General features: G+C 46.4%; 2 protein-coding genes and 1 pseudogene across 2 annotated transcripts; all 3 read right to left on the minus strand.

Annotated features, from left to right (window-relative positions):
- Nucleotides 1–6,957: 6,957 nt before the first annotated feature.
- Nucleotides 6,958–7,896, minus strand: LOC140916155 (olfactory receptor 52P1-like; annotated as a pseudogene).
- A 9,473-nt stretch (nucleotides 7,897–17,369) lies between these two features.
- LOC140905558 (uncharacterized) lies at nucleotides 17,370–49,904 on the minus strand. Its single transcript, XM_073329085.1, has 4 exons — nucleotides 49,142–49,904; nucleotides 48,029–48,554; nucleotides 18,389–18,467; nucleotides 17,370–17,522 (listed from the first exon to the last, which is right to left on the minus strand). Exons 1-4 carry the CDS (start codon nucleotides 49,719–49,721, stop codon nucleotides 17,370–17,372), a joined length of 1,338 nt encoding a protein of 445 aa, XP_073185186.1. The 5' UTR covers nucleotides 49,722–49,904.
- A 5,851-nt stretch (nucleotides 49,905–55,755) lies between these two features.
- On the minus strand, nucleotides 55,756–57,265 carry LOC140916209 (olfactory receptor 52P1-like). The gene is made up of 2 exons (XM_073357505.2): nucleotides 57,220–57,265; nucleotides 55,756–56,738 (listed from the first exon to the last, which is right to left on the minus strand). The coding sequence occupies exon 2, from the start codon at nucleotides 56,692–56,694 to the stop codon at nucleotides 55,756–55,758; it is 939 nt and encodes a 312-aa protein (XP_073213606.1). The 5' UTR covers nucleotides 56,695–56,738; nucleotides 57,220–57,265.
- Between the last annotated feature and the right edge of the window lie 14,521 nt (nucleotides 57,266–71,786).

Raw genomic sequence — 71,786 nt, forward strand, 5'->3', positions numbered from 1 at the left:
TGTGGGAGAAGCACTGCTGTGCTCCCAGTCCTGGTACCCAGTGTCCAGAAGGTCTCAGACTGGCACCAGCTAGGACTGACCTCCGGCGAGGGGCCCTCTGCTGCCAGGGCAGGGAGATGGGGGTGGGGCAGTAAGGCCTGGAAGAGGAGGTCTCAACTACTGGCAGTTTCCAGGTCCAGGTAGAAGATCAGCAGCTCCAAGGTCGGTTCTAGCGAGGAGGGATTAACCCTTCAAATCCCTTCACACGCCTGCTCTGAGAGACCCAAGTGTCCCAGCCACCTGGCCCTCAGTGACACAATCGGACCAAACACAGTTCATCCAGGTCCCTTCACCTCCAAGTGCAGGACCCACAGTTACTTTTCACACTCCCCTGGGACTCTCCCATGTGGATTTTCTGACGTCTAAACCAGGAGCACCATGTGGGAGGGGCAGGGATGGACTCCTGCCTGTCCCCTAGCTTTCCTACAAGAGGTGTGCTCCCCGGCAGAGCTCTTACCTGCGTGGTATTCGTGTGGAATGTGAGTTCTGCAGAGAGGTGCTTCTCCCAGCTTGTGCCCCTGGAGCAGGCGTCAATATTTTGTTTACTAACAGGGGCAGGGTCATAAAGATAAGAAAGGACTGGTAATTAAATTAAGGATATGGAAGTCCTTAGATGAAACTGTAAAACAGGAATCCCTCCACTGGAGTTGGAGAGAGGGGGACTAGACGATAGAATCCTGGGGACTCAGAAGAAATACAGCCAACGACATTCAAAAAGGAGGGAGACATGAGGGAAATAGGTGAAAAGAAGGGGCCAAAACCCAGGGAAGAGCTAGCCATGGTAGAGAGAACTTCCCACTCTATCTGTGGTACTTATGTGGCCCTATCACCATAGTACCTGAACACCTCACAATGTCTAACCCAGTGGTAGTCAGTTTTGTGATTCCGGAGCCATGTTTGCAACCACCATTAACCAAAAGAGCCACATGACTACTGTATGCCCTGCACACCACGCCACCAAACACACACATACAATAATATTAAATATATACCTCTAAATATAACCAAATACTCTAAAATTTTCAAATAAATTTTCAATACAACAAAAACTAAGTTTAGCTGACTTACGTATTGCATGTATTTAGTTGCCTGGCTGTCTGTTTGATGTATGGCTACCCCTCTGAGACACAAGCTCTGTTCTAGGCTTGAAACAGCAATTTAAAGGGACTCTTTTGTGCGTTAGCAATGTGAAGCATCCTTCTCTGCACTTTCAAAGATTGAAAGCAAGAGGCAAAATCTTGTTACTCTCAAAGTTGAGGGAAATATTGAAATAAACCTTCTGGCTAATTTTGAGATTTTTGGAAGATGGCTTACTGATTTCCAGAAGTTCACATCTGTATTTTGGCGGAATTGGCATGCCGATTCATCAGAGCTCTTCAATTCCACAAACTCCATCAACAAACCTGCATCTCCAAGTTGTGAGCAGAAAATTGATTGGTTTCTCCCTGCCCAACAATGAAAAGTTTTAATGATTCCAAAACATCCACAATGTGCTAGCATGTGCCCTCGCAAAAGCCATCTTAGCTCAGTGTGCAAAACAAAATCCCCATACTGGGTGTCAAATTCCTCACAGAAAAGCCAAAATTGCTGGTGGTTCCTAGCGCGGGCCCTGACATAATTAATCAATTGAACTATGTCCATCATCACAGCATTTAGAGAATGAAATTTTGCAAATAATGCTTGCTGATGCACAATGCAATAATACAAAAAAATGTCATTCTCATCTGTTTTCAGTGCCTGTTTCAGAAAAGCTACCACCTCGTTTTTCTTACCAAGCATAGCAGGAGTGCTGTCGGGTGTTGTAGCTGTAATTTCTTGTGGTTGTATGTTGAACTTTTTCAAGGTGTCCAATATGGTGATTTTAATTTTCTCTCCGATCATTCCGTTTTGCAGGGGAACCATGTCTAATAATTAATCCATCACATCAAGATCAGCAGTTGTAGCTCTGACAAATAGCAGTAACTGTGGGATGTCATTGATATCCAGGCTTTCATCCATAGCAAGGCTAACAAACTCTGAAGAAGGCAACCTTTCCTTGAGGATATTTTCAGTGTGTTCTGAGATAGCCAATGTCCTACTCAACACTGTTGAATCAGATAGCTGAAGTTTTTTCACCTCTTTCTCAAGCTCCTTTTTGTCAGGGACTTGCTTTTTTTCGTTGCTGTCGCCATGTGTAGTAGTGTGCCCATAGCAGGGAGTACTAACATACACAAGAGGAATACACATGATTTTTCACAGAATTTTAATTGTTTTTTAACTGGGGTCCTAGTGTTAGCAGTTACAGAAGGCGGCTCAGACTCCACGGGTACACTAGGCTGTTTTTTCTTCTTCCCTCCATCCACACCTTTACCATTCCATGCAGCAGTGCTATTTACAATGTTTCTCCTTGTTGGCCCTGGCACAAGGGCTGAGGATACGAGGGCTTCCTTCATAGAATCTCAGGGTTGGAAGGAATTTCAGGAGGTCATTTAGTCAAACCCCCTGCTTAAAGCAGGACCGATCCCCAATTTTTGCCCCAGATCCCTAAATGGCCCCCTTAAGGATTGAACTCACAACCCTGGGTTTAGCAAGCCAATGCTCAAACCACTGAGCTCTTCTCCCTCCTTCCTGGAGCTTGCTCTGTCTCTGAGCTCAACTAGCCCTGTTCCTCCAATCAGCTGATTCGCGGTGCTCCAGGTGGGCGGGGGAGGAGCAGGGGCTCCCTCCCTCCTGAAGCGCTGCAAATCAGCTGTGCCCGGTCCTCCGAGGGGGAGCCTGAAGAGCCACAGGCTACATTTCAAAGAGCCCCATGTAGCTTTCGAGCTGCGGGCAGAGTATCACCAGTCTATTTCTCCTGACAACCTCTCTGAGGTAAAGCAGTGCTGTTCTGCCCATTGTACAGGTGGGGCACTGAGGGGCACACAGACCAAGGGCCAGATTTTCAAAGGTATTTGGGGGGGGTTTCAAATGTTCCTAGAACTCAGGGCTAGCTCACTATCCACTGGACCAGCCTATCTCTTTGCTGCATGCTGCAAAAAAGAGGACTCAGATAGATGGGAGCCAAACCAAGAAGGCAGCTCTCTGAGACTCCAGCAAATGGTCCCAGGCAATTGGGAAGGATGTCGTGGTTGGCAGCATAAAAAGCAGCACAAAGGTCAGGAAGGACGAAGAAAGAGAGAGCATGAGAGTCGGATGAGAGGAGCTCTCTTAACCCCCGAGAGATGGCAGGTTCTGCCCGTCAGTTTTGCTGCTGTGCAGCATCTCTGTGCTCAGCGCTGTTCAGAATATGCCAGAAAATGTTATCCCTGTCCCAGTGTGTTTAAGATCTTTAGCCGTGGATAAGATGGCTCAGATATTGAAGTATGAAGTGTATAGAAGGGCCTTCTGTAAAGTAACTAGCCTTAAAGTTCATGGAGGATAGGTCCATCAATGGCTATGAAGGACATCAATCCACACGGTGTAGAGATCAAGCATAGGAGTTTATTACGTACAGTGCTGACAGAATGTCACCTCGCTTATTAGCTCAGAGACACTGCCAATCAATTGATTACAATGGAATGTATGGATTTTCCATGGGCGGGGAAAAGTGACGGGGTAGGCAGTCCCACACTCCCGGATAGGTCTAGCAGCAAGACATGATAGCACAGTAGCCAGTGGTCAAAGTTTACATAATGTCTCTGCCCATGGTCTCAAGTTGACAAATTAACATGTAGCATTTAATTAGTACTTTAATAAATGTATTAGTATAGAATATATGTTGGATTCAATTTGGGGTCCATAGGAATGAAGTAGCTCCTTTGATTGTCCAACAGATACATATCTAGGGGTAAAAGCAAAGAAACAGTGAAAGTATATGGCAATAAAGATTGTCTTTCAAGTTGCTTATTTGTGTTTTAAGGCAGGCATTGGTTCCCGGGAAAGGGAGGTGGGAGGAGACCATATCTTATACTAACATGTTCCAACCTTTTCATAAACTCAAGGTTGGATGTGTGGGAAGAACATCTCCCTACAGAAGAAACTAACACAACAGAAACAGGGCTTCTTTGTTTTATTTGCAACTTTGAATAAGACACAATTATTGCCCCCAACATCTGGCATTTTGCTGACCAGGCATATCTTAGCAAAAGCAAGGTTATCTTTGGTTATTCTGCTTTATTTTAACTGTTGCTAGGCTTCTGACCTCTTGACCAAACTGTGGACTTTGGGCCTATACACAAATCCATATACCAGGTTATTACATTAAAAATGGATTTTAACCCTTCAGCTATTAGCCAGGATGGGCAGGGATGGTGTCCCTAGCTTCTGTTTGCCAGAAGCGGGGAATGAGCGACAGGGGATGGACCACTTGATGATTCTCTGTTCTGTTCATTCCCCCTGGGGCACCTGACACTGGACACTGTCGGAAGACAGGGTACTGGGCTAGATGGACCTTTGCTTTTTGTTTAAGAACATAAGAATGGCCCGTGTTTCCAGCTATCATGATTTTATGACAAGTCTCATGATAATTGTAGTTTTCCTTAAAGCCAAAGCTCCTACAGTCAAGTCGATATGTGATTATTTCAGCCTTTTTTCTTAAAGAAAAATTTCTAGCCCTCGTGACTGTGGAGAAAGCTTCAAAATGTGACCCCAGTGCAACCTCAAGGCTCCAAAAGCAGAAGGCAAATAAAAAGATCACCACATTTACTGTTTTTATGTAATCTCATGACTTTTGGTAAGCCTGATTCATGATTTTTGAATATTTGGGGTTGGCAATACCATGAAAGTGACTTGAAACTGAACTGAAAGTGTCAGTTTCACTCCTGTTTATAGTCTATTTGTAGTGGAGTAAAACCTCTAGAGCCCCTGGCAGATGCAGTATAAACTCATGTAGCCTTGCCCTAGTAGGATGTTTCCAAACATTAAATGATCTATTCCAAGCTTTGTGAACTGCAAAACAGTGATTGAAACAATGGTAGAAAAATCTAGATTGCTTTCTATTGTTGTATTCAAGAGTTAGTAACAAAGAATTAGCATTAAAATTTAAACCTAACCAGTGTCCGTTAAGTGATTTGACAGAAGATGTCAGAACATGTTAGTTTTAGCTGTCAGGAGCACTGTATCTAATTTCTATAAAAGAAAGAAAATTAAATAAATATTAGACCCATTCAGCTCTAACACTGCAATGTATTAGATTTAAGCACACATGGTAGAGGGCTTTCCCTTCACTCCCTCCCCTGGTTCTTGTCACAGAAAGCAGAAGACCAGAAGTCCAAAATGCAGACAATATTATGTTGGGGTTAGTTTCCAGCAAGAATGTATACCACAGAGCCTTGCTTCCCACTGTCCCATTCCCAGCTCTTATGCTGCAGAGCCTTGCCCTGTGTCCCCGTTCTCCATTCCCATTTCCCATCTCCTCCTCCTTAGCAGCTCCAAATTTACCTGCAAGGCACACCCTTGGCAACTTCTGGTCATGTTCTGTTTTGGAAGATCATGAATTTAGGGTCTTCATCCCACGTCTTTTGTGTTCCATGGGAAGGATAAGGAATCAGGTTGTGCTATGGTCAGAAAAAGACATTTCTTTGGCCTTTTAGAGTTTGACCTTGCCTCAAGAGAAGAGCCAGGCAGCCCTCCAGTGTATGCTCATGTATTATACTCCCCCCATACCCTGTAGCACTTTAGCTCTACCCTTATCTTTTCTCACTGTGTTAAAAGCCCTATTTGGTTGTGAGAAGAGGAAAACACAGAGTCTTTATTCATTCTTCTTCACACATATTAATGTAAGATATGAGAGTATCAAAAATTGAAACCCCAAATTCTCTCTCAGCCTGACAAATTGGCCTATATACTAACAACACTTAAGCAATAAGTTTAGAACAGTCCAGCTATTTACCTATGTCTAACATCTGGAATGGTATTGAGTAATTAACAACAGCTTGACAGAGGCCAGTTGTTAACGTGCTGGTGAGAAATGGTGTGAGGAAAAATGTCTTCAAGGTGGCTTCAGAAGGCTACTCCAAAGTACAGTTTAACAGCTAATCTTTTATACCTTGTACAACACATGTAGGACATAATGACCCCTACCGGATCATCACTTTTCTTAACTTTCAATAAACATCTATTATCAGAGGCATCTAGACTCAAGGATTTCATCCATTTATCTTCTTTCATTCTCACTTGTTTACTTGCCTTTCCCTTCCTCCCATTATGATTCACAGAAACTGCCACCTAGATTTTGACTTTGCATCTAAAAGCTTGCTTTCCAATTAACCCATAACTATTAGGTGTTCTATTTTATTAGTTCATACTGGCTGAGTGCACATCATATGGTGGTTCCCTGCAATTCAGGGAACCACAGTCCAGTTCTCAAAAACACACAATTTCACAACTCTCGCTAATTAGCTCTAGTAGAATGTCCTCAATCCCTGCAGCAGCTTTCCTGTATTAGCACTTTCCAACAGAAACATTTGGTTTCCCCTCCAGGATTCTTTAGGGACTGGATGTAGAAAATCAGGTAAATTTTGTTCACCAGATCACTGTACATATGATAAAGAAATGCAGCACTGTAGTTGCTTTATTTGTCTTTGGCTATCAGAAAATGTGGTTTAATCTTGTCAAATGGACAAGGACCCAATTCACATAGGGAAGCCACCCTGCTTCAGAAAGGTGCAGTATCTTCTGGTAGTCTGACAGCCATAGAGAGGCCGAGTGGCAGCAGGAGAGAGGATGGAAGCTGATGGGTGACACTGAAAGATCAGGTGATGGTCAGAGAGAGGGAACTCAGCAAGAGAAAGAGCAGTGCTTGGTCATTGAGTCATAAGAAATTAGGTCTAAGGAATTTTTCAGATTGCGAACTTCCACAATCTTGTGTTCAACCAAACTAGGAGAGAGCACCCATAATTAACAAGGAGATCTCCTTTTGCCCTCTTGTCACACAGGTTTAAAGTCATTGGTCCCCAGCTATCATATTCTGCAGGTGTATTTGCCCACTTTGTCATGGAGTTCTTTGATTCTGACCCCATAAATGATAGGGTTGAGCACGGGCAGGAGGAGGACATAGAGGTTGGCCAAGATGATGTGAACATGGGGAGCAACGCCCTTTCCAAACCGGTGAATCAGAGTGGTTAAGAGGACAGAAGTATAAGAAATCAGCATTACACAGATGTGGGCTGTGCAGATGTTGAGGGCTTTTTGATGGGCTTTCTTGGAGGAGATTCTGAGGACAGCCCTGATAATCAGGCCATATGACAGGACAATGAGTGCCAGGTCTAACCCAAAGACTAAAACCACTATCACCAAGCCATACATCCTGTTGACTGTGATGTCCCCACACGACGTCTTTGCCACAGCTATGTGGTCGCAGTACGTGTGGGCGATAATGCGGTTGGCACAGAATGGCAGCCTCCTCAGGAGCAGGGGCATGGGCAGAATGAAGAGAACAGCTCTTATCAAACCCAGGAGTCCTAGATTAGCTATGCATGTGTTGGTGAGGATGGTGGAGTATCTCAGAGGGTTAAACATGGCAACGTATCGATCGAAGGCCATTGTTACAAGGACAGCTGAGTGCATCGTATAAACAGTGTGAAGGAAGAAAGTCTGGGTGAGGCATCCACCCACAGTCATGCCCTTCAAATTGAACCAAAATATACACAGTGCATTCGGCACGGCGGATGTAGACATGCCAATGTCTGTGACTGCCAGCATGCAGAGAAGCAGGTACATAGGCTTGTACAGGGTCTGCTCTTTGCTGACAACAAAGAGAATCATGAAATTTCCCATCTGGCCAATAATGTAGAACATAGAGAAAGGGATGGAAATCTAAAGGTGGGCAGCTTCCAGGCCAGGGATGCCCATTAGAATGAACACTGAAGGATCAGAGGGGGTGAGGTTGAAAACTGCCATGAGATGGTTGATCGTTCGATCATGCTCAGAAATGCTCCAGTTGCCTGTGAAGGGAGAGAAACACAGCGAGGTGGGTTAGACACTTTCAATCAATTATTACAGTAAATATTTTATAGTTATTACCAATGTAGAAAGAGGGTTGAGCAGTAAGTTGCCAACATTTACAGATGGCACCAGAATATTTCAGTCATAGTCCAGTCTAGAGAAGTCCTCAGAGGGAGCTAACAAAGCCAGGGGAATGGGCAGCATGCTGGCAGATGAATTTCAATGTCAGTAACTGCAGTGTTTATGCCCACTGGAGGTAAAAACTTGAACTCCTCAAAATCCTTACAGGGGCCTGGACATCATGGTATACAGCTCTGTGAAACCCTGCTCACAGTGCAAGCAGGGACAGAAACTGAGCAAAATATCGGGATGCAGGAGGAGTGGGGTACAAAATCATACAGAAAATACAATGCCATGATATCAGTCAGTCAATGTTTCACCATCCTCTGGACTCCTCTGTGTAGTACCAAGCACCCTTCTCGTACAGGATATTGCAGGACCAGAGAGGTTTAGGAAAGGGCAACAAGAATGATTAAGGGCCTGGGGGGGGGGGACTCATATGAAGATAGGTTGAAAAGACTGGGATTGTTACCTTACAAAGGAGATGAATAAGAGGGGACATGAGAAAAGTCTATAAAATATTCACTGGTAAAGAGCTGATCGATGATATGTTCTCCCTGTCTCATGACATTACACTGAAACATGGCCCATTCAAAATAGATAAAAATAGAATGCATTCTTCACTCAGTGCCCAATGTGACTGAGGAACGTATTGCCACAAGAGGTTGTTCAGACCGTAAGCTAAGGAAGAATCAAGAAGAGTTTGGACATTTACATAGTGAGATTATCCAGTTAGAATAGTTACAGCTAAATAAACATTTTGGAAAGCCTATACACCCCTGTGTTTCAGGGCACAAGCCAGTCTCTAGCTGTTAGGCATTCGGGTGAGGCTCTCAGGATTGTCAGGTCATCCCCCCCCATCCACTTACTGCTGGGTTTCTTACACCTTCTTCTGCAGCTCCTAGGGCTGTCAGTGTTAGAGAGAGGACACTGGACTAGATGGACCATAGGTCTAGTCCACAGTGCCATTCGTGTATTGGAAAGGATCAAAGTTTCCCTAAGGGAAATAGCGATTATCATTTGTCAATAATAGACACTCAGATTGTCAGGGCAAATTGAATCTTGCATACTTGATATAGTGATCTGGCATTACTATAACACTGGAGAGAAAAGAAAGAGCCAAAGCTTACACAAACTCATTTGTCTATCAGCATTTCTGGGCTGCTGCTCATGGCCATAGAATCTGAACATCTTCTCCTCCCCTCCTGTCTAACAAACCATGCTTCAAATCCCCAAGAATGTGACATGCAATGGAACTGCTCTCGCACATCCTTGTTTTAAACCCAGAGTAATAACCCCTCCCATCTGATAGCAGGGGCAATCTGTGCTGCCCTCGGTCAGACAGAGGGTATGTCATAAATCCCCAGTAGGGCAATATCGTGCCATGGGCAGAAACAGCTTCCTGAGTGCCTTCAGTGATCAGCATGTGCCCTGAAGCCTGTGGACTGCTAGAGAAACCACACCAGCTATAATTAGGATAGCGAGGGTGGAGGGAGATGTTCAGAGGCACAGATGTGGGTTAGGTGCCCAGTCTCCATCCACATTCAATGGGACTCATGTTCTTAAGGCACAAAGGCAGTAGGTACCAATTACAGTCTTGGTCTCACCAACATCCTCTGGTAAAGAGGCCATCAATGGCTATTAGCCAGGATGAGCAGGGACGGTGTCCCTAGCCTCTGCTTGCCAGAAGCTGGGAGTGGGTGACAGGGATGGATCACTTGATGATTCCCTGTTCTGTTCATTCCCTCTGAAGCACCTGGCATTGGCCACTGTTGGAAGACAGGATACTGAGCTCGATGGACTTTCAGTCTGACCCAGTCTGGCCATTCTTATGACTAAGACAGGATATTATATCGATCTATAAAACTGACTGGTGTGGAGAAATTGAATACAGAAGTGTTGTTTACTCCTTCACATAATTTCATTTGGTGCTCTCTAGTTCTTGTGGTAATAGATAGACAGCAGGTTTAAAACAAACAAAAGGAAACATTTCTTCAGTCAACCTGTGGAACTCTTTGCCAGAGAATGTTGTGAAGGCCAAGACTGTAGCAGGGTTCACAAAATAATTAGCTAAGTTAATGGAGAATAGGTCATAGATTCATGGAAGATTAGGGTTGAAAGAGACCTCAGGAGGTCATCTAGTCCAACCCCCTTGTTAGCCGAAGACCAAGGATGTTTGGTGAGGTGCCAGCTATGCCCGTTTATACCATCCGTGACTTTAACCGCTAGGACGCACTGTCCCTTCGCGGCGGGCAGCCCAGGCTAGGCTGACGGATGCCCCAAGGTCCTAACCACCCGTGACTTTAACTGCTAGAGCTCAGAGCTCCTTCGCAGTGGGCAATCAATACTGACTGACAGGTGCCCCAATGGCAGCACTAAGAGCCTCTCCACACCCGTGACTTTAACTGCTCGAGCTCAGAGCTCTTTCGCAGCGGGCAGCCAGGATTGACTGACAGGTGCCCCAAGAGTTTGCCCCGTGGAGGCGGCACAACTCAACGCTAGGCTCTTAGTACTCTCACCTAATGGCCAGGCTTTAGAGCCAAAACGGCTGAGGTTCTTTAATTGTGTTGGCTGCTTTACAGTAAACCAGAGAAAACAAGTCAGGCTTATGCACAAATGGTTACCAAAATTTATTACACTAGATTCTAATCATGTGGTTACAAAATTGCTAGTCCCTACTTATTTAAATGTAGAGATGTTACACACACAAACAAGTTACAAAACTGAAGCCACAATCCCAAAGAAAGAAAACAAAGTATAGAGCTCTATTTCAAACTATGTGTACACTAAAGATAGGAGATCAGGTGTGGGTGCTTCTTACCCTCCTTGCATCTCTCGATTCCAGCGGCGCCAAGCCAGGATCGGTCACTCAGTTCCACGGAAAGACGAATAAGGGACAAGGCTTAGGGACCCTCTTAGTTGCAGAAGCCTTGGGAGGCTGTCACTTATCTGACCAGCAGATAGATAGTGAAAAGCACTCAAAAATCATGGTGCTGTAGGTCCCCTACTTATACCTCTGTACTCCTTTATTCTCTTTCTCCTTTCTTATGCCAAATTGAGGCTGGTCTGTCTGGGAGACGCCAGCTTTCGCAAGAGTAGTTTACACTTGCAAGGGAGAGAAACAATAAGTGTCAACTACTGGACATTTCTTTTATCAGGGTAAATATTTTCCCACCTAGGATGTTGGTGTGTGTGCATCACGCTATTTAGTAGGGGCTAAGAGCCATGTCTGTCACAGGGCCTCTGCCTGCTGTGAGCCTAATCCTTGTATCTGTTCCCAGAGGCACACTGGAGCAGCACACCTGTGCTTCTCACCGCTTCAAAGGCTGTGCTGGAACTGATGTTAAGTGCCCTGTTCCGGCTTCCTCCTGTGTTTCCCTCAATGCTGGTCTGAGCGGGGGTGGGCTGGCTGTCTGGCTACACCCCTGCTCAGCTAAATCATCCCAGCCAGGGCTTTGACAAGCCGGGCCTTAAAAACCTCTAAGGATGGAGATTCCACCACCTCCCTAGTGCTTCATCCCCCTCCTAGTGAAATAGTGTTTCCTAATATTCAGCCTAGACCTCCCTCACTGCAATGTGGGACCATTACTCCTTGTTCTGTCATCTGCCACCACTAAGAACAGCCAAGCTCCATCCTCTTTGGAACCACCCATCAGGTAGTTGAAGGCTGCTATCAAATCCCCCCTCACTCTTCTCTTCTGCAGACTAAATAAGCCCAGTTCCCTCAGTCTCTCCTCATAAATCATGTGCCCCAGTCCCCTAATCATTTTCATTGCTGTCCACTGGACTCTCTCAAATTTGTCCACATCCTTTCTGAAGTGGGAGCCCCAAAACCAGATACAATACTCCAGATGTGGCCTCACCAGTGCTGAATGGAGGGGAATAATCACTTCCCTCAATCTGCTGGCAATACTCCTAGTAATACAGCCCAATAAGCCATTGGCCTCCTTGGCAACAAGGTGCATCAGTGTCTATTAGCTAGTTTGTTCAGGGACACAACCTTATGCAACCTCATGCTCTGGGTGTCCTAGCCTCTGATCGCCAGATGACGGGACTTGATATTGATCCCTCAATAATTGCCCTGTTCTATTCTTTCCCGCTGAAGCTCTTGGACACTGTCAGAAGACAGGATATTGGACTAGATAGACCATTGGTCTGATCCAAAGTAGTCAGTCTTATGTTCTTATCTAAGTCTCCTTTTTCTTCTCTGGGTGCTGCACCTCATAATCAATGGGCCCCACGTGCCTCTCTACCTCAAATGGTCCCTGCCATGGAACCAGTATTAGGAAATGCAACTTGGTAGTAACAATAACACGCAATCACCCAGTGTGAACACACACAGCTGGACTCCTTTTTTGTGGGCTTTTCCTTACAGCAAGAAGGAGGCTGGGGAAGAGTTGGTCCCAGTGTTTGTGTTTGGGATCCCATGCTACAAACTTCATTAACATCACCATGAAAGTTCTGTGAAACCAACCCATCAGTTTAGGGATGGTAAGTCAATGTGCTGAGTGTCATTACCCTCAGTAGATTGCACAGTTCTTTCATTAGTTGTAAAGTAAAGTTAGGTCCTTGATCACTAAGGATTTCTCAGGGTATTGCCACCTGGGAGAAGAATTTCATAAGCTCATTTGTGATGGTAAGTGTGTAGTCCCCCCTCCTGTTCACTGGCCCAGTATGAGGTTGTTCAAGATATAGGAAGCCTGATTTGAGACATTTTACATAACTTTGGGAAACTGGGCCTGAGCCTTCTTTGTGTGCTCTGTACTGTGTGTCAGTGTGTGCTTACCTCAGACCAGACCCGCTCAGACAAATCACAGGAACAAGGCTTTATTCTGTAAAGAACATGGAACTGGAATACAGTCCTGCAGCCTCCTCTCTGCTTGCCTGCTACATGTTCCCGGCTCAGTCAGGGCTGAGACCCCCCGATGGGAGGGCAGAGAGTACATCCTGGCAGGGACCGGGAAGTTCTCCCAACATGCCACAGTTTGTAGTTCATAGCTTGTAGTTCCCAAGGCTGCTGTTGAAGCACACTGGACCTTGGGCTGCAGGTGCATTGGAGGAGCATAAAGGGATGGCTTTGGAGTATGTATTGTGTAGTCAAGGATAATGAGGATATGTTGATATCTCATAGTACTTCTCTCTAGGTGCCCCACAAAGTCCACGCTTATCATTTCAAATTGGTGATCAACATGGGGGAACAGAATGAGAGGGGCCTTACATAGTCCCTTAAGACTGGATAGTGTAGTAGTGAGAGAGAGAGCCTTTAGCATGGGGCCTGGTGCAAGATCCCGGGCCTGAAAAAGAGGCAGGTATTAAACCAGCTGTTCACCAGTTCATTGTCCAGTCTACAAAAGTCAGAGGACCTCACCTTAACCCTTTGTGTGGCCTAGGGGACAGCAGAGACTCCTGCTGCTGACTGAACCACTGGGCACTCATGTTAGTATACCTTTAACCATGGAGGAAGGGCCCTTGGGCTATGCCTTCAGAACAATAATCCTGGCCGAGTGCTTTTGTCACTGTGCCTGTGGTCATTCTTTATGAGTAACACGGAGGTCTGCTGAATGAGCAGGCTGCCTTCTCTGCTAATACCGATAACACTAGAGCGCCAAGGACAGAAGCAGTGAGCAGCCTAAAGAGCCTTACTGTGGCAATGACATTCCAGCCTTCAGCACTTAACAACGGCCAGCTGCCTCTGGGCAGGAGCACAACGGTCACCGACTTGCTCGAGAAAGTGGAGCTGTTCACGCCTGGGCTCAACTGGCCACTGTCTGAGTCACTGTGTTCCACCACTTCCCCAGTCACCACAGCAAGCTGCTCACTGGCACGGCTAAGGATAAGATTCTGTCACGGAGATCACAGAACCCACGACTTTCAGTGACTTCCGTGACATTTTCCACTTAGAATCATAGAATCATAGAATATCAGGGTTGGAAGGGACCTCAGCAGGTCATCTAGTCCAACCCCCTGCTCAAAAGCAGGACCAATCCCCAATTAAATCATCCCAGCCAGGGCTTTGTCAAGCCTGACCTTAAAAACTTCTAAGGAAGGAGATTCTACCACCTCCCTAGGTAACGCATTCCAGTGTTTCACCACCCTCCTAGTGAAAAATGTTTTTCCTAATATCCAAACTAAACCTCCCCCACTGCAACTTGAGACCATTACTCCTTGTCCTGTCCTCTTCCACCACTGAGAATAGTCTAGAACCATCCTCTCTGGAACTACGTCTCAGGTAGTTGAAAGCAGCTATCAAATCCCCCCTCATTCTTATCTTCTGCAGACTAAACAATCCCAATTCCCTCAGCCTCTCCTCATAACTCATGTGTTCCAGACCCCTAATAATTTTTGTTGCCCTTCGCTGGACTCTCTCCAATTTATCCACATCCTTCTTGTAGCGTGGGGCCCAAAACTGGACACAGTACTCCCGATGAGGCCTCACCAATGTCGAATAGAGGGGGACGATCACATCCCTCGATCTGCTCGCTATGCCCCTACTTATACATCCCAAAATGCCATTGGCCTTCTTGGCAACAAGGGCACACTGCTGGCTCATATCCAGCTTCTCGTCCACTGTCACCCCTAGGTCCTTTTCCGCAGAACTGCTGCCTAGCCATTCGGTCCCTAGTCTGTAGCTGTGCATTGGGTTTTTCCGTCCTAAGTGCAGGACCCTGCACTTATCCTTATTGAATCTCATCAGATTTCTTTTGGCCCAATCCTCCAATTTGTCTAGGGCCCTCTGTATCCTATCCCTGCCCTCCAGCGTATCTACCACTCCTCCCAGTTTAGTATCATCCGCAAATTTGCTGAGAGTGCAATCCACACCATCCTCCAGATCATTTATGAAGATATTGAACAAAACCAGCCCCAGGACCGACCCCTGGGGCACTCCACTTGACACCGGCTGCCAACTAGACATGGAGCCATTGATCACTACCCGTTGAGCCCGACAATCTAGCCAACTTTCTACCCACCTTCTAGTGCATTCATCCAGCCCATACTTCCTTAACTTGCTGACAAGAATACTGTGGGAGACCGTGTCAAAACCTTTGCTAAAGTCAAGAAACAATACATCCACTGCTTTCCCTTCATCCACAGAACCAGTAATCTCATCAGAGAAGGCGATTAGATTAGTCAGGCATGACCTTCCCTTGGTGAATCCATGCTGACTGTTCCTGATCACTTTCCTCTCATGTAAGTGCTTCAGAATTGATTCTTTGAGGACCTGCTCCATGATTTTTCCGGGGACTGAAGTGAGGCTGAACTGCCTGTAGTTCCCAGGATCCTCCTTCTTCCCTTTTTTAAAGATTGGAACTACATTAGACTTTTTCCAGTCATCCGGGACTTCCCCCATTCGCCACGAGTTTTCAAAGATAATGGCCAATGGCTCTGCAATCACAGCCGCCAGTTCCTTTAGCACTCTCGGATGCAACTCATCCGGCCCCATGGACTTGTGCACGTCCAGTTTTTCTAAGTAGTCCCTAACCACCTCTTTCTCCACAGAGGGCTGGCCATCTATTCCCCATGTTGTGATGCCCAGCGCAGCAGTCTGGGAGCTGACCTTGTTCGTGAAGACAGAGGCAAAAAAAGCATTGAGTACATTAGCTTTTTCCACATCCTCCGTCACTAGGTTGCCTCCCTCATTCATTAAGGGGCCCACACTTTCCTTGGCTTTCTTCTTGTTGCCAACATACCTGAAGAAACCCTTCTTGTTACTCTTAACATATCTCGCTAGCTGCAGCTCCAGGTGCGATTTGGCCCTCCTAATTTCATTCCTACATGCCCGAGCAATATTTTTATACTCTTCCCTGGTCATATGTCCAACCTTCCACTTCTTGTAAGCTTCTTTTTTATGTTTAAGGTCTGCTAGGATTTCACCGTTAAGCCGAGCTGGTCGCCTGACATATTTACTATTCTTTCGACACATCGGGATGGTTTGTCCCTGTAACCTCAGCAAGGATTCCTTGAAATACAGCCAGCTCTCTTGGACTCCTTTCCCCTTCATGTTAGTCCCCCAGGGGATCCTACCCATCCATTCCCTGAGGGAGTTGAAGTCTGCTTTCCTGAAGTCCGGGGTCCATATCCTGCTGCTTACCTTTCTTCCCTGTGTCAGGATCCTGAACTCAACCAACTCATGGTCACTGCCGACCAGATTCCCATCCACTTTTGCTTCCCCTACTAATTCTTCCCAGTTTGTGAGCAGCAGGTCAAGAAATGCTCCCCGCCCCCAGATGTCTCCTCTAGCACTTGCACCAGGAAATTGTCCCCTACGCTTTCCAAAAACTTCCTGGATTGTCTATGCACCGCTGTACTGCTCTCCTAGCAGAAATCAGGAAAATTAAAATCACCCATGAGATCCAGGGCATGCGATCTAGTAGTTTCCGCGAGCTGCCGGAAGAAAGCCTCATCCACCTCATCCCCCTGGTCCGGTGGTCTATAGCAGACTCCCACCACTACATCACTCCTGTTGCTCACACTTCTAAACTTAATCCATAGACACTCAGGTTTTTCTGCAGTATCGTACCGGAGCTCTGAGCAGTCATACTGCTCCCTTACATACAGTGCTACTCCCCCACCTTTTCTGCCCTGCCTGTCCTTCCTGAACAGTTTATAACCATCCAGTTTCTAACTTCAGCCTTGGGGTGGTAGATCCAGAGCTGTGAGTCGGCGGGGGCCCGAGAGCTGTCAGCCACTGTAGGGAACATGGTCCCCAAAATTGCCAGCCATGGTGGTGGCACGTGCTGAACTCAGGTGTAAGCCTGAACGCTACCACCTGGTGCCAGGCCCACAGTAGATATTTCTGTTCATGAACGCAACACAAGTGTGCCTTTTCATGACATCCCAATAATCAAGGATGGTGGCCTTAAATCTGTGGTTATCAGGACCAGTAATAGATTTGCTGGGGCCCAGGTCAGAATCTAAGGTGTGAGCCCACCGCCCAGGGCCAAAGTTTCAGCCCTGTTGCCTGGGGCTGAAGCCTGAGCTGCCTGACATAGCCTCTCACTGCCCCCGAAACATTCCTCCGTGCAGTCACAGTTTGAAAACCTCTGCTTTAGTGTGGTGTATTTCCACTTTTAGATGTTAAATTACTGTAATACCCGCATTACTATATGCACAGTTTTCAGAGGAGCAGCCGTGTTCGTCTGTATCCGCAAAAAGAACAGGAGGACTTGTGGCACCTTAGAGACTAACCAATTTATTTGAGCATAAGCTTTCGTGAGCTACAGCTCACTTCATTGGATGCATTCAGTGGATATGATGTAACACAGATTTGCAGCGCCCCCTCTTGATATCCCCTAATGCTGACCCTGGGGCTAATCCTGAGCAGCCATCAGGTTGAGCCCCCGGTTGCTGGCCTGGGCTGCTCTAGTCAGGATGGCGGTGAACAAGACAGGGGGACACTGCACTGCTACCACCATCTGCTCAAAGGTGGTAAGGAACACCTCACGGTCATCACCAGTGCCCATCTTAAAGAGTTTTCCAGGATCAAAGTGGGATTTGAAGTCTCACTGTCAGATTCCCCACTGCCCCTGGAGACCGGAGAAAGGACAGCGTTTGTTGCACCAGGCATTACTGCTGATCCGTGTCCTATTTCTGCAAGGACAGAGGCTCTGCCGGCCACCTGGCCTCTGTCTGGGAGCTGGGAAGCTAAAGAGCCGCCCCTTTCCCAGAGTTGGCCCCATCTGAATGGAGTTCCCTCCTTTTAACTCTTCCTCCATTTCTGGCGTGATTTGTGCATGGGGTGGGTCAGGGCTCCTCCAGTCCAAAGCAGCTCCTCAACTCCTGCCATGCTGGTCCGGCATTATCTGCCCCATCACACACACACTTTCAAAATCGGTTGCCATTTTTTCATCACCAAATGCCTGAGCCACTGAGTGGACACCTTTTAACCCCATCCCCAAAAGCCTTTTGACATTGCACTAGCTCAAGGGAGGCCTTGTAAGATGCAGCCAGTCTTGCAGTTCGTGCAGTTGCTAGTTTCATCAGTATGTTTCTCTGCTTTGAAGTTTATTTTCCAGCCCTTAACTAGAGCGACACATGACTCTCTGGAGTGCTGCTTGTATTTTGCTGTGTGGATTGTGGGGTAATTTCAGCTGTTATTGTACTCCTTCCACACAGCGATCGTAGGCACACCAGGTCCTGTCGTTGTCCATTACGACCAGTGAACGCATAACTTTCTTCCCACTTGCTGGTACTTGAACCTTTCATTTAGATCACTGTTGCACCACATTTTAGTGTGACAGGATTAAAATCGAGAAAGGACACGCCACAATAAACACAATGCAGAGCTCTGCTCACAATTACTGTGGAACTACACCCTGCTTTGACTTACCTTATGCTTCTCGGGGACGTGGAGTCCAGAGATTGGCAGGAGAGCTGTCTCCCATTGATTGAGCGTGTCTTCATCAGACCTGCAAAATCCATGCCGCTGCATCGACTACAGCAGCTCCAAAACCGTGCTCTTCGGGAGGAGACGCTGGCAGCAGCCTCACAGCGGGCAGCCACCATGGGGAGCAGGGACTGCAGAGAGCTGAAAATCGTTTGCGGGCCAGACTGAATCATCCCATGGACCTATAGCTGGGGCCTGTCCCTTGGTGGCCAGCCTCTCAAAAAAGTCATAAAATCAAAGGGTTAGAAGGGACTGCAAGGGTCATCTAGTATAACCCCCTGCCAAGAAGTCCTTCTGCTGTGCTCTGTCCTCCTCCCTCAACTTCCAGCCATGTTCCAGGAACCATGCCCCCATTCTCTCCTCCAGCTGGGCTACCTCCCTCATCCTCTGCAGCTTCCTCTCCTCCCTCTGTCTCTCTCTGGAGCTCCAGCTGTTCCTCTGCCTTGGCCACACTGTCCTGCAGCATTTTGTCCTTTTCCTTCTCCCACACCTGTCGAGTGTCTGGTCTCCCAGACTCCTGGTTCCTTTTCTCTGCCCAGCTGAGCTGTATTAGTATCTAGAAGAAGTACGAGAGCTTACCATACAAAAATCATAAAAAGTTACTAATCAAAAGCCTTTTTATTTTCAGAATCTACATATTTGTTGCCCTATATATACTGAAACGAAAAAGAATTCTTTGTCCTTCAGTGAAACTAACGAGTGAAGGGTAAATGAACTCAATGGAAAGTATGTAATTTTTTACCTTCCTTCTTACCTTTGTTGTCAGTGCTGTGGAGAGTTGTTAAGGCTTCTGATTTGTTACAGCTGCTTTGAACTGCTTCTTGGAGCTCCAGTGTTAGCTGCCTGAGCAGAGGACGCAGCTTGCCAATTCAGCAGACTTCGATGTTACTCCTAAAGACAGACCAAAGGCTCAGTTCAGAGGCGAAGGTAGTTGGCCAGGTTTACTGTAGATGAACCAAAATGGAAACAGATTGCTGGCACTTAGTTTAAAAACTAGTCTATGACCTTTTTAAAGTTAAGGGTTGGGGGAAAGCGAACAGGTGCGAACAAGCATGTGGTTCGGAGATCCCTAAGGGGCGGATCTGTTAATAGAGCATCTCTATGTCCTAGAAAGTGTGAGAGGATGGAAAATGATAAAATTATAGGCAGGATCTGATCAGAAACAGTCAAATAAAAAAGGAGTCCCATTCAATCACATGATGTAATAGCAGACAGCTAAAAGGAGACAAGTTTTTAAAGTGCTTATATACCAATGCTAGAAGTCTAAATAATAAAAGGGGTGAACCAGAGTGCCTAGTATTAAATGAAGATATTGATATAAGAGGCATCACAGAAACTTGGTGGAATGAGGATAATCAATGGGATACAGTAATACCAGGGTACAAAATATATGGGAAGGACAGAACAGGTCGTGCTGGTCGGGGAGTGGCACTATATGTGAAAGAAATAAAAGAATCAAATGAAGTAAAAATCCAAAATGACTCAAACTGCACCATAGAATCTCTATGGATGGAAATTCCATGCTCTAATAATAAGACTATAGCGGAAGGGATCTATTACCGACCACCTGACCAGGATGGTGATAGTGACTGTGAAATGCTATTTAAATAAAAAAAACTCAATAATAATGAGGGATTTCAATTATTTCCATATTGACTGGGGACATGTCAGCTCAGGACGGGATGGAGAGATAAAGTTTCTTGACACCTCAAATGACTGCTTCTTGGAGCAGCTGGTCCTGGAACCCACAAGAGGAGAGGCAATTCTTGATTTAATCCTAATTGGAGCATCGGATCTGGTCCAAGAGGCGAATATAGCTGGACCGCTTGGCAGGGAAAACACCAGAGTGGCCCAACATGGTTGCATTTAATTTCAAAGGGGAACTACACAAAAATGGGGAGGTTAGTTAAACAGAAATTAAAGGGTACAGCGCCAAAAGTGAAATTTCTGCAAGGTGCATGGAAACTTTTTACAGACACCATAATAGAGGCTCAACTTGACTGTATACCCCAAATTAAAAAAAAAACAAAAACATAGTAAAAGAACCAAAAAAGAGCCATCATGGCTAAACAACAAAGTAAAAGAAGCAGTGAGAGGCAAAAAGGCATCCTTTAAAAAGTGGAAGTAAAATCCTAGTGAGTACATCAGAAGCAGGAAGCCGGCTAAATAACCAGTGGGGCCACTGGACGATCGAGGTGCTAAAGGAGCACTCAAGAACAATAAGGCCATTGCGGAGAAACTAAATGAATTCTTTGCATCGGTCTTCACAGCTGAGGACGTGAGGGAGATTCCCAACCCTGAGCCGTTCTTTTCAGGTGACAGATCTGAGGAACTGTCCTAGATTGAGCTATTGTCAGAGGAGGTTTTGGAACAAATTGATAAACTAAACAGCAATAAGTCAACAGGACCAGATAGTAGTTCTGCAATTTCACATTTGAGTTCCTTCGGAACTCCTGGGCGAATACCAACTGTAGTCTGTAACCTATCATTTAAATCAGCTTCTGTACCAGACGGCTGGAGGATAGCTAATGTGACTCCAACTTTTAGAAAGGGCTCCAGAGGTGATCCCGGCAATTACAGGCCTGTAAGCCTGCCTTCAGTACTGGGCAAACTTGTTGATACTATAGTAAAGAACAATATTGTCAGATGCACATGCTTTAGATATATATGTAGATGAGATATAGATGTAATATAGATATAGATGAACATAATTTGCTGGGGAAGAGTCAACATGGTTTTAGTAAAGGGAAATCATGCCTCACCAATCTACTAGAATTCTTTGAGGGGGGTCAACAAGCTTGTGGACAAAGGGGATGCAGTGGATATAGTGTACTTAGATTTTCAGAAAGCCTTTGACCAGGTCCCTCACCAAAGGCTATTAAGCAAAGTAAGCTGCCATGGGATAAAAGGGAAGGTGCTCTCATGGACTGGTAACTGGTTAAAAGATAGGAAACAAAGGGTAGATATAAATGGTCAGTTTTCAGAATGGAGAAACGTAAATGGTGGTGTCCCCCAGGGATCTGTCCTGTGACCAGTCCTATTCAACATACTCACAAATGATCTAAAAAAAGGGGTAAACAGTGAGGTAGCAAAATTTGTAGATGGTACAAAATTACTCAAGATAGCTAAGACCCATGCAGACTGGGAAGAGATATAAAAGGATCTCTCAAAACTTGGTGACTGGGCAACAAAATGGCAGATGAAATATAATGTTGATAAATGGAAAGTAAAGCACATCGGAAAGCATAATCCCAACTATACATACAAAATGATGGGGTATAAATTAGCTTTTACCACTCAAGAATGAGATCTTGAAGTCATTGTGGATAGTTCTCTGTAAACATCCTCTCAACGTGCAGTGGCAGTCAAAAAAGTGAACAGAATGCTGGGAATCATTAAGAAAGGGATAGATAATAGGACAGAAAATGTCATATTGCATCCATGTAAATCCATGGTACGCCCACATCTTGAATCCTGTGTGCAGATGTGGTCGCCCCATCTCAAAAAAGATATATTGGAATTGGAAAACATTCAGAAAAGGGCAACAAAAATTATTAGGGGTGTGGAACTGCTTTCATATGAGGAGAGATTAATAAGACTGGGGCTTTTCAGCTTGGAAAAGAGACGGTTAAGGGGAGATATGATTGAGGTCTATAAAATCATGACTGGTGTAGAGAAAGTAGATAAGGAAGTGTTTTTTACTACTTCTCATAACACAAGAACTAGAGGTCACCAAATGAAATTAATAGGCAGCAGGTTTAAAACAAATAAAATGAAGTATTTCTTCCCACAATGCACAGTCAGCCTGTGGAACTCCTTGACAGAGGATGTTGTGAAGGCCAAGATTATAACAGGGTTCCAAAAAGAACTAGGTAAATTCATGGAGGAATGGTCCACCAATGGTTATTAGGCAGGATGGGCAGGGGTGGTGTCCCTAGCCTCTGTTTGCCAGAAGCGGTGAATGAGTGACAGGAGATGGATCACTTGATGATTACCTGTTCTGTTCATTCCTTCTAGGGAACCTGGCATTGGCCACTGTCAGAAGACAGGACCCTGGGCTAGATGGACCTTTGGTCTGACCCATTATGGCCATTCTTATGTTCTTATGAAGCAGGGTATTTGAGCTAGTACTATTTTCATGGGCATATGTGTGGTGGTGTATCTGTAATCACTAAGACAGCACTGTCAGAACAGCAGTATCCTGTCCCCTTGGCCAGCACAAACATACCTGTCCTGTGGCTTCCCCTTTTATACCTTGATACGAACAAGTTGTGCAGCACACTCCAGATGTTGTCAGTTACCATCCTTATCCTTGTACCTGGTAGAACAAAACATCCTCATCCATTATTTCGTCATTCTCTCTTTATCTTATGAGGTGTTGGTGTGTTCCTGTACCATCTCTTTAGAATATGTTTACATAGATACTTGAAAGATCTGTGTGTTTGTGTACCGTCCTCTTGGTCAGGAATGAGCTGACTTGGTTCACTGGCTCCTGGTCTAACTGAAATGTACCATTAAAACAATATTCACCCAATATACTTTTGGCTTAGAGTTAGCACACCTTGACTTAATCTGTTCTTTCATGTTTTCTTAAATTGTTGAGATTAATTAAAATGTCACAACCAATTTAAATCAGCGGGGGACACTTCACACTGCACAGCCCCTCTGAAGATGGGAGTGGTTATAACCCTGGATTCTGTTTAAATGGTAAACTCTGAGCTCAGCAATAGTCTCTATCATGGGTGCAATGAAGCCCGGTAATAGTCTCCGTGGCTCCCAGCTTGGTCAAAGCCCCAGCAGGCTCTCAGCAGCAGTTCCTGGCTTGGACAGAGCTCCACAAAGCAATCTCCATTCCCCGAGTGGGATCCCAGCTCCCCTCCAAGGTGCAGACTACCGTATGCTCTCCCTGCATCCCCTGGAGTGGAACTCTCTCTCTTTCCCAAGGCATCATGGGAGATGCAGTCTCCAAGGCTGGATCGCGGCCCTCAGGATCTTCCCAACTAGAACACCCCCAACTAAGTTCAGAGGCCTCTCTAGTAGAAGGTGCCTACATAAGCATACCATCCTGACTCAGGAGCTAGTCATGCAGGACTGCAGTCTCTGTGCTGGGAGCAGCTCACAGCACCCAGTCCAATTTAGGGTGATCAGATCGAAAATATCGGGACACATGGGGGGGTGATATATCGTATCATACATAAATACGTAGAAAACAAATTGATATTAATAGTAATGGTATATCCATAACCTCAAGAATTATAATAGAACATCACTAACACAATATATTGTAGACATACATTTATAATTAATCCACAGTATTCATTAAAAACCGGTTTGATCTTCTTATCCTTATTATCTCATTTTCATCTGATAACGCACCAAGGCATAATTACACATTAAAACTCATCTAAAATGGTAATTGATACTGAGTAGTTATAATCCATATTTAAACATTCAGATTTGTTTGTACAGTAAACAAATAACACAGGTAAAGGGAGCATTTTTTTTAATTCAGTCAATAAATCAACTTCACAATTTGCACACATGTCAGACATGCCAGCAGTCTCATACTTCTTTGATGACTTTGCCATAGTCAACATTTGCTTCTGATCAAATCACAAAGCTGTAGAAGTCCTTGCAACTCATCTGGAAATTCATTTTGACAAGGGCTGCACACCGCACCAAATCTATGCTCCTCCAATTCCGGACATTAGTCCATGCACCTTTTAGGATTGCAAATCACACGCTCTGTGTATGCGTTGTTGACTGGTATACAGAGCACATATTGAACCAGCTTTGTCATGTTCAGTAATTCAGTGCTATCGTCCTTGTTTTTCAGCACTTGAGACCAGAGTTCCCCAATTGAGTATTTGCCAGGCCCCATCTTGGGGCTGATGTCTTTGAGATACAGTACTCATCGTAAAGCTGATGAAGACCCATTGTTTTCTGTAGATTTACAGCTGTCATGGCCACAGGCAGATCCCTGTTATTCGAATTCCCTAATAACTTTGATGTTCAAGCACTGGGGATTGAACAAACAGCCAGTTGTCGAAAAACTGAACCATTTCTTCAGATATTGGACTGACACACTGTAAAATTTCATGAAGTCTTTCAGGAGATATTTAGCAACGAGAGGCAGCATTTTAGTTAATACATTTTCAACTTCAAAGCCAAAGAATTTATCATTCTTCTGTTGCTGAAATTTAATTCTCAGATTATTCATTATGGCATACACTTTACCGACTGTCACACTCTCATTTTCCAAACAGAGCACAGCATCATTGAAGACTTTCAGGACATTCTGGGAGAAAAACAGATGAACCTCAACTTTGCTAGGCCCCTCAGCATGTTCACCATTTTCCATGTCAGAGAAAAGCATCCATAGAAGTTTTGGACACCCTTCACTGCTAATAGAAACAAAGTAGCTCCTAACACCCTGCCACATATTTAGAAGCTTGTTTACAGCTGGGAAAAGACTCAACCAGTGTGTCAGAACGTGGTGCAGTAAAGTGGCGTGCTGTATATCCACACACTGATTCAAAGTCAGACATAGTTTCAGTGCTGCTACTCTTTCAGCAGAACTGCTGAAATGACTGAACGTTTTAATCACCAGAGTCTCGTTGTCAGTTTGCAGGGTACTGCTAGCGTGTTTCACAGCATTGTGCACAAGATGCAGAATACGGGCAGGGCTGTTTGCAGGCAAGATATTTTCATTTTTTAAAAATTCTGGTACACGGATTGTCATTTTCCATAATTCATGTTTGCATTCTGAGTGCAGTAGGAAGACACTTTGCTGAGGTCTAGTTTGTGTGTTGCAAGTTTTTCAAGTAAGGTGTCCCTTTTATTCTCTCTCTAGTCTCTTCGCTTTGCTCATAGAAGTCTAATAGTTTATCTCGGACCCCATGTTCAGGTGTGCAGTAGCTCAGTGATAAAGGGCAAGTTTTCTCATTGCCCTTGTTAGAGGCGTCTGTGGCAACGGAGAAATAGGGACAGTCTGGCTTGCTGAGGTCTTTTGAAAAATCTGTCGAGAGTAGCGACAGCATATTTTCGATCAATGCCTCTGTTTTAGTCTGGCCACAGTTGATGTGCTTCACAATCGTTGAATCTGGATAATGTATGGGGAGATTTCGGCAAACCAGTAAAGTGCCTAAAACCACTACGGCTTATTGCTAAAAGCAGCCAAGTCAGCAAGCTGTAAATTGGCCATGCAGCACTCTCAGTTTCACCAAGGCAGGAGTGGGGGGTGGGGGGGATTGGGGTGCCACAGAAAGGGCAGCTTGACCCCGTGTCCTTCCTGATAAGAATTGTGTTCAAGTGGCTGATACATGCATTTTCAAAGAGCAGGATGTGCCCCAGGAATGTCTATTGGGGCCTGAAGGCTGCAACTCTGGAAAAACCCACACCTGGTTAATCAATAATCAGAAGAAACCTCTTGCTTGACCATTGAAACTGCTTGCTTAATAAGTTTTCCTTAAGGGACATGTCATTGTATTACTAATGTATGAAGAAGGGGGGAAAGTTTGAGGTAGTGGGGGACACTTTTTGGACTCTCCCCCTGGATACATCTTGCAGTCCCCACTGGCAGACGGAAGATTTGGCCACCGGAAGCCTGCCGCTGTTTCACTCGAGAGCCACACTCAGCTTTGGTAATTATCAAGGGTTGGGGGTGTTTTACTAACCTTTTGTGGACGTGTGTTAGTGCTTGAGTCTAAGTCAAGTCAAGTGAAACCAGCCTTGTGTTGTCCTGTTTGTGCCGCCATCTATCGGACGGACGGCCGTGTCTCCCCTGATTTATTTCCTGACACCACCTCACACAGTGGAAAAGAGCTTTGGGTTGAAAGAACCCTGGGTAACAATACAAGGTAGGGGCCAGTTTAAGTTCACAGTCACTCAAGCAATAGCAGTGTTAATGGACTAATGTGCGGTAAACTTAATTTTGCTCAGCAGAGATAACCTGTTTTTTGAAGGATTCATTTGGCCTGCTAAAAAATTCGAGACCAGGGTATTGCTCCTGTGAGTCTTGGTGTTGGAAGCGACCTCAGGAGCTCATCTAGTCCAACCCCCTGCTGAAAGCTGGACCAATCCCAACTAATTCATCCCGGCCAGGGCTTTGTCAAGCTGGGCCTTAAAAACCTCTAAGGAAGGAGACACAAACACCTACCTAGGTAATGCATTCCAGTGCTTCACCCCCCTCCTAGTGAAATAATTTTCACACGCCCACTGCTGAGAAGTGCTTTCATGGAGGGTTTTTTTTGTTGTTGTTTTTTTTTTTTACAGCAGATGCATTTTTCCATCTAGAGTCCCATCTCAAGTCCCATAAACTAGACAATTCCAGTTGCACTCCCAGTGGGGTGCACTCCAAGCATGATGTGTGCCAGGCTGTGCAAAGAAGGTAAAGAAGCCCTCTAGAGTGTAAAACACATCCTGTTGCTGTCCAGTTTATTTTGCAGGCCTCAACTAAAACCAGCTGTAACTGAGGAGCCATGCAGTGTGTGTCTGTGTGTGTCTGTGTATCAGTGGGGTGACCCTGCAGCAATTTTTGCTTTACTCCATGTATGCAACCTGCAGCCCCATCATCACACTGGGCTACGGCCAGCAAGTCTGCAGTCTCCGATGCTTGTAAAAATTGCTTAATGTTGGGATAGATGGTGCCAGGATCCCCACGCTCAGAGCAATCAGCAAATCCTAGAAATCATTCCTTTATGTCCAGATTTTCTGGGTATCTCACACAGCCTGTCATTTCTTCTTGTTTAAAACGGTGTGCTTCGTTAACAAGAACAGTACAAAACCCCTTCTCCTGAACTTTTGGAATGATTCTGCTTTTCGCAATATCAGCAGGATTTTGTAAAAGCTTGTTTTGAGTTGAGTGGTGTGTGAGATTGAAAGTACCACTCAGGTTTTATTTGTTTTGTTTTTGGTTGTTAGTTTTTTGCTAATATTTCATCACAGTGTGAAAACAAATTGCATAATTCCAGAAAATTTCCACCGTTTGCTGATTCTTCTCTCTCCTCCTGCCCCCACAGTGCAATTCCTTGGTTAGCCAGGTAAAGCAGTACCCTGGTGATTCTTGCAGCGTACTCTGTTTTCATGTGACGCCAGCTTGTGAGAATTTGACAAGTGTACCACTATAGAGCCCACTTCTTTTGACTGTTTGAAAAAATGCCACCTTTTAGATCACTGCTTGTGAATGGCAGAGTGGAAAAATATAAGAAAAAAGCTTCAGAAACATTCAGTCTCTTACTTAGTTTTCCAGGGGTTTGAGAGACCCTGCATTCACTGAAAACAGTCTGCAAGGAAAGCAGAAAACTGCATCTCCCTGCTTGCTGTACCCTAGAAATAAAAATGCCTTCTAATATTACCCCCCTGCCAGCAACCTCCCCCTTACCCTCAGTTCCCCTATGAGAAAGCGGCTGCCTCTCCCTGCAGCTCCCAGCTATTTGGTGCATATGCTCTTTGTTTTCCCCCTTTCGGTCCCTGGCTCCAGCAAGCGCTGCAGGTTGGGGAGAGGCATTCTGTAGGCAAATCCTGAAAGTACCACACAGGGAGGTAGGAGAGGGCAGTAGCCAAACCCTTGCAGAAAACTGGAGGGTTATGTGACCCTGCATACACCCGTAGAACCTAGGCCAGGAAGGGACATTGAGAGCTCGTCTAGTCCAGTCCCCTGCTCTCATCACAGGACTAAGTATTATCTAGACTATTCATGACAGGTGTTTGTCTAACCTGCTTTTAAAAACCTCCAATGATGGAGATTCCACAACCTCCCTAGGCAATTTATCTCAGAGCCTAATCACCCTGACAGTTAGGAAGTTTTTCCTAATGTCCAACCTAAACCTCCCTAGCGGCAATTTAAGCCCATTGCTTATTGTCCTGTCCTCAGAGGTTAAGGGGAATATTTTTTGTCTCTCTCCTTGTAACAACCTTTCAGGTACTTGAAAACTGTTATCATGTCCTCCTCCCCCCCCCCCCCCGCAGTCTTCTCTTTTCCAGACTAAAGAAACCCAATTCTTTCAAACTTCCCTCATAGGTCATGTATTCTAGACCTTTAAATATTTTTGTTACTGTTCTCTGCACTTTCTCCAATTTGTCCACATATTTTCTGAACTGTAGCACCCAGAACTGGACACAAGACTCCAGTTGAGGCTTGATCAGCACGGAGTAGAGCGGAAGAATTACTTCTCTTGTCTTGTCTCTTGTCAACACTCCTGCAAATACATCCCAGAACGATGTTCGCTTTTTTGGAAACAGCGTTACATTGTTGACTCATATTTAACTTGTGGTCCGCTATGACCCCCAGGTCCTTTCCCGCAGTACTCCTTCCTAGGCAGACATTTCCCATTTTGTGTGTGTGCAACTGATTGTTCCTTCCTAAGTGGAGTACTTTGCATGGGTCCTTATTGAATTTCATTCTATTTACTTCAAACCATTTCTCTAATTTGTCCAGATCATTTTGAATTTTAATCTCATCTTCCAAAGCACTTGCAGCCCCTCCCAGCTTGGTATCATCCGCAACCATTGTAAGTTTACTTTCTTTGCCACTGTCTAAATCACTGATGAAGATATTTAACAGAACCAGACTTGTAACTGATCCCTGCGGAACCCCACCCATTATGACCTTCCAGCATGACTGTGAACCACTGATAACTACTCTCTGGGAATGGTTTTCCAACCAGTTATGCACCCACTTTATAATAGCTGTATCTAGGTTACATTTTAGGGTGACCAGGTGTCCAATTTTTGACTGGAACACCGGGCCAAAAAGGGACCCTGGGAGCTGCAATCAGCACTGCTGACTGGGCCGCTAAAGGTCTGCTCGATGGTGCTGTGCAGCCAAGGCAAGCTACTCCCCACCTGTTCCAGCCCCGCCCCGCGCTGTGCCCCCGAAGCGGCCAGCAGTTCCGGCTCCTACCCGTGTGGGCCATGGGGCTCCGCGTGTTGCCCCTGACCTGAGCACTGGCTCCGCTCTCCAATTGGCTGGGAACCAGCCAATGGGACCTGGGGGCGGGGGCAGTGCTTGCAGGTGAGAGCAGCAGGCGAAGCCTCCCCCCGGAGCCGGACCTGCTGGTCGCTTCTGGCCTGGGGTGCAGCACAGAGCCAGGACAAGCAAGTAAGCCCGTGCCCCAATCCTGAGCCCCCCTCAACCTGGAGCCCCCTCCTGCACCCCAAACTCCTCATCCCTGCACAATCCCAGAACCCATACCCAGAAACTGTACCCCCTCCTGCACCCCGCCCCCCTGCACCCCAGACCCACACCTCCAACCCAGAGAATTCACCCCTCCCACACCCCAATTCTGTGCCCCAGCCCAGAGCCCCCTCCCACACCCTGAACCCCTCACACCCACCCCATCCCAGGGCTCTCACCACCTCCTGCACCCCAACCCCCTGCCCCAGTCCACAGCCCCCTCCCACACTCCAAATCCCTCATCCCCAGCCGCACACCAGAGCCTGCCCCAGCCTGGAGCCCCCTCCCACACCCAGAACTCTTCATTCCTGGCCCCACCCTGGAGCCTGCACCCCCATTTAGAGCCCTCACCCTCTCCTATACCTCAACCTCCTTCACCAGCCCAGTGGAAATGAGTGAGGGTGGGGGACAGTGAGCCACCAAGGGAGGGGGAATGTAGTGGGCAGGGCCTTGGGGAAGGTGAGGGCTCGGGTGTTCGGTTTTGTGCCAATAGAAAGTTGGAAACCCTATTACATTTCCCTAGTTTGCTTATGAGAAGGTCATACAAGACAGTATCAGAAGCTTTACTAAAGACAAAATACACCACGTCTACCGCTTGCCCCCCTCCAAAAGGCTTGTTACCCTGTCAAAGAAAGCTACCAGGTTGGTTTGACATGATGGAGAGGGGTTTGGCCGGGGCTCGTCCCTCTCGGGGGCAGCGGGGAACCACACCACCTCCTTCTGTCCTCACAGTTGCTGGTGGGGAGTCAGTCTGCCATGGGAGTTTCTCGCCATGGTGGAGGTAGGGGCAACACCAACAGTGATTCGTGCCCAGCCGGTGGTCGGCAGGTACCAATGAGTCAATGGCTCAGGCCCTCTGGCAGGGGTGGAGCAACCATCTATTATAGCCCTGGGTCAGGTCGGGGCAAGAAAGAGTCAGTGGCTCAGGCCCTCAAGCAGGGGCTGAGCAGAGGCAGGTAAATAGCAAGTCCAGGCTCTTGGCTCAGAAGGGCCTGGGAGAGGGGAGACTGCCACCCACAGGTTGGGGGGGGGGGGGCAGGCCCTCCCGCGCCACTGCATCCCAGCCCGGGGCCCTAGCCGCGGGAGAAGACCCACTGCTGCCTCAGCGGGGATCCTGGCCACAACACACTGACATGGGCTCTGGGCGTGCTGCATCCAGGCTAGGGTCGGCTGCCCCCGGGCTACTTCCGAACTCCCCCTCTGGAGGTACCTGGGTCAAGACGGTATCCTCTGGGGAGTCAAGCACCATGGGGTCCTCCGGGTAACTGGCGAGGGGCAGGCTGGGCAGCTCCTCCTGGCTCTGGTCAGCATCAGGCATTGGCAGGTCAGGCCAGTCCTCAGTTCTGCCGCAGGTTCTCCCAGCCGGAAGCTAGACCAGAGGCATCTGGCCTCTCCGGCGGCTGCTCCATGAGTGAGCTCTGTGGCTGGGCTTTTATACTTCCTGTCCTGCGCCTGACCCTCTGAGGGGTGCGTTCGGAGCTCTCTGAGTCTGCCCACTCTGGTGTTTATAGGGGCTCATCCCTCTGCTAGGCGGTGGGGAAACCCCCCCCCCCCCCTTTTACACATGAATTGTTTTTCATTAATCCATGCTGATTGTTACTTATCACCTTATGTTTGCCAATGGATTGCTTAATTATTTGATCCATTATTTTTCCGGGTACTGATATTAAGCTGGCTCATCTGTTATTCCCAGGTTGTCCTTATTTCCCCCTTTATAGATCAGTGCTATATTTGCCATTTTCCAATCTTCTGGAATCTCTCCCGTCTTTCATGACTTTTCAAAGTTAATCGTTAATGACTCAGATATCTCCTCAGTCAGCTTCCTTAGTATTTTAGGGTGCATATCATCAGGCCCTGGTGACTTGAAGACACCTATCTTGTCTAAGTAATTTTTAACTTGTTCTTTCCCTATTTTAGCTTCTGATCCCAACTCATTTTCACTGGCATTCACCACAACCTTTTTGGTGAAAACTGAAACAAAGATGTCATTAAGGACTTCTGCCACTTCCACATTTTCTGTTATTGTTTCCCCCCACCACCACATTGAGTAATGGGCCTACCCTGTCCTTGATCTTCCTCTTGCTTCCAATGTAATTGTAAAATGTTTTTGTGTTGCCCTTTATGTCTCTATCTGGTTTGATTATTTTTTGTGCCTTGGCTATTCTAATTTTGTCTCTACATGCTTCTATTATTTGTTTATATTCACCCTTTATAATTTGACCTAGTTTCCACTTTTTGTAGGACTCTTTTTCAATTTTTAGATCATTGAAGATGATCCTTAATAGGCAGCAGGTTTAAAACAAATAAAAGGAAGTCTTTCTTCACACAACATACAGTCAACCCATGGAACTCCTTGCCAGAGGATGTTACGAAGGCCAAGAGTTTAACAAGATTTAAAAAAGAACTAGATAAATTCATGGAGGATAGGTCCATCAATAGTTATTTCCTGGGATGGTGTCTCTAGATTCTGTTTGCCAGAAGCTGGGAATGAGCAACCAGGGATGGATCAGTTCAGGGGTGGTCATAAGTTCAAGATCTTCAATCCCAAACTGCTAAACTTGGTTTCCTGTTTCACAAACTCCAACATGAAATCTCAACACCTATTTTTGGTGTCTTTGACCACAGAAATAGCCAGTGTGTATTGTAAAAATTCCATCTGAAATAAAACTCCAAAATCATGTGTGCAAGTCAGTAAGTTGTGATTTAGTTGGGTAGGATTTGGGAATGATTTAGTTGGGGTTGGTCTTGCTTTGAGCAGGGTGTTGGACTAGATAGCTTCTTGAGGTCTCTTCCAACCCTAATCTTCTAAGATTCTAAGTTATTTGACTCAAAGGCGATATCATAGTTTAACACAGCAGTCATGTTCTCAAAAACAGACCGTTTCATAACTGTCAACAAGAAGCTCTCCTAGAATGTCCTCAATTCCTGCAGCAGCTTTCCTGTATTAGCACTTTCCAAATGAAACATTTGGTTTATCTTCCAGGCTTCCTGAAGGATTAGACATAGAAAGATCAGGTAAATTTTGTTAACTGGATCACTGCATATTTGATAAAGAAGTTCAGCCTTGTAGTTTCTTTCTTTGACTTTGGCAATCTGAAAGCATAGCTTCTGTTTGTCTGAACAGATCCAGAAGCCTGTTCACACAGGGACTAATGGAAAGCCACTTTGTGTCAAAAAGCTGCAGTTTTCTTTTGGTGTTCTGGAAGTAATAGAAAGGCTGAGTAACAGGATGTGTGGGAGTGGGGAAGGATGGGTGATGCTGATAGAAAACAGGTGATGGTCAGAGAGAAGAAACTCAGCAACAGAGAGAACAGTGTTTGATCATGGAATGAAAAGACCATAGGTGTGAGGAAGTTCTCAGATTGTAAACTCCCACAACGTTGAGCTCAGCCAAAATGAAAAAGAGCATCCTTGACTGATGAGGATATATCCTTCCTCCTCTTGTCATGCAGGTTTAAAGTCAGTGGCCCCCAGCGATCACCTTCTGCAGGTGCATTTGCCCACTTGTCACAAAGCTCTTTGGTTTTGACCCTGTACATGATAGGGTTGAGCGTGGGTGGTACGATGAAACAGAGGTTGGCCAAGATGATGTGAACATGCGGAGCAATGCCCTGACCAAACTGGTGTGTCAGAATGGAGAAGTGGATGGGAGTATATGATGTCAGCATGACACAGAACAGCTTCCAGGCCAGGGATACCCATTAGGATGAATAATGAAGGGGTGAAGTTGAAAGCTGCCATCAGTTGACTGATGCATCGATTGGGCTCAGAAAAAGTCAAGATGCCTGTGAAGGGAGAAAAGCAGAGTGAGGGAGGTTACAGGCTTTTTAACAAATACTATGGTTAATATTTTGTAGTTATTAAAAATCTGGAAAGTTGCCAACATTTGCAAATGACACCAGAGTACTTAGATCACAGTCAAGTCCAAAGGAGATGTCAGATGGAGCTAACCATGCCAGTGAATGGGCAGCATGATGGCAGATGAATTTCGATGTCAATAAACTGTGATGTGTATGCCCATTGGAGGGAAAAGCTTGAACTCCTCAAACACCTAATAAGGTTCTAATTTAACTGTATGAACTCTGGACAGAAATGAAGCAAAACACTGCAGTCCAGGAGCAATAGGGTTGACAATCATACACAAAATACAATTCCATGAGAGCAGTCAATGTTTCACCCTCCTCTGGACTCCTCTGTGTCATACTGGGCACCCTTCTGAGACAGTACATTACAGAACTAGAGGGGGATCAGGGAAGGGCAATGAGAATGATCAAGGCCCTGGGGAAACTCTCATATGAAGAGAGGTTGAAAATACTGATTTTTGCCTTAGAAAGAAGATGAACAAGAGGGGGCACGAGAAAAGTCTGTAAATTACTGACTGGCAGAGAATATATCGAGAATGTGTTTCCCCGGTCTCATAACACAAGATAAAGAGGACACTCAATTAAACTGAAATGTAGCATATTCAAAACATGAAAAATGTGGAATTAGGCTGAAAAAACAATGAGGAGTCCAGTGGCACCTTAAAGACATTTATTTGGGCGTAAACTTTCTTGGGCTATAACCCACTTTGTCAGATGCATGGAGTGGAAATTACAGTCGGCTGGTATAAATATACTAACACATGAAAATTTGGGAATTACTTTACCAAGTGGAGGACCAGTGCTAATGAGGCCAATTCAATCAAGGTGGATGTGGCCCACTCCCAACAGTTGACGAGAAGGTGTGAATATCAAAGAGTGGGGGAAATTACTTTTTGTAGTGAGCCAGCCATTCCCAGTCTCTGTTCAGACACAGTCTGATAATGTCACATTTGCAAATTAATCCCAGCTCTGCAGTTTCTCATTGAAGTCTGTTTTGGTGAAGAGTGGCCACTTTTCAGTCTGTTACTGAGTGTCCAGGGAGATTGAATCATTTTTTAATGTTACCATTCTTGATGTCTGAATATATGAATTTCAGCATTGCTGCCCACCTCTCTGTGTACACCTTCTGTCTGCCCTATAACCCCCAGTGCTCCCCACCTCGCCATCTACATAACCCTGCCTCCCCACATACTCCAGCGCTTGCCTGATTGTCTGTGTACCCACTGCTTTCCCAAACAACACCCAGCACTGCCTACCTCTCCATATACACCCCATGCCTAACTCTGCAAGGTCCAGAAATGCCCACCTGTCCTTGTAGACCCCCTGCCTGCTCCCACATCCCCCAGCACTGCCTATCTGTCTGTGTATACACCCTGATTGCTCCACAACTCCCAGAGCTGCTGCTTCTCTGTGTTGACTATGCTATTTGCCCCCACAACCAACAGCGCTGCCCGCCTGTCCATGCACCCCCTGCCTCCCCACAAGCCCCAGCACTGCCCGCTTTTCCATGTACCACCTGCATGCCCCAACAACCAACGGTGCCGCCCGCTTGTGTGTGCACCTGCCCCCTGCCTCCCCGCACAGCCCTGAGCATCGCTTGCCTCTCCATGTGGGGCCTCCACACTCACGACTTCCAGCCCTGCCACACAGTGACACCCCTCACCCAGGACCAAAACCAGGTGCCAGACCCGATAGCGACAGCTCACAGAAATACCTTCTCAGACAAGGTTAAACTCAGTGTCTGCCTGCACCAGTGAAACAGGGGAGATCAGAATGAACAGCCTCTCCGGAGGCGAAGGGAACCCCAGCAGCTGCTCAGCCTATGCAGGGTGTTGGAGGTAGAAATTGAGAGAACGGGAAGGTTTGACTCGGGAGTCAGGACCATTCACTCCATTATCACTGTTCATTGCATCAGAGTTGCTATGGATAGTGCACTCCCCCTCCCGCGCACACACACACTGTGCATTCCTGGACCTTCTCTGCTGAGATTTCCAACCCTGCCTGGTTTCCTCCGTGCCAGAAACATGCTTTTCTTTTTACTGCTTTTTGGTGTTTCTTGTCCTCTCCAGAACCAGAGATGCAGGGGCACAGAGAAAGTAGAGCCCTCCTGCTCGCTGAAAAATTTACTATCCTCATTGTTCTGAAACTGTAAACCTGTGAGTTTGAGATTTCAACAGTTCTCTTCTCAGTTTTTCTTCAGGCCAAACAAGCTCACCCATTCTTCGAGGCCACAGAACGACTCCAGTTGAAGTCACTGGAGGCTCATGGCCGGTGTAAATCAGGGCATTTATTTAAGTCCCCACATGTGAATTTAGAGTGAATTCCTGTTGAGAGTTTTGCCATTGAAATCAGTGAAAGCAGTTTCTCCTTTACTGTTTAACTTTCGGCTCTGAGATGTGAAAATCACGGCTTCAGGTCCTGCTCCAGAGAGTGCTATTCTGTTATGGTTAGGGTTAGGGTCATGGTGCTCAAAGAGTCTGAAGGAAATCCCCAGTTTATATGGCATTCTGAGACCGGGTATGAAAGATGAGGATTTCAAACATGTGAGCCCTGAATTTGCTCTCAGGGAGGACAGTGTCAAATGGGAGTGACCAACTGAGGGCAGAATGTGAGAGCAGAATCTGCCCAGTGTGTGACCCATTCTTGTTGTGAACCCTGTGATAACACAAATACCCACTGCAGAGGCTTTGGCTGCATTTCCCAACAGGGCAGTGGAGTCGCTGAATTAGAAAACTTGAGCAAACCAGAGGAAAAACTAGACAGCCCCCAAAAGGCAGCGAATGAGACAGAGAGAAGGACTCAGGAAGGGTTCCGAGGTTCAAGTCAAGAACCGTCTGAGTAGAAATTCACCACCACGGCAACCTGAACGTTTAGTATTGTCAGAAAGACCAAGGGATTTACCTGGTAAATTGGAACTACAAATGGACTAGAAATCATCTAGACAAATTCTCATTTTAAGATCAGTTCCTTGTCTCTGACTGAGCCCTGAGCACTAACTTTAATGCAGAAACAAGAAACTCACCAAAATCCTGATCAGCAGAGAGCGGAAATCTCCTTCCAGTGACAGGAAGGCAGAGCCCTGAGAATCGGTGTAGGAATTTCACATCTCCCACTCGGCATGCTGGACAGTATCCTTTGTGTCTCCTGTACTGTCCCTGAGGACTCTCTGGTTGGCCAGAACTCCTGGAGAATTCCCTGAACTCCGTGAAGAACGGAAAATAGACCCTGGAAAAATTCATCCTGAAAGCCTCCCCAGGGAGTGAAGAAATGATTTGCAAACACCAGGAGCTCAGATTACCAGGGCAAACTGAATCTCACAGACTGTTCATTTTAGCAATTGGTGATGGCTTTCTTTTCTGTGTGTAGCCTCTACAAAGTCGCTGCCACACTGTGAGATGACATGATCCTGAATTGATACAAGCTGAAGGGGCTGGAAAAGGCTTTCTTCTCCCAGGATTCTGGCATCAAGAGTATTTGCCAGTGTCCCTTTGTGAGATCTAAAATTGAATATATATCTGGCAGCTCCCAGTGTTCATCTACTCTTTGCAGCAGGTAAGTATTTCAATACTGTGTTGATCTTTCAGAAATCCATGCAGAAATGGGTTGTACTAACCTCTGTGAGAACTAATACAATGGGGCTTCTCCACTCACTGTGTGATTCCTTCACCACTCCGAAGTCCAGAATCACCTGGAATTCACTGAGATTCCCTGAGATTCCCAAATCTGTTGTCCAGGGGCCATTTTTATTTTATTATTTTATGTTATGTCTGGATCTTTTCTTCCGGCTACATTCCCTCTCCCATACTTGCATCACAGATGCCTGAGTGACTAATTTGCATTTCAGACGGTATGAGTGTTAGGGGATGTCACCTCCGGGGAGCAGTCTGGGAGCCGTGCAAACTGCTGTGCCCCTCTAATCACCCAACTGAGCTGATCCTTGTTCACACTGTTTTGCTCGTAATTCAGTGTCTCCAGGTCCTGTTATCACCCAGCATGACAGCAGAGGGTGAAAACACACCCAAACGGAGCTACCTGAGGGCTTACCTTAGCCACAGAAGTGCAGACAATGGACATCAGCCGATTTCCCAACTCCTGAGGCTCCCAACCCCCAATGCAGTATAAACCGACATTTATACTGTCTTGCACTGCACAGGGATTTGTACAATGGAGCTCATTAATAGAGTTTGCCCTCCCCTTGTTGTGGGAAGGATATGCAACAAGTCCGCGTTAATCAAGCTGAGATTTTCTCCAGACACTCAAGGGCACACTGATTTAGATTTAAATAAAAAAAGTGTAACTAAAAAACAATGGATTTTAACCAATTAAAAATGATCCTAACCAGGTCAAAGCAGATTACCTAGCAAATAAAAAAAAAAACCCAAACTAAGCCTAAAATACTAGATAGATTGGATATGAATTAGCAGTTTTTCATCCTAGTTGGTGATACAAGCAGTCCACTGGGTTTCCATACACAGGCTAGAAATGCTTTCAGCCTGGGACCAGCACTTCCCCCAGTTCAGTCTTTTTTTCTCGGGAGACAAGTGTCAGAGGGGTAGCCATGTTAGTCTTTCAGGTGCCACTGGACTCCTCGTTGTTTGTGGATACAGATAAACAGATTTAATTGGGCATAAGCTCTTGTGGGTAAAAAATCCACTTCTTCAGATGCAACATGCATCTCAAGAAGTGGTTTTTTTACCCACAAAAGTTTATGCCCAAGTACATTTGTTAATCTTTAAGGTGCCACTGGACTCCTTATTGTCTTTCTCGGGTGTTTCCAGGAGTTCTCTTGCGTGGGGAGTGAGGGCTCTAGATGATGTCACACCCAACCTTATATATCTTTAACATATGGGGGAAATCCTTTGTTCCCCCCCAAAAAAATTCCACTTCTAGTTTCTGGAAAAATACACCTACCCATAATGGAGTTCCATGTCATGTGCTCTGGTCACATGTCCTGCTGAGTGAAAGCAACCATTATCCAAAGGCTATCTGAAGCGGCAATCAGAAGAGAGACAAACACAGGGAATTTGCCTGGGGGGAGTTACCACAGAGTTTTTTGCCTTTCAGGTTTCTGTGAGCAGTAAATACAACATTTGAAGAGGCTTTTAGAAGGAAGACAATATGGATTGTGAGTGATCAGCTGTTGTGACCTGCAAAGGATATGCCATGTTTGTCCTTCTCCCAGAGGATAGAAGCGACTTTGTCTGTATAAAGTGCAAGCTGGTCTCCATATCGGAAGAGAAGGTTAAAGGACTAGAGACCCAAGTATCAACCCTGCATTGCATCGGAGAAAATGAAGACTTTCTTCAGTTGGTTCTGCAGGCACAGCATACTGAAGAATCAGAGAGGGCAGCGCAGAAGGGGGAAGAAAATTGGCAGCATGTGACGTCCAGTAGAAGAAAGAGGAGAACCCTTGTACCCGCAATGCCCATAGAGGTCAGAAACCGTTTTCAGGTTCTCTGCACAGGTACTCTGGCAGAGAACAGTTTGTACAGTAGAAAGAGAGTCTGAAATAAGACCCTGAACTAGAGGCCCAGTATCAGGCCTTCACCCTGAGCAAGAGTTGTAGCTCAAAGCAAGCACTGCTCACAGGTGCAGCATAGCTCAGCCAGCCTCTCGGTCAGACTGTGTGTGGAAAAGTCCAGCCACTGGCAGGAAAAGAGCTGAGGCTGAAAAATAAACACATCTAGGATAGAATCATAGACTCCTGTGCCTAGCATTAGGAGCCCCGGGACATGAAGCACTGAGACATCCTGACACCAGAGAGATAACTAGAACCTTCTGACCACCAAGGTATCATTACGCAATGAACAGAGATATTTTGGTTATACCACCCCAGACATGGAGATGGGTAGGCTTCGGTGACATCACAGGGTGATACATGACCTTGTCAGAGGGTGAGGAGCACAAGCGTCCGGGGGGCAGTACAATCCCTACTCCCAGTATGGTGTAAATAACAGTGAACTATAAAACAACTTGTTCGTCCCAGGGGATGCTGACAAGTCCACTCAGTGTTCCAGCTGTTCCATTGTATCAGAGTGCTCAAATTTGAAGGGTCCTCTAAGATATAGGATGCTTCTCATTGTGCTTCACGACAATAAACCAGTGCTTGGGTGCCTTTGTTGCTCAGTTAAACTGTGGTTGTGTCAATTTCTTCGATCACGGAGTGTTGTCTCAGTTACCTGCAGAAACTGAGACAGCATACAGGCAGGGGTACACACACAGCCCAACATCTGTCAGCACTCTCAACGAACATTAAGGACAGTTTAGAGGAGCCATCTGTGGGAAGGGATCAGAAGTAGACCCCATCGACCGGAAGGCATGAGATGCATTGTTGTAGGGATGTGGGTTCCATGAACACCACTCCCAAGAAGAGTTGACAGTTGGTGGTCATGGACTCCCTCCTAAATCCAAAAGTGGATGCAATACTCCAGATGTGGCCTCACCAGTGCCCTATAGAGTGGAATAATCACTTCCCTCACTCTGCTGGCAATTCTCATACTAATGCAGACCAATATGCCATTAGCCTTCTTGGGAAAAAGGGCACACCACACATAGGATGGAAAAATACCAGGCACTGCTACAGGCTGGAGACTGATTAGCTAAGCGGCAGTTCTGAAGAAAAGCACATGGGGATTACAGTGGACAAGAAGCTGGATATAAGTCAGGAGTGTGCAACTCAACCCTGGGCTCAGAGTGTCAGCTGGCTGTTGTTAAGTGCTGAAGGCTGGAATGTTGTTGTTTTGGTAACGCTGTTCGGGCTGCTCAGTACTTCTGTCCTTGGGGCTCCTGTGTTATCAGTATTCACAGGTAAGGCAACCTGCTAATTCAGCAGACCTTGATGTTATTCATTAAAAAAACCCACCAGAACGTTTCCGTGACAAAGTCACCCAACCAGCTTTATTACCTTTTAGACATATTCTTATCACCGTAGCTGTGAGCCAAATGAGGAAATGAGTTACAGTTTACCAGACAGGGCTCATGTCTAACAAAGTACAAACACAGGATATGGGGTCCTGTCTCTGTCTGGTGAGCTGCCGGCAGAAGGTGCATGACAGAAAACCCCAGAACAGCGAATTTAGAATCCTAGAATATTAGGGTGGAAGAGACCTCAGGAGGTCATCTAGTCCAATCCCCTGCTCAAAGCAGGACCAACACCAACTAAATCATCCCAGCCAGGGCTTTGTCAAGTTGGGACTTAAAAACCTCTAAGGATGGAGATTTCGCCACCTCCCTAGGTAACCCATTCCAGTGTTTCACCACCCTCCTAGTGAAATAGTGTTTCCTAATATCCAACCTAAACCTCCCCCACTGCAGCTTGAGACCATTACTCCTCGTTCTGTCATCTGCCACCACTGAGAACAGCCAAGCTCCATCCTCTTTGGAACCCCCCCTTCAGGTAGCTGAAGGCTGCTATCAAATCCCCCCTCACTCTTCTCTTCTGCAGACTAAATAACCCCTGTTCCCTCAGCCTTGCCTCATAAGTCATGTGCCCAGCCTCCTTATCATTTTTGTTGCCCACCACTGGACTCTCTCCAATTTGTTTGCATCCCTTTTGTAATGGGGGGCCCCAAACTGGACACAGTACTCCAGGTGTGGCCTCACCAGTGCCGAATAAGAGGAAATAATCACTTCCCTCCTTCTGCTTGCAATGCTCCTACTAATACAACCCAGTATTAAGGAATAACATGTCCACTGTTTTCCCCTCATCCATAGAGCCAGTTATCTCATCATAGAAGGCAATTAGGTTAGTCAGGGATGACTTGCCCTTGGTGAATCCATGCTGACTGTTCCTGATCACTTTCCTCTCTTCTAAGTGATTCAAAATTGATTCCTTGAAGACCTGCTCCATGATTTTTCCAGGGACTGAGGTGAGGCTGACTGGCCTGTAGTTCCTCAGATCCTCCTCCTTCCCTTTTTTAAAGATGGGCCCTACATTAGCCTTTTTCCAGTCATCCGGGACCTCCCCCAATCGCCATGAGTTTTCAAAGATAATGGCCAATGGCTCTGCAATCACATCCACCAACTCCTTTAGCACCGTTGGATGCAGCACATCCGGCCCCCATGGACTTGTACTCGTCCAGCTTTTCTAAATAGTCCTGAACCACTTCTTTCTCCACAGAGGGCTGGTCACCTCCTCCCCATGCTGTGCTGCCCAGTGCAGCAGTCAGGGAGCTGACCTTGTTCGTGAAGACAGAAGCAAAAAAACCATTGAGTACATTCGCTTTTTCCAAATCTTCTGACACGAGGTTGGGGTGTGGGAGGAAGTCAGGGCTCTGGGCTGGGGGTGCAAGTTCTGGGGTGGTGCCAGGGATAAGGAGTTTGGGGTGTCGGAGGGGGCTGCTGGTTTGGGAGGTCTCTGGGTTGGGGCTGGGGCATGGGTTTACCTTCCTGTCCTGGCTCCGTACTGCTCCCCGGGCTGCAAGCAGCCAACAGGTCTAGCTTCTGGGGGAGGCTCGGCCTGCTTCTCTCACCTGCAGGCACCACCCCCCAGGTCCCATTGGCTGGTTTCTGGCCAATTGGAGTGTAGAGCCAATGCTCAGGGAGGGGGCAGCACATGAAGCTCCCTGGCCCCCATAGGTAGAAGCCAGACCTGCTGGCTGCTACCGCGGTGCAGTGCAGGGTGGGGCTGGAAGAGGTAGAAATTAGTTTACCTTGGTTCTGCAGCACCACTGATGGGACATTTAATAATCCAATTGCCAGTGCTGACCAGAGCCTCCAGGGTCCCTTTTCAACCAGGTGTTCCAGTTGAAAACCAGAGCCCTGGTCACTCTTAAATGCAACCTACATGGAACTACTGTAAGGTGGTTATATAACTGGTTGGAAAATCATTGAAAGAGAATAGTTATTAGTGGCTCACAGTCATTCTGGAAGGGCATAACAAGTGGGGTCCCTCATGTATCAGTTGTAGGTCTGGCATAGAGAGTACACTTACAAAGTTTGTGGATGATACCAAGCTGGGAGGGGTTGCAAGTGCTTTGGAGGATAGGATGAAAATTCAAAATGATCTGGACAAATTAGAAAAAATGGTTTGAAATAAATAGGATGAAATTCAATAAGGACGCATGCAAATTGCTCCGCTTCTGAAGGAACAATCAGATGCAAACATACAGAATGGGAAATGACTGCCTATGAAGGAGTACTGAGGAAAGGGATCTGGGGGTCATAGTGGACCACAAGCTAAATATGAGTCAATAGTGTAACGGTGTTGCAAAAAAAAGCAATCATCATTCTGAGATGTATTAGCAGGAATGTTGAAAGCAAGGCATGAGAAGTAATTTTTCAACTCAACTCTGCACTGATCAGGCCTCATCTAGAGTATTGTGTCCAGTTCTGGGTGCCACATTTCAGGAAATATGTGGACAAATTGGAAAAAGTCCAGAAAGAGCAACAAAAATGATTAAAGGTCTAGAAAACATGACCTATGAGGGAAGAATCAAAGAATTGGGTTTGTTCAGTCTGGAAAAGAGAAGACTGAGAGGGGACATGATAACAGTTTTCAAGTACATAAGAGATTGGTCCAAGGAAGAAAGGGAAAAATTGTTCTTAACCTCTGAGGATAGGACAAGAAGCAACAGGCTTAAATTGTAGCGAGGGAGATTTAAGTTGCTCACATTAGATAAAACTTCCTAATTGGTTAGGCACTGAAATAAATTGCTAGGGAGGCTCTGGAATCTCCATCATTGGAGATTTTGAAAAGCAAGTTATCTTGACTTTAGCAAAGCCTTTGATGCAGTCTCCCACAGTATTCTTGGCAACAAGTTAAAGAGGTATGGATTAGATGAATGGACTATAAGGTAGATAGAAACCTGGCTAGATTATCAGGCTCAAAGGGTAGTGATCAAAGGCTCGATGTCTAGTTGGCAGCCGGTATCAAGCGGAGTGCCCAAGGGGTCAGTCCATTTTTGTTCAACATCTTTATTAATGATCTGGATGATGGGATGGATTGCACCCTCTGCAAGTTCACAGATGACACTAAGCTCGTGGGTGAGGTAGATACGCTGGAGGGTTGGGATGGGGTGCAGAGTGGCCTAGAAGAATTGGAGGATTGGGCCAAAAGAAATCTGATGAGGTTCAACAAGGACAAGTGCAGAGTCCTGCACTTAGGACAGAAGAATCCCATGCACCGCCACAGCTAGGGACTGAATGGCTCGGCAGCAGTTCTGCAGAAACGGACCTAGGGGTGACAGTGGACGAGAAGCTGGATATGACTCAGCAGTGTGCCCTTGTTGCCAAGAAGGCCAATGGCATTTCGGGATGTATAAGTAGGGGCATAGCGAGCAGATCGAGGGACGGGATCTTTCCCCTCTATTCCTCAGTGGTGAGGCTTCATCTGCAGTACTGTGTCCAGTTTTGGGCCCCACACTACAAGAAGGATGTGGAAAAATGGGAAAGAGTCCAGCAGAGAGCAACAAAAATGATTAGGGGACTGGAGCACATGACTTATGAGGAGAGGCTGAGGGAATTGGGATTGTTTAGTCTGCGGAAGAGAAGAATGAGGGGGGATTTGATAGCTGCTTTCAACTACCTGAAAGGGGGGTTCCAAAGAGGATGGATCTAGACTGTTCTCTGTGGTGGCAGATGAGGAGTAATGGTCTCAAGTTGCAGTGGGGAAGGTTAAGGTTGGATATTAGGAAACACTATTTCACTAGGAGGGTGGTGAAACACCGAGTATAGCTTTCTTGAGGTCCAGCTTAAAGGTTACCAAGGAAAACAAAAACACCTGGGTTTAGCAAAGAGGAATCCACAAGCCATAAAGAAATAAAAAGTGATAAACCTAATTGCATCTTCTTAGGGTATGTCTACACTACGAAATTAGGTCGAATTTATAGAAGTCGTTTTTTTTTTAAATCGGTTTTATATATTCGAGTGTGTGTGTCCCCACAGAAAATGCTCTAAGTGCATTAAGTGCATTAACTCGGCGGAGCGCTTCCACAGTACCAAGGCAAGCGTCGACTTCCGGAGCGTTGCACTGTGGGTAGCTATCCCACAGTTCCCGCAGTCTCCGCTGTCCATTGGAATTCTGGGTTGATATCCCAATGACTGATGGGGCTAAAACATTGTCGCGGGTGGTTCTAGGTACATATCGTCAGGCCCCCGTTCCCACCCTCCCTCCCCCCGTGAAAGCAAGGGCAGACAATCATTTTGCGCCTTTTTTCCTGAGTTACCTGTGCAGACGCCATACCACGGCAAGCATGGAGCCCGCTCAGGTAACCGTCACCCTATGTCTCCTGGATGCTGGCAGACGCAGTACGGCATTGCTACACAGTAGCAGCAACCCCTTGCCTTGTGGCAGCAGACGGTACAGTACGACTGGTAGCCGTCATCGTCATGTCTGAGGTGCTCCTGGTCGCCTCTGTGAGGTCGATCAGGAGCGCCTGGGCAGACATGGGCGCAGGGACTAAATTTGGAGTGACTTGAGCAGGTCATTCTCTTTAGTCCTGCAGTCAGTCCTATTGAACCGTCTTATGGTGAGCGGGCAGGCGATACGGACTGCTAGCAGTCGTACTGTACCATCTTCTGCCGAGCAGCCATGAGATGTGGATGGCATGCAGTCCTTCTGCACCGTCTGCTGCCAGCCAAAGATGTAAAAGATAGATGGAGTGGATCAAAACAAGAAATAGACCAGATTTGCTTCCCCCCCTCCCCTGTCTAGGGGACTCATTCTTCTAGATCACACTGCAGTCACTTACAGAGAAGGTGCAGCGAGGTAAATCTAGCCATGTATCAATCAGAGGCCAGGCTAACCTCCTTGTTCCAATAACAACGATAACTTAGGTGCACCATTTCTTATTGGAACCCTCCGTGAAGTCCTGCCTGAAATACTCCTTGATGTAAAGCCACCCCCTTTGTTGATTTTAGCTCCCTGAAGCCAACCCTGTAAGCGCCCCTCCCAGCGTCAGAGCAATGGCAAACAATCGGGCATCTGAGAGTGTTGTCCAGAGCACTCACAATGGAGCACTCTGATGGGGCTAAAACATTGTCGCGGGTGGTTCTGGGTACGTGTCGTCAGGCCCCCGTTCCCTCCCTCCCTCCGTGAAAGCAAGGGCAGACAATCGTTTCGCGCCTTTTTTCATGAGTTACCTGTGCAGACACCATACCACGGCAAGCATGGAGCCAGCTCAGGTAACCGTCACCCTATGTCTCCTGGGTGCTGGCAGACGCGGTACGGCTTTGCTGCACAGTAGCAGCAACCCATTGCCTTCTGGCAGCAGACGGTGCAATACGATTGGTAGTCGTCCTCGTTGTGTCCGAGGTGCTCCTGGCCACGTCGGCTGGGAGCACCTGGGCAGACATGGGCGCAGGGACTAAATTTGGAGTGACTTGACCAGGTCATTCTCTTTAGTCCTGCAGTCCTATTGAACCGTCTTATGGTGAGCGGGCAGGCGATACGGACTGCTAGCAGTCGTACTGTACCATCTTCTGCCAGGCAGGCAAGAGATGAGGATTGCTTGCAGTCGTATTGTACCATCTTATGCCAGGCAGGCAAGAGATGAAGATGGCTAGCAGTCGTACTGTACCATCTTCTGCCAAGCAGCCATGAGATGTGGATGGCATGCAGTCCTTCTGCACCGTCTGCTGCCAGCCAAAGATGTAAAAGATAGATGGAGTGGGTCAGAACAAGAAATAGACCAGATTTGTTTTGTACTCATTTTCCTCCTCCCCTGTCTAGATCACACTGCAGTCACTCACAGAGAAGGCGCAGCGAGGTAAATCTAGCCATGTATCAATCAGAGGCCAGGCTAACCTCTTTGTTCCAATAACAATGATAACTTTGGTGCACCATTTCTTATTGGAACCCTCCGTGCAGTCCTGCCTGAAATACTCCTTGATGTACAGGCACACCCTTTGTTGATTTTAGCTCCCTGAAGCCAACCCTGTAAGCCGTGTCGTCAGTCGCCCCTCCCTCCGTCAGAGCAACGGCAGACAATCGTTCCGCGCCTTTTTTCTGTGCGGACGCCATACCAAGGCAAGCATGGAGGCCGCTGAGCTCATTTTGGCAATTAGGAGCACATCAACCACCACACGCATTATCCAGCAGTATATGCAGCACCAGAACATGGCAACGCGATACCGGGCGAGGAGGCTACGTCAGCGCGGTCACGTGAGTGATCAGGACATGGACACAGATTTCTCTGAAAGCATGGGCCCTGACAATGCATGCATCATGGTGCTAATGGGGCAGGTTCATGCTGTGGAACGCCGATTCTGGGCTCGGGAAACAAGCACAGACTGGTGGGACCGCATAGTGTTGCAGGTCTGGGACGATTCCCAGTGGCTGCGAAACTTTCGCATGCGTAAGGGCACTTTCATGGAACTTTGTGACTTGCTTTCCCCTGCCCTGAAGCGCATGAATACCAGGATGAGAGCAGCCCTCACAGTTGAGAAGCGAGTGGCGATAGCCCTGTGGAAGCTTGCAACGCCAGACAGCTACCGGTCAGTTGGGAATCAATTTGGAGTGGGCAAATCTACTGTTGGGGCTGCTGTGATGCAAGTAGCCCACGCAATCAAAGATCTGCTGATATCAAGGGTAGTGACCCTGGGAAATGTGCAGGTCATAGTGGATGGCTTTGCTGCAATGGGATTCCCTAACTGTGGGGGGGCCATAGACGGAACCCATATCCCTATCTTGGCACCGGAGCACCAAGCCGCCGAGTACATAAACCGCAAGGGGTACTTTTCGATAGTGCTGCAAGCTCTGGTGGATCACAAGGGACGTTTCACCAACATCAACGTGGGATGGCCGGGAAAGGTGCATGACGCTCGCATCTTCAGGAACTCTGGTCTGTTTCAAAAGCTGCAGGAAGGGACTTTATTCCCAGACCAGAAAATAACTGTTGGGAATGTTGAAATGCCTATATGTATCCTTGGGGACCCAGCCTACCCCTTAATGCCATGGCTCATGAAGCCGTACACAGGCAGCCTGGAGAGTAGTCAGGAGCTGTTCAACTACAGGCTGAGCAAGTGCAGAATGGTGGTAGAATGTGCATTTGGACGTTTAAAGGCGCGCGGGCGCAGTTTACTGACGCGCTTAGACCTCAGCGAAACCAATATTCCCACTGTTATTACTGCTTGCTGTGTGCTCCACAATATCTGTGAGAGTAAGGGGGAGACGTTTATGGCGGGGTGGGAGGCTGAGGCAAATCGCCTAGCTGCTGGTTACGCGCAGCCAGACACCAGGGCGGTTAGAAGAGCACAGGAGGGCGCGGTACGCATCAGAGAAGCTTTGAAAACCAGTTTCATGACTGGCCAGGCTACGGTGTGAAAGTTCTGTTTGTTTCTCCTTGATGAAACCCCCCGCCCCTTGGTTCACTCTACTTCCCTGTAAGCTAACCACCCTCCCCTCCTCCCTTTAATCACCGCTTGCAGAGGCAATAAAGTCATTGCTGCTTCACAGTCATGCATTCGTTATTCATTCATCACACAAATAGGGAGATGACTACCAAGGTATCCCAGGAGGGGTGGTGGAGGAGGGAAGGAAAATGCCACACAGCACTTTAAGCACAGCACTTTAAAAGTTTACAACTTTAAAATTTATTGAATGACAGCCTTCTTTTTTTTGGGCAATCCTCTTTGGTGGAGTGGCTGGTTGGCCGAAGGCCCCTCCACCGCGTTCTTGGGCGTCTGGGTGTGGAGGCTATGGAACTTGGGGAGGAGGGCGGTTGGTTACAGAGGGGCAGCAGTGGCAGTCTGTGCTCCAGCTGCCTTTGCTGCAGCTCAACCATACACTGGAGCATTCTGGTTTGGTCCTGCAGCAGCCTCAGCATTGAATCCTGCCTCCTCTCATCACGCTGCCGCCACATTTGAGCTTCAGCCCTGTCTTCAGCCCGCCACTTACTCTCTTCAGCCCGCCACTTACTCTCTTCAGCCCTCCACCTCTCCTCCCGGTCATTTTGTGCTTTCCTGCACTCTGACATTATTTGCCTCTGCGCATTCGTCTGTGCTCTGTCAGTGTGGGAGGACAGCATGAGCTCGGAGAACATTTCATCGTGAGTGCGTTTTTTTTTCTTTCTAAGCTTCACTAGCCTCTGGGAAGGAGAAGATCCTGTGATCATTGAAACACATGCAGCTGGTGGAGAAAAAAAAAGGGACAGCGGTATTTAAAAAGACACATTTTATAAAACAGTCACTACACTCTTTCAGGGTAAACCTTGCTGTTAACATTACATACATAGCACATGTGCTTTCGTTACAAGGTCGCATTTTGCCTCCTCCCACCGCGTGACTACCCCCTCAACCTTCCCCCCTCCCTGTGGCTAACAGCGGGGAACATTTCTGTTCAGCCACAGGCAAACAGCCCAGCAGGAATGGGCACCTCTGAGTGTCCCTGAAGAAAAGCGCTCTATTTCAACCAGGTGACCATGAATTATATCTCACTCTCCTGAGGATAACACAGAGAGATAAAGAACGGATTTTGGTTGAATGCCAGCAAACATACACTGCAATGCTTTGTTCTACAGTGATTCCCGAGTACGTGTTACTGGCCTGGAGTGGTAAAGTGTCCTACCATGAAGGACGAAATAAGGCTGCCCTCCCCAGAAACCTTTTGCAAAGGCTTTAGGACTACATCTAGGAGAACCGCAAATGCCAGGGCAAAGTAATCCTTTCACATGCTTGCTTTTAAACCATGTATAGCATTTTAAAAGGTACACTCAGCAGAGGTCCCTTCTCCGCCTGCTGGGTCCAGGAGGCAGCCTTGGGTGGGTTCGGGGGGTACTGGCTCCAGGTCTAGGGTGAGAAACAGTTCCTGGCTGTCGGGAAAACCGGTTTCTCCGCTTGCTTGCTGTAAGCTATCTACAACCTCCTCCTCATCATCATCTTCTTCGTCCCCAAAACCTGCTTCCGTATTGCCTCCATCTCCATTGAAGGAGTCAAACAACACGGCTGGGGTAATGGTGGCTGAACCCCCTAAAATGGCATGCAGCTCATCATAGAAGCGGCATGTTTGGGGCTCTGACCCAGAGCGGCTGTTCGCCTCTCTGGTTTTCTGGTAGGCTTGCCTCAGCTCCTCCAGTTTCACACGGCACTGCTTCGGGTCCCTGTTATGGCCTCTGTCCTTCACGCCCTGGGAGATTTTCACAAAGGTTTTGGCATTTCGAAAACTGGAACGGAGTTCTGATAGCACGGATTCCTCTCCCCAAACAGCGATCAGATCCCGTACCTCCCGTTCGGTCCATGCTGGAGCTCTTTTGCGATTCTGGGACTCCATCATGGTCACCTGTGCTGATGAGCTCTGCATGGTCACCTGCAGCTTGCCACGCTGGCCAAACAGGAAATGAGATTCAAAAGTTTGCGGTTCTTTTCCTGTCTACCTGGCCAGTGCATCTGAGTTGAGAGTGCTGTCCAGAGCGGTCAGAATGGAGCACTCTGGGATAGCTCCCGGAGGCCAATACCATCGAATTGTGTCCACAGTACCCCAAATTCGAGTCGGGAACGTCGATTTAAGCGCTAATCCACTTGTCAGGGGTGGAGTAAGGAAATCGATTTTAAGAGCCTTTAAGTCGAAATAAAGGGCTTCACTGTGTGGACGGGTGCAGGTTTAAATCAATTTAACGTTGCTAAATTCGACCTAAAGTCCTAGTGTAGACCAGGGCTTAGACATTTCCTTATCTACTTACATATCTGTGGTTTTAAATGAGTATTTTCTAGGTATGATACTGATGATTTTTCATACCTGGCCTCAAGTCTCTTACAGTGTAGCTGCTGCCTGTTTCTTTCTAGCCGAGAGAACAATAATCAGACAAAGCGAGGGGCGGGGATTCACAATTTTAGAAAAAGTTCTGGCCTTCCCATTGGCTCTTTTGGCCAGGTGCCCACTCACTTCATAGCGGTGAGACTTTTTAACTCTTTACAGGCAAGGCAATCAGGGTACAGCTGCTAAGGAGGATTCTGTAGCTAACTGAATGGTTGGGTGATCATAAAAGGGAGCTACCCTCCCCCCGTCATTTATCACAGGTGCTAACCTGTGTGGAGCCAGGTGTGTGCTCCCCTACCTACCATCACTGCCGGGGAGAAAGAGCAAGCCCTTTCCTGGGCAAGTGTGGGGCTCTTAGGGGACAAAAGTGCAGGCCCAACCCCACTGCAACCTAGATAGCCGGGAGGCTCCAAGTGCTCGCTAGGACACATAGACCTGTTGGAACGTGCACCCCTCAACCTTCCCCCCACCAACCTCAGCCACCCATCCGAGAGATCTGATTGGGAGCCTCTTCCAGCCCAGCCCCACTCCAGGCATGACTGTAATGCAGTGGGCCCTCTGTCCTGGGAGAGTTGGGAGCCCTGTGCACCCCTGCTTCCATTGGAGGAGTTACCTGGATGAGTGTCTGCCTGCTCAAGCTGCCGCATGGGTTCACTATTTCCAGTGCTGCATGTCTATTGTCTGGCTGCCTGCCTGCCTGCCTCTGTAAGCCCAGCTGGCTCTTGGATGGCGGATCAGATCAGGTGGGAGGTATCAAACAGTGCCCCCTTTAGGACGTCACCCTGGGTCTTCACCTGGACTGTCCATGACACACATTGCGTTTGACCCCCAGTCTCACTGTGATCTCTTAGGACTGCACTGGGCAGCACAGCATGGGGAGGAGGTAGCCAGCCCTCTGTGAAGGAAGAAGTGGTTTGGGACTATTTAGAAAAACTGGACGTACACAAGTCCATGGGGCCGGATGCGTTGCATCCGAGAGTGCTAAAGGAATTGGCGGATGTGATTTCAGAGCCATTAGCCATTATCTTTAAAAACTCATGGCGATCGGGGGAAGTTCCGGAAGACTGGAAAAAGGCTAATGTAGTGCCCATCTTTAAAAAGGGGAAGAAGAATGATCCTGGGAACTACGGGCAGGTCAGCCTTACCTCAGTCCCCAGAAAAATCAAGGAGCAGGTCCTCAAGGAATCAATTCTGAAGCACTTAGATGAGAGGAAAGTGATCAGGAATAGCCAGCATGGATTCACCAAGGTGAAAGTCATGCCTGACTAATTTAATGGCCTTCTATGCCGAGATAACTGGTTCTGTGGATGAAGGGAAAGCAGTGGATGTGTTATTCCTCGAATTTAGCAAAGCTTTTGACACAGTCTCCCACAGTATTCTTGTTAGCAAGTTAAAGAAGTATGGGCTGGATGGATGCACTAGAAGGTGGGTATAAAGTTGGCTAGATTGTCGGGCTCAGTGGGTAGTGATCAATGGCTCCATGTCTAGTTGGAAGCCTGTATCTAGCGGAGTGCCCCAAGGGTCGGTCCTGGGTCTGGTTTTGTTCAGTATCTTCATTAATGATCTGGAGGATGGTGTGGATTGCACCCTCAGCAAGTTTGCGGAAGACACTAAACTGGGAGGAATGGTAGATACGCTGGAGGGTAGGGATAGGATACAGAGGGACCTAGACAAATTGGAGGATTGGGGCCAAAAGAAATCTGATGAGGTTCAACAAGGACAAGTGCAGAGTCCTGCACTTAGGACGGAAGAATCCCATGCACCGCTACAGACTAGGGACCAAATGGCTAGGCAGCAGTTCTGCAGAGAAGGACCTAGGGGTGACAGTGGATGAAAAGCTGGATATGAGTCAACAGTGTGCCTTGTTGCCAAGAAGGCCAATGGCATTTTGGGGTGTATAAGTAGGGGCATTGCCAGCAGATCGAGGGACGTGATCTTTCCCCTCTATTCGACATTGGTGAGGCCTCATCTGGAGTATTATGACCAGTTTTGTGCCCCACACTACAAGAAAGAAGTGGAGAAATTGGAGAGCGTCCAGCGAAGGGCAACAGAAATGATTAGGGGTCTGGACACATGACTTATGAGGAGAGGCTGAGGGAACTGGGATTGTTTAGTCTACAGAAGAGAAGAGTGAGGGGGGATTTGATAGCTGCTTTTAACTACCTGAAAGGTGGATCCAAAGAGGATGGATCTAGACTATTCTCAGTGATAGCAGATGACAGGACAAGGAGTAATGGTCTCAAGTTGCAGTGGGGGAGGTTTAGGTTGGATATTAGGAAAAACTTTTTCACTAGGAGGGTGGTGAAACACTGGAATGGGTTACCTAGGGAGGTGGTGGAATCCCCTTCCTTAGAAGTTTTTAAGGTCAGGCTTGACAAAGCCCTGGCTGGGATGATGTAGTTGGGGTTGGTCCTGCTCTGGGCAGGGGGTTGGACTAGATGACCTCCTGAGGTCCATTCCAACCATGAGATTCTATGATTCTATGAAGGGCTAGGGGGCCCACACTCTGGGGCACTCTCTCTGCACCAGCACTTCCCTGACCTGCTGATCACTTCATGACATTCATTTATTAAACAGCAATGGTAAGAAAAATAAGGAACAAATGGAAAATGTTCAGGGAAACAAGGATCTCACTCTATGGGCACGGGAAACATCAAAACCACACATCTCTGGGATGCAAGAAAAGTTCAGTCTGTTCCTCACACATCCCAGGCCTCTCTCCCAGCCCTGGATGCGCTGTGCTGATACCATGGGTAAAACACTTGCTCTGTGGGTGGCCACAGGCCCTAAAGGTCTAGGTGGCAGGCACCTTCCCCACAGCATCACCCTCCCCCTGCATCGGGTTCACAGCCCCCTCTCTGAGTCCAGCCTTCAAAGCACTCCTGTCTAGCAATCTCTCCCTGTGCTGGGCCCTCTGCCGATGGCCCCACCTTGCTTCCCCCACCCACTCATCACCCTCGGCTGCTGTGTTACTTGTGCCAGGGCCGACACCCACTGTCCTGACTCTGGCCCCGCAGCTGCGTGCTGTAGCTCAGCCCTGATTCCCCACAGGAAGCTACTCCTGTGCTGCCCCAGCTCCTGCCTCTGGTCTGCTTCAGCCCCCCACCTCTGCCTCAGTGCTCCTCTGCTGCCTCTGGCATATCTCTGGGCTTGTGGTTGCCAGATTTCTACTGCATTAATGGCCCAAACTCACTTAAAAACTAACCCTAAAGAAGCCCAATCTATTTACTGAAACAAAGGGGTGGGTTTTTATATTAACACAGTAGTCTATACATCAAGTAGCAAATGAATTTTTTTCTTTGATAGATAGTAGAGATCTGATTTTCAAAAAACAAACAAACAACCAAAAATCCCCACAAGCCCCAGCAGGAGTTCACTCACATTAGCAACAAAGTGAGATGAAAATCAAATTATCATTCAAAACCCTAGTACTGGTACTTGTCTCCTGACTGAGATGTTTGAAACCAAAAATGGTGAATGACAGTGTTAAAAATAACCGAGATGTAGCCCAAAACTTATGTAGTGCAAAAACAACAATAGGTACGAGAGTATTGTAACCGTAACAGTACGAGATTATTTATTTCTAAGGCATTGAATCATGGTCGCCAATGTCCATATTTTGAGTTGAATTAGTTTGTTTCTGTTAGCCTCCAACAGGCAACATTTCATCTCTGCCGTCTTCGTCAGAAGTAGAATATTTCTCCTGCTAGTTATACATCAGTAGTGACACGTGCAATCATTTCTTTCATTGATGTAAACTCTTCACAGCAGATTTTGTACTATTGCATCTACGCCCTGACATGAAGAATGTTTTTTAAAGTTCCTTTTGCATCTTGTTGTGAACTTTTCTTTTTATCTGGTTTGTAGCGAAGTTGAGGACTCAGCAGTGCCGTGACTCCTGCTGGTCATCCTGGGAATTATCTCTCCGGTATATGGAGTGCCTCCTGCCAGTGGTTCGCCTGCCTCAGGCTCCCATATCCCTCCCAGACCCTGGTAGCACTTTACCTTGGGGCGCTGCCCCCTGGCACTGCCCCCACACTCTGGGTCTCCTTGCCCAGGGGAACCCCCAACCCTCTATTCCCACCTGGCCTCAGTGGCTACTGCCACTCACCATCTAGCCCCCGCTCAATGGGGCAGACCGCAGTCTGTAAACCACCCATCACTGGCAAGGAGGTTTTGGGCCTGCTGCCTTTCCCTGCAGCGCTTTAGGCCTTGCAAAAGGCATGCAGCCTGGGGAGATGCCAGGCTGGAGCTTCCCAGCTCTTCTTGCCTTTCTCCAGCACTTCTCTACCTCTGGTACACTGCTCCCAGGCAGATAGGTCCTTCTCTCTCCACTGCTAGAGAGAGACTCCTCAGCTTCTGGCCCACAGCCCTCTTATTATGGACAGCTGGGCCCTGATTGAGCTGGCCACACCTGTGGTCAGCTACTTACTCAGGTGTTCTAACTGCTTTTCCTCAGCCACAGCTGTCTCCAGGGCTGCTTTTATCTCCTGTTCTTCAGGAGTGGGGCAACCACCCCACTATGGAGTTCATCTGAGAAAACAATCTTTCTGCTTCCCCACTGCCAAAAGGTTGTGACAGCAAAGAAAGAGAAAACAAGCCAAGTTCACTAAAGTCTTTCTCCTCAGTGGCATCCGTGTGTTCAAGATCTTCAACTCAGAGCTGCATAACTCGCTTGTCCTGTTCCACAAACTCCATCATGAAATCTCAACACCTATTTTTGGTTTCTTTGACCACAGAAATGGCCAGTGTGTATTGTAAAAATTCCATCTGAAAAGCAACTCCAAAATCATCTGTGCAAGGTGGTGCGTTTTGATTTAGTTGGGTAAGATTTGGGAATGGTTTAGTTGGGGTTGGTCTTGCTTTCAGCAGAGGGTTGCAGTAGATGGCCTTCTGAGGTCTCCTCCAACCCTAATATTCTATGATTCTATGATTCTAAGTTATTTGTCTCAAAGGCGATATCATAGTTTAACACAGCAGTCCCGTTCTCAAAAACACAGTTTCAAAACTCTCAACAACAAACTCCAGTAGAATGTTCTCAATTCGTGTAGCAGATTCTTGTATTAGCACTTCCCAAATTAAACAATTGGTTTATCATCCAGGCTTCCTGAAGGATTGGATATGGAAAAATTAGGTACATTTTGTGCACGTATGATAAAGAAGTTCAGCCTTGTAGTTTTTTTCTTTGACTTTGGCTATCAGAAAACATAGCTTCTGTTTGCCAGAACTGATCCAGAGCCCTGTTCACACAGGGACTAATGGAAAGCCACCGTGTGTAAGAAAGTTTCAGTATCTTTTAGTGATCTGGAAGTCATGGAAAGGCCAAGTAGCAGGGTGTGTGGAGCGGGGGCTGATGGGTGATGCTGAAAGGAATCAGGTGATGGTCAGAGAGAGGGAACTTAGCAATGGACAAAACAGTGCTTGATCATGGAGATATAAGATAGGTGTGAGGAAGTTCTCAGACTGTGAACTCCCACAATGTTGATCTCAACCAAACTGGAACATATTACCCTTAACTGATGAGGAGATATCCTTCCTCCTTTTGTCATGCAGGTTTCAAGTCAGTGGCACCTAGTGATCACATTCTGCAGGTGTATTTGCCCACTTTGTCACGAAGCTCTTTGGTTTTGACCCCGTAAATGATAGGGTTGAGCATGGGGGGGATGAAGAAATAGAAGTTGGCCAAGATGATGTGAACATGGGGAGCAATGTCCTGACCAAACCGCTGTGTCAGAGTGGAGAAGAGGGAGGGAGTATAAGACATCACCATCACACAGATGTGTGCTGTGCAGGTTTTGAGGGCTTTCAGGTGGGCTTTCTTGGAGGAGATTCTGAGGATGGCCCTGACAATCAGACAGTAGGATAAGGCAATAAGCGTCAGGTCTAACCCGATGACTACAAACGCTGTCACTGAGCTGTACGTCCTGTTGACTGTGATGTCCCCACACGACATCTTTGCCACAGTCATGTGCGTACAGTACGTGTGGGGGACAATATGGCTGGCACAGAATGGCAGCTTCCTCAAGAACAGGGGCTCAGGCAGGATGAAGAGAACAGCTCTTGTCAAACCCACAAGTCCTATCTTAGCTATTCGTGAATTGGTAAGGATGGTGGCGTATCTCAGAGGATCACATATGGCAATGTAGCGATCAAAAGCCATTGTCACAAGAATGGCTGAGTGCATAACAGCAATTGCGTGAAGGAAGAACAACTGGGTGAGGCAGCCATCCATTGTAATTCCTTTCAAATTGAACCAAAATATAAGCAGTGCTTTAGGCACTACAGAGGTAGACATGCCAATGTCTGTGAGCGCCAGCATGCAGATCAGCAGGTACATCGGCTTGTGCAGGGTCTGCTCTTTGCCTACAACAAATAGAACCATGAAATTTCCCAACAGGCAGATAATGTAAAAGGTAAAAAAAGGGAGAGACATCCAGATGTGAGCAGCTTCCAGGCCAGGGATGCCCGCTAGGATGAATATTGAAGAGTCAGAAGGGGTGAGGTTGAAAGCTGCCATGAGGTGGTTGATGCGTTGATCGGGTTCATAAAAGGTCAAGCTGCCTGTGAAGGGAGAAGAGCAGAATGAGAGGGGTTACCTTCTTTATAACAATTAGTATAGTAAATGTTTTATAGTTTATATATATATATTATAGTTATAAACGGGGTGAGCAGTGCATTGCCAACATTTACAGATGGCACCAGAATATTTAGATCATAGTCAAGTCCAGAGAAGGCCTCAGATAGCACTAACCAAACCAGGTGAATGGGTAATATGATGGCAGATGAACTTTGATGTCAGTAACTGCGATATGTATTCCCATTGGAGGGAAAAGCTTGAACTCCTCAAATGCCTATCGAGGTTCTAATTTAACTGCATGAGCTCAGGACAGAGAACTTGGCGTCATGGTGTACAGTTCTGTGAAATCCTCCTTACACTTCAAATCCAGACAAAAACTGAGAAAAACATTGGGATCCAGGAACAGTGGAATGGGGAATCTTACAAAAAATACAGTGCCATGAGATCAGTCAGTCAGTGTTTCACCCTCCTCTGGACTCCTCTGTGTAGCACTGGGCACCCTTCTCACATGGGATATTGCAGAACTAGAGGGGTTCAGGGAAGGGCAATGAGAATGATCAAGGGCTTGGGGAAACTCTCATATGGATCAAGGAGAGAGGTTGAAAAGACTGGGATTGTTATCTTACAAAGGAGTTGAATAAGAGGGGACATGAGAAAAGTCTATAAATTAATGACTGGTAGAGAGCAGATGGAGAATGTATTTCCCTGTCTCATAACATAATATCAAGAGGTCATTCAATTAAACTGAAATGTGGCAAATTCAAATGAAGTAAAAAGGGGAATTAGGCTGAGAAACTCATTTCCATACGAGGTTGAAATTATGATGAGACTATCCAGTTTCAATCATTTCAGATAAATAAATATTTTGGAAAGCCTATATGGTCACGTGTTTCAGGGCACAAGCCAATCTCTAGCTGTTAGGAATTAGGTGACCCGCTCAGGATGGTCAGGTCATCTCTGCATCCACCTGCTGCTGCGTTTCTTATACCTTCTTCTGCAGCATTTAGGGCTGTCACTGTCAGAGGGTGGACACTGGATTAGATGGACCATAAATCTGATCCATGATGCAATTCCTATGTAGGAAAACAACCAACTTTTCCCCATGGAAACAGACATTATCCTGCTGGGCTTTGACTTTGTTCTCAACAGAATGGGCATGACGGCCATAAGTGTCTTGGTATTTAAGGCCACAGGCCTCAGAGCTGTCCCATCCACAGCTCCTCCACCCTGCCCCCACTTCATGGGGACGCTTCAGGGTCAGGGTGGCAGGGGGCTGGGCAGCAGTGCTACTGGCCTGGCCTGGCCAACCCCAGCTTCTCTGCCCCACCCCCACATTAGGGGATGGGTAGGGGCCAGGGAGATGCAGGGCCAGGGGATGGCAGCAGCTCTACTGGCTCGGCCCTTCTCTGACCCACCAGCTCCTGGCATCACTCGGGGTGGGATACCGGAAGAGGGCTTAGGGGTTGGGGTGAAATGGAGTGGAGCAAGGACGGGAAGAGGCAGGGGTTTGGGGGAAGGAGTGGAGTGGGGTTGGGTTCTGTGGTGGATTTGGGGGAGGGTTGTCCCGGGATTCGCAACCACGTAGAAACTGCCCTGACAGGCCTGCACTTCTGTTCCATCCTTTTTTTTTTTTTTTTTTTTGGTTAGAGACTTTCGTGCAGGAGCCCATCTTCATCTGAGACATCAGTGTGACACTCTATACCTCAGGGGAGCACTCTGTAACCCCCATATTCCTCATGTATGTATAATTGTGATATTGCATATAAAGCATGCCATGTGAGATATCAGGGGAAAGGCTCTGATCTGCTGAAAGTCATTGTTCTAGCTAAATATGGATATCATTAGTGCAACTGACATTAGGAGATCAGGTTGCATGATTGTCACTAAATCATGCTGTAAGTTGGGAATCAGCAGCTCCCCAGAGACAACAGCAAGGAAATGTTTCCAAAGCCTGGGCAGGTGTCGAACAACCATCAGCAGCCACTGTCCAGCAAGGGAGTTACAGTGCAATGACTCACCTGAATAAGGCCACACCAGGAGAATTGCTCAGCCTTGGTTTATGCAATGCCCACCAGATATGCTGGACTTGTGTTCTCCAAGTACATGAACTAAGGGTATAAAAAAGAACACAGGGGCCCCATGCTTGGCCTTTTCTCTTCTCCCCACCTATGCAGCCAGCAACAAGGATGCTCAGAAGATTGAAGACTCCAACAGAGGAGTCTGGGGGATGTTTAAAGGTGAAAACACTATATGATTAACTGCAATATAAGCTGTGTAATCTAGATGTTGTCCAGTCTGATAGGGTTGAGAGTTTAGACTGCGTACTTATATATATATATATATATATGGTAACTAACGTTTTTCCTATTGCTTATAATCACTTAAAATCTATCTTTTGTAGTCAATAACCTTGTTTTATTGTTGATCTTTACCAGTGAGCTTTCCTGAAGTGTTTGGTAAATCTGTTCAAGTTTGCAAAGGCTGGTGTATATCCACTTTCCATTGATGATGTGGTGAAACAATTAATAAATACGCACTGCTCGTCTTGAGCAGAGCAAGATGGCTTATTCCTGAGATAAAAGGAAAAGGCATCAGCCAAATCCCCCCAGCTCCCAGCCTGTGCAATTCATAAGTGGCTCTGGAAGCATTCATGCAATCTAGCTAGGTGTGGAGCTCCACATTTGGTTTTGCTTCTGATAACAGCACCTGGAGGGGTTTCCTGCTCTTCACTCGCAAGGCATTGTGAGACACGGCCCAGGCTGGGGACTTAAGGAGGCACAGCCATCCCACAGTCCCAGGCTGCACTCCGGGGATCCCATCACAATAAGTTAGTTGTTAACTGAGAAGTATAAGCAGCGACATGTGTCAGCGACAGAGCTGCTTACCCTTCTCATGCCTGAATATTGGTAAAATATGCAGATGACACAAAAATTGGGTGACCGTAAATAATGAAGAGGATGGGTCACAGATTTGTTGGTCACTCTGGATTGGTTGGTAACCTGAGTCAAAGCAAACAATATGTGTTAAGCATTGCCAACTTTCAAACTGTATATAAGCACCCCAACTTTCACAATAAGTCAAAAATCAAGCTAATCCCATTTCAAAACAAGGCCAGAAGAAGCCAATCCCTAAAAGAACCACAACACTCTGTGACTAAATCCCCGGCATGCAATGTGAGACTGTGGTGGGCAGCTGTGCACCTCTGAACCCTCTCCCCGACTTTCCCCTGCTTCCCCCTCCTTCCCTCACCTTGCCAACACTCAGGTAACAACCAGAAAGAAATGGCAGCAAAGAAGATAACAGTTTGGAAAAAAACCAAATTGGTAAAAAAATATTAGTGTCACTTTACCCGGGTTTCTTTCAACCCAAAACTCTTGGTAGCGTTTACTCTTTACGAGGTCGTGTCAGAAAATAAATCAGGGGAGACACGGCCGTCTGACCGATCGATGGCTGTCACAAACAGGACGACACAAGAGTGCTTTCACTTAAAGCTAAATTTTACTTAGTCTCAAGCACTTACACATGTCCGCATCAGGTTAGTAAAACACCCCCAACCCTTGATAATTACCAAAGCTGAGTGTGGCTCTCGAGTGAAACAGCGGCAGGCTTCCGGTGGCCAAATCTTCTGTCTGCCAGTGGGGACTGCAAGATGTATCCAGAGGGAGAGTCCAAAAAGAGTCCAACTACCTCAAACTTTCCCCCCTTATTTATCCATTAGTGATAGAATGACATGTCCCTTAAGGAAAAATTGTTAAGCAAGCAGTTCCAAGGGGCAAGCAAGAGGCTTTCTTCTAATTATTGATGAACCAGGTGTGGGTTTTCCAGAGTTTGCAGTCTTAAGGCCCCAATAGACATGCCTGGGACACATCCAGCTCTTCTAAAATGCATGAACCAGCAACTTCAGCACCATTTGTATCAGGGAGGACGTGGGGTTCAGCTGCCCTTTCTGTGGCACTCAAACCCCCCTCCCCTCCTGCCGAGGTCAAGCTGAGTTTGCTACATGGCCATTTTACGGCCTGCTTACTTGGATGCTTTTAGCAATAAGCCATAGTGATTTCAGGCACTTTAATGGTTTGCTGACATCTCCCCCTATAGTTCTCCTCCTTAAAGGTCACCTTTTACACAAGGGGGCCTTTACATGATCGCTGTCACACCTTTTCTGGATGCACCTGAGTTGAGATCCAATGAAAGCTCAAGGCTCTCAGCTGAGACCGAGCAAATGATCTTCTTCTTGGTATCTCATACTTAGCACACCAGCAGAGCAACTAACAAACGGTCATTTTAGCCTACTCTCTCATTTGAGGGAGGGGAGACAAGTTCAATATGTTTCCTTCCCAGGGGTACAATTGCCGGTGGCAGTAACCACTGACTCATCTGTTGGGGGACTTGAAATCGCCAGATTGTGTGCCAGGTCCAGCATGTCATTAGGCTGGTAACAAAACCCACTACTATTTGGTACCCCAAGATTACTATGATGGGGTGTAGAGCCAAATTCAGGATGCCTGTGCCAGTGGGGGACCATCCCAATAAGACTTCCCACCAGTGGTGTGACCGGTCCTGACCAATTCTTGCAAATACCCATTTAATTTCATTGGCATTATGATGAAGGGTAACCATGAGTCTGTGCCCTTCTTGTTCTGCAGTATATGGCTGGTTCTGTAAATCAGGGAGTACAAGCAATGTTTGTAAAGCAGTTAAATCCATTCCAAGGGGCACAGGTATTACACGAGAACACAAAGTATAAGACATTTTTAACTGACTATATTTAAATTCAGGTACATGAAATTCCAAATCACATCCCCTGATTGCTATAATATGACAGAAACATTTATAACATAACTTCATTTGTTTGCCAGTACCTCTATGTTAGTAGCATCCAGCAGTCACACTTCTAATCCAATTCCACCCAAAGCAGTTCAATACGTTTATTGGGAGCCTTTTCTTTAGGCTACCCACCCCTCCCGGCTGCTCGGCAACTCCAATAACCTTCAGTCGTTCACATTGAGACAGTATTAGGGAAGGTGTTGCAATGGCTCTTCTTTCCTTACATCCAATGTAACACAACACCCAGGTGCATTCAGCTGGGCTTGCACGCTGGAAGTTGACTAAGAAGTACTAATTGGCAAGTCTTACTCTTTTAGTAACCAGTGTATTTACATTCCCTTTTTTTCCCTTGGTAATTTCACTTTGTGCTTTAAAAACTTTGTATGTCCATCCTTTTATTTCCACAAACAGATAAGCCTTGTGTCTCATGCATATTTTGCTTTTAAATGTGCCTTTACCACCTAAGGATGTTTTCCTGTTAACAGACTGGCATTTCTGTAAATACAGTTAAAATGCTTGTTAATCCTTTTCTTCCTGATGCAGTATTTCCTTTTTTTGTAACACAATACACAACAATGCTAGCAACAAGACAACCACCACAAAACAAAAGAAAACAGAAAATCCAATCTTCATCATGACAGTAGATCCATGGTATTCTGGGTTGCTCTTCAGCTGGTACCAGCTTTTCCTGATTTTCCGAAAGACAAAAAGAACATGTTTCTACCCCTTTTGGGATGGCAGGTTATTGCTTAAAATATCCCTTCCATTTACAAATATCCTTGCTGAGTGCAGGCAAATCAGAGGAATTACCTCCATGCTTTCCTTTGTTTTTCTCCTATAGGCAGGCCAGGTTTCAATGGCTCTTACCTTTTAAGGGTTTAGGGGAAATTATCCCACTGTTCAGTTATTAAATTCATGAGGTCATGTACCTCAGTTTTCCTTCTTATACAACAGACCAGGTTTGTAATGTTTTTCTGCTGTGCTAAGCTTTAAGTGTATTCACAGGTAATAGCTGAAAAGCATTGTTACCATATGACCTTAAAGGTTTTTCCAAAAATCAGACTCACTATACATTGTTATAGGGGTACTTATTGATATTACATTTATCCCAGTGTTTAATATTAACATCAAATCTGTCAAAACTTCAGATTTTAGCACTGCATACACACACACAATATTTTTTTCCTACGTAGGGTTAACCTTTCCCTCTCTTATTTTTAGGTTTGACTTCGTTTTCCACCTTCCTCTACAGGGTCATAATTTGAGCCTTTTGGTTTCAGGTAGTTTGCATTAACACAGATGCTGTCTGGCTTGCTTTTGGATCCAAAGCCATCAGCAGCTCAGAGACCCTCTCTTAAAAGGGACACAATCAACTTCCACCCGAGTTTTGATTTCTTTTCACTTCCTGCTTCCAAAACACACAGCGATCTGAAAAAGAAAACACAACCTACTGTTTCAGAGTAGCAGCCGTGTTAGTCTGTATTCGCAAAAAGAAAAGGAGGACTTGTGGCACCTTAGAGACTAACAAATTTATTTGAGCATAAGCACAACCTACTGTGGCTCCCTTTAGAGCCTGAATAGGATTTTAGTGAAGTAGTATGCTTTGTTTGCATTTCTTTTGCCCCTTCTCCAATATACACTGCACGTGTCCTGGGAAACATGCACCTTCCTTTCATAGTTTAACTTCTATAGCATTAGACTAGTCACGTCAATTTTTACATAAGGTGTAATTGTTTCTTTTGTGCTCACAGAATTTTCATGTACCTTTATCAAAGTGACAGTCTGATTACTCAGAGCCACCTTAAGGCTCAGTGTTTCTAATGTTGCTTCTCTTTTTTGTGCACCTCACCCCTGCTGTCTCTCCAAAGAGGCATGTCTTTTTTTAATGTATTATTCTTTTACTACAGCTCTTATCTGCTCTTTTGTTACCAGAAATAAAGGATCCTGAATTTCTCCCCATTCTCCTGGGTTTGACTGCCCTGCTGCAGCCATGACTTTGGTCTTTATGAAGCTATCAAACTTTATAAAGCATTGGGGTAGATTAAATGCTAAATACCGCATCCAAACAACACTAGTTACATGTGCCTGGCAAAAAGTGTCTGTCAGTTTTGCAACTTTGAATGAAAGATTAATTTGCATTCTTCATGGTATTATTTAAAAAACAAACCAAAAAACAATTTATCTTAAACCTACAAATCAGAGTTTTACAAGCCAGGAGCACCGGCCTAGGTCCCAAAAACTCCACAGACTTACCCAATATATTGATATACACACACAGAGAGATACATACATACTCTTTTGCTTAACATCCCTTACATATATTACATTGGTATACATTTGGGGTCAGTTAAGTTCCAATAGAAACCCTGTATGTTCTTTTAGCGAATTTGAATAAATTGTTCAGTCAAATGATTCAAAGCAGACTGTCTTTTCCCCTGGCTTATTTACAAACATTCCTTCGGAAAAGGGCCCATTTCCCCTTCAGAACAGCTGCAAGAAACCAAGAATTATTTTTCTATAACACTGTCTCTGTTAGCATTTGTACAAGGTTCAACTGCTTAATTCCCTCCAGCCTCTGCAGAGTTAACTTCTCACTCTCTTTCCTTAAATCACTTGCTTATCTCCCCAAATGACACCTTCATCAAATCAGATGTTACCATTCCAAGTATTGTCCCAGGGATCTGAATTCCCCATGCCTGTACTTACTCCTTTCCTTACCCCTGCCAGTATGCCCCTCAGGGCTCCATACCTGTTTTTCAATCTCTTTATCCATTGCCTGCTAGCTTGTCTGGGTCTGATCCTGCTTTCCTCACTGAACCACCCCTTCCCATGGGCATAGGCTTTGTTCCACTAACCATTTAGCAAGGCAGGTGAGCTCCTCAACTAGCCCCCACCCCTCCTGGTCCCTTTTCTTTGTTCCCGTTCTCTCTTGTTGCTCTGGGGTGGTCATTCTGCCAGATAGGTAGCGACCCTTTCTGACAGAAGGCACAGGTACTTCACTGCTGTTTACTGTCTTAGACTCTGTCAGTTCAGTCCAAAAGCCCTTAGGCTGCCTGCATTCTCTCCACCAAATTTGTTACCTGCACAAAATTCTCTGTTACTCACACATTCAAGGGCACCCACCTTTTCCCAGTTCCTAGGGCACCAGGCAAAAAGCACCTAACTTTACCCCTCTGTGGGCTCCAGGCTCCATGGCCTCCAGGCCAATACCTATTCCCTGTGGACTCAGAGCAAAATCCCTTTCCCTGTGGACTCAGGGCTTTGTCCTTTGTGGGGTTATGGGGTCTTTTACCAGTGATAGAACCCTACTAGTAATATCCTACCTAACCTCTACTTCTTAAGAATCACCAAAAAGAGATGGCACACGTTACACGTACAGTGCTCATCACTCCCAGTAAGACAGATGGACTTTTCCTGATGGCCAGTCAGAATCAGGTCCATCTAGGGGACTCCAGTTTCTGCACGGTGTCATTGGCAGAGTGTTAAGGTCTGGCAGCTCTGATCTTTGGGGCTGTATCCTGGAGTTGGTTCCCTGTCTCTGAACATAATTTCTCCACTCAAGCAGGCAATGAGCCTGAGTTCTGAGTCCCAGTAACGGAATTTATCTGTAAAATAACTTGCAAACTGCGACTCGGGAACTTGTAGGGAGCGACCCCACCCTGCCATTTTTTACCTCCGATTGCAATGGACAAACTACAAACTGTTTGTACCATCCGTCTCCTTCCTCTCTACCAATCCTTGCTGGGGCTTCCAAATTCTGTTACCCGGGGTTCTTTCAACCGAAGCTCTTAGTAACTTTTACTCCGTGCAAGGTGGTGTCAGGAAATAAATCAGGGGAGACACGGCCGTCTGACCGATCAACGGCTGGCACAAACAGGACGACACAAGAGTGCTTTCACTTAAAGCTAAACTTGACTTAGTCTCAAGCACTTACACATGTTGGCAACAGGTTAGTAAAACACCCCCAACCCTTGATAATTACCAAAGCTGAGTGTGGCTCTCGAGTGAAACAGCGGCAGGCTTCTGGTGGCCAAATCTTCCATCTGCTGGTGGGGACTGCAAGATATATCCAGGGGGAGAGTCCAAAAAGAGTCCCCCACTACCTCAAACTTTCCTCCCTTCTTCATACATTAATAATAGAATGACATGTCCCTTAAGGAAGACTTGTTAAGTAAGCAGTTTCAATGGTAAAGCAAGATGTTCCTTCTGATTATTGATTAACCAGGTGTGGGTTTTTCCAGATTTTACAGCCCTGAAGACCCAATAGATATTCCTGGGGCACATCCTGCTCTTCTAAAATGCATGTATCAGCAACTTCAACACCATTCGTATCAGGAAGGGTTTGGAGTCAAGCTGCCCTTTCCGTGGCACTCAAAACCCCCTCCCCTCCTGCCTTGGTCAGCTGAGTTTGCTACATGGCCACTTTAGGGCCTGCGGACTTGGCTGCTTTTAGCTATAAGCCATAGTGGTTTCAGGCACTTTATCGATTTCCTGACATCTCCCCGTAAAAAAATGGTAACTATAAACCGGGCGAATAAATTCCCTGATATTACTGATCCTAAAGTGTGACTGATGCTAAGTATGGCACCAGTTATTCCTATCAATCTTGTTCAGTGTCTGGCTACCAATATTAAATCCTGACACAGCAAAGCTACTGGTGTATCACAGAGCAATAAAACCAATGGATCAGAGAAGCCGTTCCTGTTTCCTGCCCAGTGAAATTTACCAAAGGTGACAACCAGCAAAATGGATGAATGACATGAATGAACAGTACTGTGCAGTAACTCATTACGTTTACAGATAAAGACATTTATACATACAGGCCGCGTCTGTAATGGCATTACTCCAAATTTCTGTTTTACGTCTCACACACATAGGACTGTGGAACACACTGTAACAATGCCAATCCCAGTATTTCAGAACACTCAAGCTACTGCCAATAGTAACACAGTGGTAACCGTAATTGCCCTAATAGGAATTTGCCACAAGGGCCAAACCTCACCACCCAGACTGGAAATGGATTGTTGTTTAGATATAAATTGCTCTCATATATACACATACTTTCTGTGCACACATACCCATAGGTATCATACAAATATAAACACCATATCTATATTTCTCAGTGCCAGTTGTGTGCGCAGAGCTGGAACAGCACACAGCCAAACACCTAACCACAGTGACCAGGGTGAGGGTGCTCTTGGAATCAGGCCAGCCTGGGATGGGGAAGGAGGGAACAGACAGTGGGTCAGAATATGATGGGAGGTTGAACCAGCTGGGGAGCAAAGATCAGTGATTCTTTCTACTGGTGAAATGCCTGAAGTTACGTAAATAACATTCAATAAAAACAATTGGAAACCAAACTGAGTAAAGTTTGTGAAACCCAGGCTGCAGTTCTGTGGCTTGCAGGTGCAAAGAGGTCCTGAGGCGCACCCACAGGTACTCGGGGCCATGAAAGATCCCAGCGTTGCACTTGAATCAACAATCAAAATGAAAATAGTAATTTCAGCAGTGGTGCACACCTGTCTATGAACAACCTCTGCCTGCCCCACAACCCCCAGTACTCCCCACCTCTCCGTCTACATACCCCTGCCCCCTCACATACTCCAGCACTTGCCTGATTGTCCGTGCACCCTCTGCTTCCCCAACAACACCCAGCACTGCCTGACTGTCCATATACACCCCATGCCTAACTTTGCAAGGTCCAGAACTGCCCACCTGTCCTTGTAGATCCCCTGCCTTTCCCCACACCCCCCAGCACTGCCTATCTGTCTGTGTATACCCCCTGATTGCTCCACAACTCCCAGAGCTGCTGCTTCTCTGTGTTGACTATGCTATTTGCCCCCACAACCAACAACACTGCCCGCCTGTCCATGCACCCCCTGCCTCCCCACAAGCCCCAGCACTGCCCGCTTTTCCATGTACCACCTGCATGCCCCAACAACCAACGGTGCCGCCCGCTTGTGTGTGCACCTGCCCCCTGCCTCCCCGCACAGCCCTGAGCATTGCTTGCCTCTCCATGTGGGGCCTCCACACTCACGACTTCCAGTCCTCCCACACAGTGACACCCCTCACCCAGGACCAAAACCAGGTGCCAGACCCGATAGCGACAGCTCACAGAAATATCTTCTCAGACAAGGTTAAACTCAGTGTCTGCCTGCACCGGTGAAACAGGGGTGATCAGAATGAACAGCCTCTCCGGAGGCGAAGGGAACCCCAGCAGCTGCTCAGCCTATGCAGGGTGTTGAGAGTAGAAATTGAGAGAGTGGGAAGGATTGACTCTGGAGGCAGGATCATTCACTCTGTTATCACTGCTTATTGCATCAGAGTTGCTATGGATAGTGCACTCCCCCTCCCGCCCACACACACACACTGTGCATTCCTGGACCTCCTCTGCTGAGATTTCCTCTACAGAACCAGAGATGCAGGGGCACAGAGAAAGCAGAGCCCTCTTGCTCCATGAAAAATTTACTATCCTCGTTGTTCTTAACCTTTAAACTTGTGAGTTTGAAATTTCAGCAATTTTCCCCTCAGTTTTCTCTAGGACAAACAAACTCACCCATTCTTAGAGGCCCTGGGACAACTCCAGTTGAAGTCATTGGAGGCTCATGGCCGGTGTAAATCAGGGCATTTATTTAAGTCCCTACATGTGAATTTAGAGTGAATTCCTGCCCCTGTTGGGAGTTTTGCCATTGAAATCAGTGGAACCAGATTCACCTTTACTTTTTAATTTTCAGCTCTGAGATGTGAAAATCATGGCTTCAGGTCCTGCTCCAGAGACTGCTATTCTGTTAGGGTTAGGGACACATAAACTGGGGATTTCCTTCAAATATGTGGGCCCTGATTTTGCTCTTAGGGAGACCAGTGTCAAATGGGAGTGACCGACTGAAGGCAGAATGTGAGAGCAGAATCTGTCCAGTGTGTGACCCATTCTTGTTGTGAACCCTCTGGTAACACAGATACCCACTGCAGAGGCTTTGGCTGCACTTCCCAACAGGGCAGTGGAGTCGCTGAACTGGAAAACTTGAGCAAACCAGAGGAAAAAACAGACAGCCCCCCCAAAAGGCAGCTAATGAGAAAGAATGAAGGACACAGGAAGGTTTCCAAGGTTCAAGTCCAAGAATCATCTAGGCAGAAATTCACTAGCATGGCAACTTGAACTGTTTAGTATTGTCAGAAAGACCAAGGTATTTACCTGGTAAATTGTAACTACAAATGGACTAGAAATCATCTAGACAAATTCTTGTTTTCAAGATCAGTTCCTTGTCTCTGACTGAAGCCTGAGCACTAACTTTAATGCAGAAACACGCAACTCACCAAAATCCTGGTCAGCAGAGAGAGGAAATCTTCTTACAGTGACAGGAAGGCAGAGCCCTGAGAATCGGTGTAGGAATTTCACATCTCCCACTCAGCATGCTGGACAGCATCATTTATGATTCTCCTGTACGGTCCCTGTGGACTCTCTGGTTGGCCAGGACTCCTGGAGAATTCCCTGAGCTCTCTGAAGAGCGGAAAATAGACCCTGGAAAGATTCATCCTGAAAGCCTCCCCAGGGAGTGAAGAAATGATTTGCAGATACCAGGAGCTCAGATTATCAGAGCAAACTGAATCTTGCAGACCGTTCAGCCTAGCAATTGAAGATGGCTTTCTTTTCTGTGTGTAGCCTCTGAAATGGGGCTTCTCCACTCACTCTGTGATTCCTTAACCACTCGGAAGTCCAGAATCACCTGGAATTTATTGAGATTCCCAAATCAGTTGCCCAGGAGACATTTTTATTTTATTATTTTGTTTTACGTAGGCGTGCCCTGCTGGGGTGAGAACACTGTGATAAAGGAACCAAACAACTGCTATGTCTGGATCTTTTCTTCTGGTTGCAGTCCCTCCCCTGTGCTTGCATCACAGAAGCCTGGGGGCCTAATTTGCACTCCAGAGGGTCTGAGTGTTATGGGATGCCAGCTATGGAGAGCCATCTGGGAGCCGTGCAAACTGCTGTGCCCTTCAAATCACCCAACTGGGCTGGCCCTTGTTCACACTGCTTTGCTGGTGATACAGCCTCACCAGGCCCTGTTATTACCCATCATGACAGCAGAGGGACCACACACCCAAACAGAACTTCCTGAGGGTTTACCCAAGCCACCCAAAGCAAACAGAAGACATCAGCTAATTTCCCAACTCCTGAGGCTCACAACCCCCACGGGAGTATAAAACCACATTTATATTGCCTTGTACTGCACAGGGATCTGTACAATGTGAGCTCATTAGCAGAGTTTGCCCTCCCCTTGGTGTGGGAATAATATGCAACAAGTCTGTGTTAATCAAGCTGAGATTTTCTCCAGTCACTCAAAGGCACACTGATTTAGATAAACGAAAAAATAAGTGTAACTACAAAAATATGGATTTTAAGAGATTAAAAGTGGTTGTAAAGAGGTCAAAACAGATTACCTAGCACATAAAAAAACCAGCAAACTCAGCCTAAAATACTTGATAAATTGGAGATGAGTTAGCACTTTTTCATCCACACAACAAAAACACTAACCCAGGAACCTATCCTTGCAACAAAGCCCGTTGCCAACTGTGTCCACATATCTATTCAGGGGACACCATCACAGGGCCTAATAACATCAGCCACACTATCAGAGGCTTGTTCACCTGCACATCTACCAATGTGATATATGCCGTCATGTGCCAGCAATGCCCCTCTGCCATGTCCATTGGTCAAACTGGACAGTCTCTATGTAAAAGAATAAATGGACACAAATCAGATGTCAAGAATTATAACATTCAAAAACCAGTCGGAGAACACTTCAATCTCTCTGGTCACTCGATTACAGATCTAAAAGTGGCAATTCTTCAACAAAAATCTTCAAAAACAGACTCCAATGAGAGACTGCTGAATTGGAATTAATTTACAAACTGGGTACAATTAACTTAGGCTTGAATAGAGACTGGGAGTGGATGTGTCATTACAAAAAGTAAAACTATTTCCGCTTGTTTATTCCCCCTCCTACTGTTCTTGTAAAGTGCTGGAAATGGCCCACCTTGATTATCACTACAAAAGTCTCTCTCCTCCCCCACTCTCCTGCTGTTAATAACTCACCTTTCTTGATCACTCTTGTTATTTTCTGTATGGTAACACCCACTGTTTCATGTTCTCTGTGTATATAAAATCTCCCCACTGTATTTTCCACTTTATGCATCCAATGAAGTGAGCTGTAGCTCACGAAAGCTTATGCTCTAATAAATTTGTTAGTCTCTAAGGTGCCACAAGTACTCCTTTTCTTTTCATCCTGGCGGGTGATACAATCAGTCCATTGGGTTTCTATATACAGGCTAGAAATGCTTTCAGCCTGGGACCAGCACTTTTCTCACTTCAGTCTTTTTTTCTCGGTAACAAGTATCAGAGGGGTAGCCATGTTGGTCTGTATCCATAAAAAGAATGAGGAATTTGGTGGCACCTTAATGACTAACAGATTTATTTTGGGCATAAGCTTTCAGGGGTAAAAAATCCACTTTTTCAGATGCAACTTGCCACAAAAGCTTATGGCCAAGCACATCTATAAGTCTTTAATAAGGTGCCACTGGACTCCTTGTTGTCTTTTGTGGGTGTTTCCAGGAGTTCTCTTCTGTGAGGAGTGACACCACTAGATGATCATAGAATATCAGGATTGGAAGGGACCTCAGGAGGTCATCTAGTCCAACCCCTGCTCAAAGCAGGACCAATCCCCATTTTTTGCCCCAGAACCCTAAATGCCCCCCTAATGGATTGAACTCACAACCCTGGGTTTAGCAGGCCAATGCTCAAACCACAGAGCTATCCCTCCCCCGAATGTCACACCCAACCTTATATAGCTTTAACATATGGGGGAAATTCTTTATTCCCACCCCAAAAAATTCCACTTCTGGTTTGTGGAAAAATAGAGCAACCCATAATGGAGTTTCATGCCATGTGCTCTGGTCACATTACCTTGGATGTCCTGCTGAGTTAAAGCAGCCATTATCCAAAGGCTATCTGAAGCAACAATCAGAGGAGAAGCAAACACAAGGAATTTGCCTGGGGGGAGTTACCACAGAGTTTTTTGCCTTTCAGATTTCTGTGAGCAGTAAATACAACATACGAAGAGGCTTTTAGAAGGAAAACAATATGGATAGTGAGCGATCAGCTGTTTTGACCTGCACAGGATGTACCATGTTTTTCTTTCTCCCAGAGGACA

Source organism: Lepidochelys kempii, chromosome 1, assembly GCF_965140285.1.
Source record: "Lepidochelys kempii isolate rLepKem1 chromosome 1, rLepKem1.hap1, whole genome shotgun sequence".
Lineage (NCBI taxonomy): Eukaryota > Metazoa > Chordata > Testudines > Cheloniidae > Lepidochelys > Lepidochelys kempii.

Coding starts and splice junctions, on each gene's coding strand:
- LOC140916209 (XM_073357505.2), bottom strand. CDS start 56,694: ATGGCAGCTTTCAACCTCACCCCTTCTGACTCTTCAATATTCATCCTA.
- LOC140905558 (XM_073329085.1), bottom strand. CDS start 49,721: ATGCAGAGCTCATCAGCACAGGTGACCATGATGGAGTCCCAGAATCGC. Junction 48,555..49,141: donor AGCAGGCGGAGAAGGGACCT/CTGCTGAGTGTA, acceptor TTTTTTCTCCAC/CAGCTGCATGTGTTTCAATG. Junction 17,523..18,388: donor ACGTCCCCGAGAAGCATAAG/GTAAGTCAAAGC, acceptor AAACTCTTTAAG/ATGGGCACTGGTGATGACCG.